This window comes from Peromyscus leucopus, chromosome 17 (assembly GCF_004664715.2).
Source record: "Peromyscus leucopus breed LL Stock chromosome 17, UCI_PerLeu_2.1, whole genome shotgun sequence".
Classification (NCBI taxonomy): domain Eukaryota; kingdom Metazoa; phylum Chordata; class Mammalia; order Rodentia; family Cricetidae; genus Peromyscus; species Peromyscus leucopus.
The window spans coordinates 36,589,440-36,661,528 of NC_051077.1; positions in this window are offsets into that span (position 1 = coordinate 36,589,440).

The window sequence follows — 72,089 nt, forward strand, 5'->3', positions numbered from 1 at the left end:
GAGTTTCTTTGAAAGAACAGATAGGAACAAGACTCTGAAAGGGTGTAGAATAACTGAGAATCTCAGAAATATTGTTGTTGAGCATGCAGAGTGGCATTTACTTATGATGTGTAATCTATGATATCATTGTGTTACTGTATTTATTGATGTGTTCAACTACATAACATTCTGGAAAGGCCAAGCCATCGGATACAGAAAAGTGTGTAGTTTCCAAGAATTATCCAGCAGAAGAAACAGAAGAATAAATGGATCACAGAACATCTTCACAGACCCAAGAACACTCTGATTAATGCTGTGATGGCAGGTTCAGGTAATTGTCCATTTGAATAAACCTCATAAATGAATGGTAAGAATGAAATATGGTGCCAACTCTGAGTGATGAGGATGTTTCAGTGCAGACTCATCAATTTTAACACATGTCTCTCTGACATGGGTGTGGAGGATGAGGAAAGCTATGCAAGGAAGAATGGGAGTGTACAGAGACTGTTGAAAAATGAAGTATAATTAAAGTCCTTAAAATGAACATGGAAATATCAAGAGAACATATTGATTAAACATTCTAAGCTACTCAAAAAACGGGAGATGAACTACCTGAGAAATTGCCAAAGAGGTGTCTCACAGGTGTCATCTAAGAATGTTCAGATTTGCAAGCTTGCTTTACTATTTGGCTTATGAAAGTGTTAAAGCAGATTAAAATGGCCCAACATTAAACAAAAGTCAAAAATCTGAAGTATATATAGATTGTTTCAGGCTTGAGCATAAGAGTGTGATCATCATTACCTATTATTGATGTGTGCTATTGTTAAGTCAGTTAAGGACTAATTGCTGTTTTGTATGTCTCAGCTTTACATAAAATAGAGAAATGTAAGGCCCCAATTTCTGTCACACACAGACATGTTCTGCTCTCTATATTAAAAGTGGGCTAAAAATATATTATGTCAAACTGTGGTCCAGAAAAGCATCAACATCAATAAGGCTATCACACCAGAGAGGAGCATGACAGGCTCAGATGGGTGGTACAAACAAATTTACAGATTTTACTTTTCTTCTGACATCTGTTTCATATATAATAAGCTTAATTTAGATTAATATTAAGCCTGTGGAATGCAATGCAAGTATGTAAACTAAGTTTCAGAAGATATTTTATGTTTTGCAATACTTGAAACATTATCACATAGTCAGTAATTTTATGTTGAATGTGCACAAGATGGACTTTCCCTTTCTACTTTTATATTTCTTAGTTTCATTTGTTCTTATGCTTTCCTGCATGACTAAATAGCATTATTATTATTTTTTTAACATAAGACTTATTGAATTCAAATGATGCTCAAGGGGTTAGCATCATTTCTTCCCCTTTCAAACAGCTGTGATTTTCCAATTTGGATGGAGTTATTCGTCTTCTCAACTTGTTTTCTAAAAGTATAAAGCCCTTTTAATCACTTAGTGACTATGTTTATTGGTTACTTCAGCAAATCAATTCTCCCTGACTTCTTTCTCTGCCAAGCTGTGATATATAAGTCTGGCACTCAAGGTTTCTCTAAGTGAATTTCTACAAAATTCATTCGACTGGTCTTGATTCTAACCTAAGACACCTCAAGGCTGCATCCCATTTCTCTCTGAAATCAATATGTTCTTGAAAGTGTTATATCTGCCCTTAAAAAGCCACTTAAAGAAAATCATCCATAGATTATTGTCAAGTTCTGCATTAGTTTAAAAATTGTTACTGAAAAGGAAGTTAGGTTAGGGTTGGAGATCATTGGCACAGTGCTTGCTTAGCATGTGAGAGGCTCTAAGTTTGGTACCCAGCAGAGAGAAAAATGCTCACACACATAAATAAATAGATAGATAGATAGATAGATAGATAGATAAATAGATAAATAGATAAATGAATGAATGAATAAATAAATAAATACATAAATAAATAAATAAATAAATAAATAGACTTTAAAGTTTGTACACAGAAAAACTATCCAGCAGAATAAAGATTTTATTAATGTATTTAAGGATAAAATAAACAAAGAAATTACAGCTATTTTTTAAAAGTCTAAATTTTCACATATTTTATAATTTATGAAAATTGTGTGATGCAATGGAAACTGATTTAAACTGTAAAAATGGCCATGGGGTCTTTCAAAGTTACTTAACTGAAAATCTTAGTATACTATCATAAAATTCTGACATCTATATGTTTGTATTGTATCAGTTTTACCATATATATATATATATATTTCTTCAGAATATTTTAATGCTACTTAAAATTATTGAGCAATAATACTTATAAACTTCTATAAGTCTCTATCATGATTGGTTTTATTACTTGGGATTTAAAATTAAATCTCAGTTTTGTTTTGGTTCTTTGTAAAAAAGTCTGGTCATGTCAACACCACCCGTTACCTTGTCACTCAGTACAAACATGCATTTTAACATTTAGAGTAAGACTGAATTAGACAGTAAAATAGAAGCATGATTAAACAGTATAATCGGGAGCCTAACAACATGTCTCATTTCTCTTATGAGAACCATAAAGGATAATAGTTTAGAAAAACAGTCTGTGTTGTAACAGGGGATTGCAATGGCTATGGTCACCTTTCCTCATTTTAAAGATGCTCTAACTAAAATTAGTAAGCCTCATTTTACCATACACCTCTGTTTTCTCCAAACTGCCATTAATTAAATCTTGCTAAAGCTTCTTGAAATGTTTTTCAATAAATGGATGTGGCAAGGGCAGGTGTTCAAATGAAATCTTTGCCTGTAACTTCAAGACACTGGCAGATGCCCTCCAATTATACATATATTCTTTTAAAAATGAACTGGTATTTTCTAGATATACTTTTCAGGCAATTTTCCTTAATAACCCAAGTGTACTTTTCTATTCCTCAAGATCTGTTATGAGGTAATTAAAGCCTTTTCTATCTACTGAGTCCTCTAGAATGGAAATTGATCCATCTCCAAAGAAAATTCTGAACAGTCTTTGTAGGAGATATTTCAAAATGATGTTATTGAGTATCTATGAAGAGAAAGGAAAATTAAAAAGTATGAGGGCTAAAAGCTTATACACAGGCTATTATTTCATGCCACTTTGCCAAATATTGTTAGACATTGCATTAGAGAGTATTATGAAGAATTAGAAGGATGATTGACTGGAGAGCAGGGAAAAGCATTTCCTTGCTTGTTTACTTCGGTCTTTGGCAAGCAACTCCATTTCCTTACATACAAATTCTTGGCATCCAAAGTCACTTCTTTTCCAGGCTTCTTCCTCAATGCTTCAGATCTAGCTAATTTTTACTTTTTTAATTTAACACATTGTGAGATCTTTTTTTATTTTACTTTTTTAAAGAACTTTAGAATTTGAAGTTTCCCCATTTGCACTGAGAAAATCACTTCAAAGTGAGGGTTCAGTGCCATGTTAGCTACTGAACTAAAATTAAATCTTTGTTCCAAGTGAATACTCTAGTATCCACCAAATTATTTGATATGCAGATGATTATAGGCAATTGATTCATAATAGTTAGACTCTTAAATTGATACACGTCTGAAATTTAATAATTATTCAGAGTCAAGCTTTGAAAGGGAAGAAGTGAAAATAACTCCTTATATGCTAGTGTCTTAAAACATAATTAACCCCTGAACTTATTCACTTGCAGAGGGTTTGTTATTGACATTTGTTGAAATTGATTTATAAAATACTATTTCACACTCTATGTAAAGTTAATCATTTTGGAATTGGCCAGTTGCTGGTTTATTCTCATGCAAACAGGCTGAAAATTAGCAAAAGGAGTTGCCACTCTCAAATTCTAACATGTGGGAACACTTTTAGCAAACCTTATAAGTTGTAGTGACAACAAACAATATGTATATATTCTGTTTTAAGAAATGCTCTTTAATTTTGCTCATTGGTTCAATCCATAAGCACTGATGCAACACATAATATGGGCCAGCATTCACTACAAAGCACACCTCAAACAGTACAGGGATGAGTGGCTTGTAGAGTTGTGTTGAAATGAAAAATTCATTTTTGTGGTTTTAAGTGGTATTATAAAATAAGTGTAAATAATTAATATACCATACAGTCTGGAACATGGTTCAACTTATTTAAATTCATTAAGAATGTCTGATTGATATAATGACTATTATCAATTTATAGAAACTTTTGAAGGAAAACATATTATATTAACTGATTTGTATATTGATAGTCCTTAGAACAAAAAAATCACAGAGACTTTATATTAATCCCATTTTATGCTACTTCAAAAGTAATAGAAATGGTAAATATTTATTGTTTAAACCTTTGCAAAAGTCATCCAATAACTGAGCACTATTTAATAAAAAAAATCAAGGTTCATAACAGAGGTAACAGAGGAGAGTTGATTTACTCTTGAAATTAATTTTATGTTCCAGGTAACTAAGCACTATTGTTTTAATATATGGTGCACTGTAAATAATAAATAACATGTTTGACTTTATCTAGGATTTTTTGTTGTTCTGACAGATATAATATTTGTTAAATTAATAATAATTGTCAGGAAGATGGAAAGAGAACTGACTTCCAAAATTTTCTCTATGGCTTCAATAAATGTGTCATATTACACACACACACACACACACACACACACACACACACACACACACACATCATATTTAGATAAATAAATGAAAGAAAACTAAATGATCCAATAAGTCCTTTTAAGTTAGAATTACTCCCTCTCCACCTATCATCTGGTGAGGGCAAGGAAACCATCCCTAGACCCTGAGAACAATGCTTAATTTCTGCCCGCTATCAAACTGCCTGGTGGTAAGGGCTTCCAAGCCCTCAAACACTACTGCCCAAACTTTCTGCCTTAACATGGCTCACAGAAACATCAGGTAAGAGGATCCCCTGAGAGCACAGCTTCCAGTTCTGTCCCTGGCTAGTTCCTGGTGTCAGGAGTTAAAGGTTCCTCGTGACCCAGAGCCTCCAACCTACACTTCTACAGTCTCTCAGGTTGTGGCACTGACAAGCCAGCCATCCCCAGACAAGCGGCACAAAGGAAAACATGAGAGCCCCCACTTGTAATTGTCATTTACCATGAAGACATGGTGAATAGTGACAGTATCAGGATTATTGCCATGTGTGAAGACAATGCAGATTCATTCTCTTTCTCTTTTTCATTACAGTCTTTCTTCAGCTCCTCTTCTTTTATTTTCCATTCTCCCTTCATTAAATTCCCCATATCATCCAACTATACTGTTCAGTCAGTGTCCTATCCAAAATTGTGTATGCACATGAGTGTCTAATCATGAAAGATGTTGAAGAATCTACCTATGGTGGATTTTTTTTTGCAATAAATGAGATATACTTTAAACTAAAATATTTCTAACATGAAATAGTTAAATATGTCACCCTGTGGAACTTTAAATAATAGCATGATTTCATTAGTGTTATTTAGAAAATGAGGAAGAAAGGATAAATTGCTCTCTACATTTGATGAATATTGCTTTAAAAGGGTTAAAAATCTTCTTGTTTAGTTTGAATAATAGTCATTTTATGTATTTCTTTTTTACCTAAGATAGTATTTAAAGTTATTTATTATTTTTTTCACCTTGGAGAAGATGACTTTGGATAAAGATCCAATATGAAATATACCACAATGGAAAGTAATTTGTTTTATTATGTATTTTTCTTAAAAAGCTCGTGTCTATACGGAAATATTATGTGGGAGAAAGGAATATTTTTTCCAGTGATTCCTATTTATCATTGAGCTGAGGGACCTCATGGGCAATTTAGAAAAGAAAAATGCCCCATGGGTTAGAGACCCACAGCAGGAGCTGCTCCTTGCGGACTAATGTTCTCAAGATTTATCTGTTTATGTACACAACTCATTTTCTCTTTAAGATATCTAGGGATGTTTCTTACATCATTTGGTACTGATCTAGAAGATGCTGTCAATAAGGAAACAGGAAAAAAATCAGACTTTTCTTGTTGAAAATGCTACATAATAGATGTTTAGAAATGTGTAGAAATTACCTGTTTATTTGTAAATCCCAAAACAACATCCCTGAATTTGAAATGCCTTTGAGTAATAATAGTCACTAAAAACTATTATGAATTCTGAAATTCCTGGTAGGTAAAGATCTGTTGATATTATTTTTTGAGCTTAATCAAAATTCAAAAATATTTTATTTTGAATATGTTTGGTGGTAGATGCCTGTTGTCCCAGCATAGGAATAAAAGCAATATCATTGCAAGTTAAAGACAGACAAAGCTACTCATATTGTTTCCAAAAAATGCTTTGCATATTTTTCATTTCATTTTGTGATGATTTATGGTAACCTCAAATTATTTTATTTATTATAAAAAGTTTAACATGATATAGAAATATATGATCATATGTACAAATATACAATATAAATATATGATGTCTATGGGAGACAATGTTGAATTTAAATCACCTACAATTAATGGAATGATGTTAATTTTTATCATTAACTCTAATACATATTTTTTAAAATCAGAAACCCCAGATTTTGGTACATATATGTTCTTGGTTCACATTTCCCTATGTAAGAATGACGTGTTGCTTTTTTTCCTTCTGATTAGTTTTTGTTTGAAGTCTGTTAGATATCAAGAGAGGGAATTCATGCTCCTATTTGATTGGATTATTTTTGTCCATCCTATCTTTAAATTTAAAATGTGTTTTTATTTAAAACAACAGATAGATGTATTTTGCTTCTTGATCTGTTTAGTTACCCTGTGTAGCTGGAAAGTTTCTCTCTGGGTCCCTCCAAGACCACCCTCCCTACCCGAGTCCCACAGCCCAGTTATAAGATAATCACTCAGACTCCTATATTACTTATAAACTGAATGGCCATGGCAGGCTTCTTGCTATTTGTTCTTATATCTTTAATTAACCAAATTTCTATTAATCTATAAGTTGCCACATGGCTCATGGCTTACCTGTAGATGTAACCAACCGTCTTATTAAATAAGAAACACAGAAACAATGTAAAAGAGAAAGCCAAGAGGTCAGAGCTCAGAGCTAAAATCTCACCCTTCCTCCTGCTCTGTCCCAGCTTCTCGAAAGAGAGCTATTTCCTATCTGTCAGTCGCTTTACCAGTCATTCTGCCTTCTCATTGGTTGTAAACCCAAACACGTGACTGCCTCATCACTGTCTGAATGTACAGCCCCCTAGGTCTTAAAGGCATATGTCTCCAATGCTGGCTGTATGCCTGAATACACAGAGATCTATGGGATTAAAGGCGTGTGCCACCACCGCCACACTCTGTCTATGGCTCTAATAGCTCTGACCCCCGGGCAACTTTATTTATTAACATACAATCAAAATCACATTTCAGTACAATTAGAATACCACCACACTTACCAGTACTTTACATCTCGCTTTTCATTGCGGTGGCTGGCAGTGTCTCCTCACTCTGCCCTCCTGTTCCCAGAATTCTCCTCTCTCTTTGTTCCACCTATACTTCCTACCTGGCTACTGGCCAATCAGCACTTTTATTTATCAATCATTCTTAGCAACATATATTCACAACATACAGGACATCCCACAGCAACCCTGTATCTTTTGATTATAGAATTGGGGTCATTGAAAGTTTGAAGTTATTGAAAGCTTAAAGCTATTTCAAGTTATTATGTAAATAATGTGTGTGTGTGTGTGTGTTAATATTGGCCATGGTTTTGTTGATTTGGGGACTTTTATATATGTGTGTATGCATTGTCAATGATACTTTGTGTTTTAATAATTATGGTTTTGTATTTCATTCCAAATTTATTATTCTCATTCTTCTCTTCAACTCAAAATTTTGCTTCCAAAATTTATTTATTTACTTACTTTTGGTTTGTTGAAAAATATTTTTATACCATGGAAAACTATTTCTTCTATTATGGTAGATAATTTTTCTGGGTATAATTAATTATGCTGTCAGAGTCTTTTAGGACTTAGAATGATATGCTCGAGGCTCTTCTGTTTTGGAGCCTACTAGGCTTTCTAGTGGCTCTACCCAGCAAGACTGCATAAGAGGTTGATTGGTTGTGGGCCTGGGTACCAGGTGTTTGTAAGGGTCTACACTTGACTGTAACTAGCAAGGGGGAGGTCTTTTGTTCCACCCTTGCCATTGTTATAAATAGACCTTTGGAATAAAGTTCTGGGATAAGGATCCAGGCCCACTTGAATCTAACCTGTGTTTTTCTCCCCTCTTTATTTCTAACTGAGTCTCTTATCCATCATTCCTCAAGTGTCCCTTGGGGTAAATAATTGTGGGGGCTGATCCCCACACTTTTGGCTTTCAAAGTTCTCATTGAGAAGTCTTCTATTGTTCTGATAGATTTCCCTTTATATGTGGCTTATATGTTTTCTCTTGCAGCTTTCTTAAAGTCCTTGAATTATTTGATGAAGTTTATTTATTTTTATTTTTTTTTAATTCTGTGTCCTGGGGTTCATTGTCAAGCAGTTCTGTAGGACTTGTAGATTTTTTTTTTTTTGCATACTTTTGGTATTTTTCAGATGAGTTCTTGGCACATGGATTTCTTTTGCTGTGCTGAATCTCATATAAACAGAGCAAGTTGGAGAAGACAGGATGTATGGGCAGGTTGGGCTTAGAGGTTGGAAATGGTTTGGGTAGAATGAACTCAGATGAATGGAGTGGACTAGGCTGGAATACAAAAACCTACTTCCTTGTCCAAGCCTCATGTGTAGGTTTAGATCTGGCTGAGTGGGAAGTTTGAAATGGCCCTGTGGGGGCCTTTGATTTGGGCTACAGTAAAGAGGATACTGATGAAAGCCTAGAGATCATTTGTAGGGGAGGCTCTACTAGGTCTGAGCATTAGATATGCGTCATAGCTAGATCTGGCTGCTTCGGGAGAAAGCATGGACGAAGAGTTCCGGGAGACTCAAAGGGCTAGTCTCAAAAGAAGGAAGTGGGACTGGATGTCTGGCTGGGTAGAGATGTTGGATGCTGTACAGAATGGGCCTTTGAACTGTGAAAAAAAAGGTAGGACCTAGTGGAAGCCTAAAGATTGATTATTGCAAGGTTGTATTTCTGGAAAACACCTGGGCACTGGATGTAATATTTCTGTTAGATCTATCTTGTGGGAAAGAAGGTTTGGATGGGAACATCTGGGAGGCTCACCACACTAGACCCTGAAGAAGAAATTGGGAATTCCAGCTGGGGAAAGTGGTTCTTTAAAAACAGTACAAACCTCTATAATTGCTGAAAAGAATGGGCAGGGGTAACACCCACATATAGATTTATTTTGTCTCTATTTAATACTTCTACTTATACATGAGGCTATTATCAACTATTTTCATATAGAAAAGATGTGAGAGTACAATAGAGAATAAAGAGAAAATTTTTTCCAAAGAAATGATTTTTTTTTCTGATTCCTTTTTATTTTCATCTTCGGAGGATTTTTATTACAGCAAAATGATCCCACAGTGGAGTACCCTCTGCACTGAGGTGGTATGTGGTTTAAAGGTCCATGTTTCTGGTTGGGATGGGTACATCAGAAATTTCATGCTTCATAGAAAAGGCCTGCCAACGCTGAAGGAAAAGTTACTGTTTTTACATCCATTTATTTAAAGTCTTTAAACAACAGCTACAAGATACATTTGAAATTCACTTTAGCTAGGAACAAACTTGCAATTTTATTTGAGAATACACAAATTGCTAGTGTAATATTATGGGACATAGTTCTGATTCAATTGGCAGCCATCAATTGACACCTAGGATAAATTTAAAGAGCTTTGGAATAGCGTTGGAGGAAGGATATATGATTTCAAAGACACAGTTGCCAAAGAGCCACACACTGTGTGTCAGTAAAGTACTAAATATGTAAAAAACAAACAAACAAAAACACAGGGCAAGTGGTTTGTCCTGTTTACTATAAATACAATAGTTTTTTTAAATATTTTTGAAATATTTCCTTTCTCTAGTATGACAGAATTATGATTTAGAACCCGTAACAAAGATTTGGGAAATTAACAAAATTTAGTATAAAAAATTGTGCATTACACCCTTTTGTATGCTTGCTTTGTTTTCTGCTATGTAGGATAGAGACCCTGAGCCAGTCTCAAGGTCAGCCCCATGCTGTGACATGGTTATATTGAGGTATATAAATAGAGGGATTCCTCCTCATAATTATTACTATTAAGATAATAACAGTTGAGAGTTATTTACTTACTAACTAAACACATATTTAGCTCAGACAATTTTTTCAATGTCTAGGTTACTTTGATATATATCACAGTTTCTCTGACCCTGTTTCAATATTTAAATCATAACTGAACCACTTTGCACAAAAAATATTTAACATTTTCATATGTTCTTGTTTCCATAGATCAGTTTGTAAGCATTTGAGCACATGAATTTTAATTTGTCTTTATGAGACTCTGTACATTTGTTTTTTTATTTATAATAGTCCACACAGCAAATATGTAGTAAGATCATGTAACTACCAGTGGTACATTAGAAATATAGTTACTGTTTAAGTTCAACATATCAATTAAAATCTTTAATAAAATTCATTTTAAAATTACAAAATAGTACCAAAATTACATAAAGGAAAAGAAGAATTTTGAGTGAGTACAAGATAGACCCTATTTATGCAAAGAATGGAAGAATCTTTGCACCTTAAGCAAGTTCAAGCTGGCATGTTGATATATGATTTATGATTTAATCCCAAAACTTGGGAGGCAAGGGTCGGCAGATCTTTGTGAGTCAGGAAGGCCTACTCTATATATGAGACCTTAATGCCATAAATAGATAAATAAATAAATAAATAAATAAATAAATAAATAAATAAATAAATAAAATAGTTACTGATATCTGATGTTAGATATTTGTGTAGGCAGATCTTTGTGAGTTAGGATGTCCACTCTATATATGAGACCTTAATACAATAAATAAACAAACAAACAAGTAAATTAATAATAAATAAAATAGTTACTGATATCCAATGTGAGATATTTGTTTAGGCAGATCTTTGTGAGTTAGGACAGCCTGTTTTCTATGTAAGACCTTAAATAAATAAATAAATAAATAAATAAATAAATAAATAAATAAATAAATAATAGTTACTGATATCTGAGGTGAGATATTTGTATTTAATGGACACAACTAAAGCAGCTTAACTTTTTAAAATATTTTTATATACAAACAGTCCATCTCTACTCCTTCAGTAATGGGATTAAAGATATTCAGTGTAAAACCTGACTTACTTTTATTTCCACTCTCTATTTCAGATTACTTTGAATATGGCTCTCTTGTTTGTTGATCTTTTCATGATGGATGTTTCAATATAAATTATATTGAACTATGTCTTATGATTACCATAGTAATATCCCATCTCTTTCTTTTCTTTTCTTTTTTTTTTCTTTTTTTTTTTTTTTTTTTTTTTGGTTTGTTTTTTAAAAACAAGGTTTCTCTGTATAGCCTTGGCTGTCCTGGAACTTGCTCTGCAGACTAGGCTGCTCTTGAACTCATAGAGTCTGCCTGCCTCTGCCTCTGAAGTGTTGAGATTAAAGGCACTCACCACCACCACCACCACCACCACCACCACCACCACCACCACCACTTGGCTAATCTTACATCTCTTAAAATTTATTCTCATAAATATACTTACCATTTCTCTTTGTTATATAATTCCATTTAGATAGTTGATAGCACACTTCAATATATCAAAACACAACAGAATCATAATTTATATTAAAGAATCCATCATGAAACGATCAACAAACAGGAAAGTCATATTCATAGTAATCTCAAATAGAGTATAGAAATAAAAATAAGTCATGTTTTATGATGAATACTTGTTATGTGATTGAAATACTTGTTATGTGACTAATGTCACAAATCCTTTTTTATTATTTTTCATTTAATTTTTATTTATTTTACATACCAATGACAGTTTCCCCTCCCTCCTCATATCCAGTTCCCTCCCCACCACCTCCTTTCCACCTTACACCCAATCTGTTCCTCAGAAAGGGTAAGGCCTCCTAAGGGAGTCAACAAAGCATGACATACCAAGTTGAGGCATGACCAAGCTCCTCCCCACAACATCAAAGCTGAGCAAGGCATCCCATTATCGGGAACAGGTTTCAAAAAGTCAGTTCATGTGCCAGGGACAGATCCTGGTCCCACTACTAAGGGCCCCACAAACAGACCAAGCTACAAAACTGTCATCCACATGCAGAGGGTCTAGGTAGTCCCTTGCAGTCTCCCTAGAGGTTGGCCTAGAGTCTGTGGGCTTAGGTCAGTTGTCTCTATAGGTTTCCCAGTCATGATCTTGACCCCTTCTTGCTCATGTAATCCCTCTCCCTTTCTTCAACTTGACTCCTGAAATTCAGCCCAATGCTTGAATGTGGACCTTTGCATCCATCTGCTTCTATCAGTTACTGAATGAAGACTCTATGATGACGATTAGAGTAGTCATCAATCTGATTAATGAAGACCAGTTCAGGCACCCTCTCCACTATTGGTAGGAATCTTAGCTGGTGTCATCTTTGTGGATTCCTGAGAGTTTTGCTGGTACCAAGTTTCTCCCTAACCCTGTCAAGACCCTCTCTATCAAGATATTGCTTTCATTGATCCTCCTTCTCTGTCCCTCCTCAATTTTGCTATCATGATCCCTCATGTTCCCATCCCCTCCCCTCTATACCTTCTCCCTCATACTCAGTTTACCCAGGAGATCTCATCTATTTCACCTTCTTAGGGTGATCCATGTGTCCCTCTTAGGGTCCTCTTTGTTACCTAGCTTCTCTGGCTGTGGATTGTATCCTGATTATCATTTGTTTTACATCTAATATCCACTTCTGAGTAAGCACATACTGTATTTGTCTTTTTAGGTTTGGATTACTTCACTCAGGATGATTTTTTTTCTAGTCCCATCCATTTGCCTGTAAATTCCATGTCTTTGCTTTTTATGGCTTAGTAATACTCCATCGTGTAAATGTACAACATTTTCTTTATCCATTCTTCGGATGGTGTCTCAAATTCTTTATGTTACTGCTTTACAATGCAAAGTAAGTGACCATATATAAAAATGCAATGTCTATCCTTCATATTTTAAAATAGTTCCCCTTATTTGTTTTACTGCTCAGTGCTACAAATTCAGTGGAAGTGATTCATTTTCATAAATGAACTTTATTAATTCAAAAGGGCATAAGATGATATTTAGGTATTCACCTTATGAGTACATTTTTCATGGTTTCATATATATATATGAAATATACATGTATGCTTTATTTTCAAAGAAATGACTATAATGATTTGAATAATTTTTCAACATTTCTGTCTTGCTTACTCTAGCAAAAAAGTTTTTTAGAAAAAGTTTGAATCCCTGAAGTAAATCAGTTGTAAAATATGTACAATTTATAGAAAATTCTAAAGGTTTAGAAGACTAATAAATATTAAGTGCAATATCAAAATGATCATATTCATGTGTGTGTAGGATATACAGTAATATTTTGACTCTTAATTAAAATGATATTCATTTTATCTATTTTGCTGTAGACTTTTATATGCTTGTTTTATGAGTGACTAGTATTCAGTCAAATCCCTGATTAAAAAAATGAAGCCAGATTCAGCTTTATGAGTCTTGATGACTTTTGAGAATAAATTACTATTTTAAATATAATCAGCATTTATTTGCCTCACCTATAATTTGCATGCTATAAATATATGTTTTGCTAGAATAGAACATCAGTTTCTGTGAGTCCTGACATCTATCATTCATGAGGTTTTATTGTTTCAGAGCACTATATTAAGCAGTCTTGCAAATGTTAACTCGCTGAATGTAGAATATAATTTTATTAACCAGTAAGTCTAAGTTATCAGTTTGAGATAAGAAACATAAAAATTTAATGGGCAAATATTTTATATAAGGTTATTGCTAATAATAGTTTCAATGAGTGTGGGGAAACTAATTCCTAATGTTTGCTACCTTAGTATTGTGTTCTGAGGGTGTTTTTGTAGCAGTAAGGACTAAACACAGAGGCATATACTGATTAGTACTATCCAATTTTCATACATTGTACAAAACTCTTTAGAAATAAAAATGGTTTCCCTTACTTCATCACAGTTGATGGAATTCACAACATTTTTTTTTCATTTCCTCAAATGCTATTCTGCCTACCTGAGGACATTATAAACAATAGAGATGCCATAAATTAAAGTTTTTGCTCTAAGTACATCAAAGGGTGGTTGTAACAGGCAGATACGCCCTGCTGTAGTGGGTGTGTCTGTACAACACTGCTTAAACAGTCCATAAGAGTTCTACATTTCTGAAAACATTGAAAGATACAATGTCCATATCTGGGTTCCATGGAATTGAGATTTATAATATCATCTCTTTATTTCTCTGCAGTTTTCAATACTTAGAAACATTTCTTACTGTACTGGAAGACCACAGAGTCTATTTTAGAAGCTGTTGATAATTTGCATTTTCTTTTCAGGGTAACCACTGAAAAGCATCTGTTTTTCTGACTATTTACCTGATGGAAAAAGAAAATAGACAAAGAAGCAGGTCACTTAACTCCTCTTTCTTGTTGAGGGATGACAGATGCTGAGTTTTGAATTATTACTTAGCATCCCTTTATTTTGAAATATGCAAGTGAATTATCCTAACTGTTTTGAAATATTTCCAGAAGACACTTACTTTTATTACAAATATCACTGAAAATATAACGTGATCTTAAAAAAAATAAAAAAGAAAGAAAGAGGCAGCTTAAAATTACAGACTCAGAAAGACAAACATGATATGTACTTACTCATAGGAGGATACTAGATGTGGAACACGGATGACTAGAAACTACTCACATCACCAGGGAGGCTACCTGGAAAACAGGACCCCAAGAAAGACACGGGGATCGCCCAATGATGGAGAAATGGCTGAAATCTACATGAACAACCTGGACTTGAGTGGGAGTAATGAAGGGCAAGGGTCGAGGGAAAGAGAGCCTGTGGGAGCGGGAGATTCCAGCTGGATTAAGAACAGAGAGGGAGAACAAGGAATAGGAGACCATGGTAAATGAAGACCACATGAGAAAAGGAAGAAACAAAGTGCTAGAGAGGCCCACAGAAATCCACAAAGATACCCCCACAATAGACTGCTGGCAATGGTCAAGAGACAGCCGGAACTGACCTACTCTGGTGATGGGATGGCCAAACACCCAAATAGTCGTGCCAGAAACCCCATCCAAGGACTGAGGAATCTGGATGCAGACATCCATGGCTCGGCCCCAAGTGGAGCACCGGGAGTCTAATTAGCGAGAAAGAGGAGGGTTTATATGAGCAAGAATTGTTGAGACCAAGGTTGGATAAAGCACAGGGACAAATAGCCAAACGAATGTAAGCACATGAACTATAAACCAAAGGCTGAGGGCCCCCAACTGAATCAGGCCCTCTGAATAGGTGAAACAGTTGATTGGCTTGATCTGTTTGGGAGGCATCTAGGCAGTGGTACCAGGTCCTGTGCTCATTGCATGAGTTGGCTGTTTGAAACCTGGGATTTATGCAGGGACGCTTGGCTCAGTCTGGGAGGAAGGGACTGGACCTGCCTGGACTGAGTCTGCCAGGTTGATCGCAGTCCTCGGGGAGGCTTTGCCCTGGAGGAGGTGGGAATAGGGGGTGGGCTGGGGGGAAGGAGAGGGGGGCAGGAGGGGGGAGAATAAGGGAATCTGTGGCTGATATGTAGAACTGAATGGTATTGTAAAATAAAATAAAAGGAAAAAAAATTACAGAAGTGTAGATGATTTGTTTTTTACCAGAAAAATCATCATTTCTGAAAAGTTTTTTTTTTTTATATATCCTGATAGGCCTTTCTGCTGACACTGCCGTCCAAATCAGACCAAATTAGGAAAATGTCCAGTTTAATGGGTAAAGCATTTCTGGGTGATTTCCCAGCCCTGCAAAGAGGAGATGGGAACAAGAGACTGAAAGAACCATGTGTCTGTTTTCTGGGATGCAGCTTATATACCCTGTGGGAGTGGTCTTGAGCCTCTCTGGGGGAGGAGCTGTGTTTGGCAGGCTTTGAAGGGGCGGGTTTGGGGAAAAAGATGGGGGAGGGGAGTTGAGGTGAATCTTCCACCAGAACATTCCACACTCTTTGAGTATAGGAATGCCAGGGTGCTAGGTGTTGAGGTGGAGCTCCCACCCAAATAATCCAGGGTCTTTTGGTATAGGGGCACCTTTTCAAGTCTGGCTAATTCCTGTGGGCATGGGATGATGTGGGGAAGGGGAGAGTCAGGAGTAGTGTGTGTGGGGGGGTCACATTCAGCAGGATGTGTTAATTGTAGTCCTGGAGACCTCAGGTATCTGTTTCTTAAGGAAGCAGAGAAAGCAAGTTTCTAGGGAAAAAAACTAGCTTATTAACATCTGTCCTAGCTGTAGTGCAAAGATGAATGCATAGAGCAGAGGAGCAGATAGGCCTTTCTTTGGGACATCTTAGAAAACCAGAGGGTGGAGAGTTCCAGCTGCCTGTGAGACCATGTATCCTGAATAGGTGCCCACTTGAGCCTGGAGAGATGGTACCAGCATGGACATCCCAGGAGCCTGGCAGCCAAAGGGGTGGTGAGGTTCATAGTATAAGGTCCTGTCCATCAGGGCTCAAGAGGCTTAGGAGCTAGCTGTTTGAGGAGTATTTTATTCCCTGGGGAGAGTGGGGCAGGCTCAGAGGTGGTTAGTTTTGAGGCAGGGAGATAGCTGTCAGCATGTAAATGGAGAAGGGACTACAGAAGAGAGAGGTAGGAGAGATACCTGGCCAGTGGGGGAGTTTGGGCTGAGAGGTGGTGACTGAGGAGGAAGGGCCTTCTGTAAAGGAGCTCAAAAGGACTCAGGCCTGTAGGAGAGCATGGGGTGGCCTGGAGGCAGGTAAGGGCAATGGGTGAAGGGAGAGCCAAGATAACCTGAAATCAATGGAGACCTTGGTGAGCTGTTGTTTGAGGAGTCCATTGTCCTTCTCAACCTTTCCTAAGGATTGTAGGCAATAGGGGATATGGAGCTTCCAGGAGATGTTGAGAGCATTCCAAAGGAGCTCCAAGACATTGTCAGTCCTCACCCGGTTGGGGTCCTCAAAGCTGGTGCAGAGGCTGACACATCTGGAGGGTCCCTGTGAATGGACCTACGAAATACTCAGGAGAGTGTGGTGGCCAAGATGAGTATGGCCCCAAAATGGCTGAGAATATTGTGACCAAGCAGATGTGCAGGGCAAGCAGGCACGACCAGAAAAGAGTGTAAAAAAAAAAAAAAAAACAAAAACAAAAACAAAAACAAAAACCACCCTGCAAGAATGCAGGAAGTGTCAGGGTCTTAAGTGGGAGGGAAAGGATCCTGTTCATCCCCATAATGGAAACTGGCAAGAGAACTGTAGGACCCGAGTGAGATGTCCAAACAGAATTGGTAGTTCCTCTGTTCAGAAGAAAGTCAATGGATTTACCTGTTAACCGCAGCATCACCTTAGGCTTAGAGAGGGCAATGGGAGTCACTAGGTCTAGGCTGTGTCTGTCCTCCATCAGGCTTACAAGTTCAAAGACCAGAAGAGTCTCAGTTGCCAATGTTGGTGAGGTGGACCACCATGGCATGGAATAGAGGATGAGCCTGCACGTGGGCTCCTGGGTGTCTGCTGGCTGCATTTCTGGTGGAGTCAACTTGGGCTGAGCTCTGGTGGGATGGAGCTTCCTGGCCAGCTTCCCTTTTTGGGGGCCCTGGTGACCTCAGGGCAACTGTTAAGGCTTGGGCTTGAAGCATATTCTGTTGCAGCCTTGTCTATCAAGATGACTCAGCTATCATTAAAAGTATTAAAAGCCATTTTCACCAATTCTTGTAGGGGAGTTTGGGGACCCCTCTTCAAACTTTTTTAATTTTTGTAGTATCTGATGCTGACTGAGAACTGAAATGGGTGGGAAGGCAGGAGTCTGGCAAGACTCAGTATGAGAGGTTGAGGCATTGGGAGATGAAGAGGTGGGGGGTGAGGGAAAGACAGGAAGGGGAGTAAGGAGGAGGAATTTTGTCTTGGCCCTATAGGAATGGGTTGTACAGGTAGAGGTCAGGGGAAGTGGGGGAGGGGCCAGTGTCCCTGGCAGCATGGTCAGAATGGAATTTTTAGGATCCCACTTCTTAGATAGGCAGGAATCTGGAGGCGACATGAAAAATAGACAACAAAACCAGTGCTGTGGGACATTGGCCCCTGTAGGGAGGGCAGGAATGCAGAACCCAAAAAACATGGACATGGGGCAGTTCTGTCCCATTGTATCAGCCCCAATTTGAATAGATTCTGTAAAGACCCCACACGGGCATTTGGGGATCAGGCTATGGACGGCAAGTATCATTTCTCAAGTCTATGCCGGGGACCCGAAGCATAGCACAATGTATCCATTGTGGTAAGTCTTGGGTCAAAAAATGGGGGTGGGGGAGGGAAATTCCCTTCAACAGAACATCTTCAGGAAAAGGGGTCCCATGGAACAAAGGCAGCCCTTTGCTCTGGAATGGGTCAGGGGCCCCCGCACAGCTGTCTTTGGCGGGACACCCTGAAAAACAAAGAGGCCCTGGGCCTCATAGGCAAAATGACTTGGAAAGGAAATTTATCCAGCCTAGAGTCGATCTTAGTCTGGCAGAGGTCAGGTATGGGAGAGAGGGGTCTTTACTCACCATGTGGCCCTGAACCAGTGGGGAAAAAATCAGACCCCCCTCAGTGGAACCTCCAGATGATAAGCTTTTTGCATCCTGATAGGCCTTCTACCAATGCAGCAATCCAAATCAGACCAAATTAGGAAAATGTCCAGTTTAGTGGGCAAAGAATTCCTGAGCGATTCCCCACCCTGCAGAGAGGCAATGGGGATGAGATACCAGAAGAACCACGTGTCTGTTTTCTGGGATGCAGCTTATATACCCCGTGGGAGTGGTCTTGAACCTCTCTGTGGGAGGAGCTGTGTTTGGCAGGCTTTGAAGGGGCGGCTTTGGGGAAAGAGGGGAGGGGAGTTGAGAAAGATCTTCCACCAGAATACATTCAGCCATAATTTCATTTGTAAATTGTTCAGTGCTCCTATATTATTATATTTTACTAGAAGATGTCATATTGGACATATTACTGGATCCTAAAGTCTTTCTAAAGGACTTTAGTTATCTAAAACTGATTCATATTTCATAGTAGATCTATCACTATAAATATTGGGAAGCATATTATCTATAGGTATCAAAGATATGGTTCACAGTTATACTCTAAGTGTTTATGCAAATATAATTTGCATAGTAATAGTTCATTGTTAACTAAAAAGCATACAGCATATTTTGATGTAACAACATGTCCAAAATCAAAAGCAAAATGACAGTGTTTTATTATTTCAATAAGATTTAAATAAGAGCCCTGACTGGGAATTCTTTGTCCAAATATCTGTGCTCAGAGAATAGGCTCTATTATTTTACTTCTTTCAGAATTCCATGTGAGAATTGATAAATAAGATATCAAATACAGAAAATATCAGCTATAATTATTATTTGTTTGATTGTACTTCATCTTAAAGCACAGGTACCTGTCAATAAATATGGAGAATAAAACTAAAAGCTAATAATCATGTTTATCTAACTATCCAGGAGATAATTACCTGTATCCCATCTCTGCCTTTTAATTCCTGTAAATAAACATTGAAAACAAAAACAATGTGAGGAATGAACTTGATGTTACAGCATGCCAAGAGCTGCACATATTCAAGCCAGATAAAATCTTGGCACAGAGACAGGGAAGTTATACCAAGTTATACCTCTATCCAGGGAAGTATTTGTAATTTATAAAATCTGGCAGAAAAAAATATTTTTTCTCTGATGGAGTAAGACTCAGTATATCAACCATTGCAACCATATTTTTTTGTTTTGTTAGTATGTGTGTATATGTGTGTTGATCTGATATTTGATGTTTTTGTTTTGTTCTATATTTTTTTTTTTGTTACTGGTTTTTTTTTTTTTTGGGGGGGGGGGTGGTAAGGGAGCAAGAACATGAAGTTGGCTCCATAGCAAGATAAAGACAATTTGGAAAAAGGGAAGGGAGAAGAATATTTTCAAAGCATATTACATGAAAATTTAAAAAATAAAAATCAAAAAAGCTTCCATCAGTCACTGGATGAGAGTTCTATCATGACATTTAGGGTTCAGCCATCAGATTACCAGAGTATGTCAGCTCGGGCTTTCTCTCGACCTGTCCTTAGTGCATGAGCTGGCTTTTTGGAGCCTGGGGCCTATGCTGAGACACTTTGCTCAGCCTTGATGTAGGGAGGAGGGAACTGAACCTGCCTCAACTGAATCTACCAGGCCCAGCTGAATTCCCAGGGGAGACCTTTCCTTGGAGGAGGTGAGAATGGGGGGTGCATTGGGGAGAAGGCTTGGGGGTGGGAGGAGGTAGGACAGAGGAATCTGTGGCTAAAAAACAAAACAAGACAAAAAGAAAAAAATCAAAAAAGCATTTTGATCTTTTTGACTTTCCATTTTCATTTTTCTTTGACAGTGTTGCAACCAAGATTCAGATATATGAGAAAGAAAACAAACAGTTAATATTAAAGCATGGTGTTTCTCTTCATGTGCATAGATATGAGCTTCTATCCACACCCACAATGTTTCTAATCTCTTGTGAATAAATATTTCTCAGCTACTCAAAAAAGAAAATATTTTATATTCAGTGTTTGGTGAATAAAATCTTTACAGTACAGACATCATTAAAGATTTATAATTTATTGTGCAGAAATAGAAAACTAACAAATTCTGTCTGTATACTTCTTTTCACAGTAATAGATTAAAAAATCAGCAGGTATTTATATATAAACTTAAAGCCCTTCACTATCCTGTTTATTTACACATGTAATAATTATTTGCCAGTTATTGTACAGACAAAAGAATTTTTCCATTCTTTAGGTTGTAATTTAAGCAAGAAAAGCATGTGAATGTATTTTACACCAACTAAACTTACTGGAGTATCTTTCAGATAACTTTATAGATAAGTAGAAACTAAGCTCACTCTTATGAAGAGATATAGCATGTTTCTCATACTTTAAGTCTGCTCTCTATTGTAAGTGGTGCACTATTTACATTATTGCAGCAAAATTTGGAAGTATACTGTCCTTACTTTGAATATATACTCTTCATTAAAATATAATACATTATTATCAGAATAACTAGTAATCTGAAATCTTCTTCTTTGTAATTCTTTAATATTTTTGTCCTTTTTATTCTTGGATGATTTGATATTTTACATATTTTTAATAGTTTTATATTTGATTATGTGAAGGAAATAAATTTGTCATGAAATGTGCCTAACAGAATTGTGAAAGATGTCATCAATTTCTCTTTTATAAAACATTCACAATTTATGCTTCTAAAGCTTCAATAAAATACATTGTCTTCAAAAACATAAATGCCAGTAAACAAGAAAGGAATTAAGAAGATGGTGGACTATATGCAGAAATATTCTGTAAGAACCTGCTTGGTCCAGTGGTGGTTCACCCCTTTAAGCCCAGGGCTCCAGGAGACAGCGGCATGTGTATCTCTGAGTTTGAGGCCAACCTGGTGAATAGAGTGAGTTCCAGGACAGCCAGGGCTCCTAAGCAACCCTGTTTCAAAAAAAAAACAAAATAAATTAAAAAAAAATTGGTAGATAAATAGATAGATAGGTGATAGGTAGGTAGGTAGGTAGGTAGATAGATAGATAGATTGATAAATAGACAGATAGATAGATATAAAAATAAGTAAAAAGAAAAGAGCCTCCTTAGAACAAATCTCAAGCATTTCATCACAACTATGAAAAGAGGTGAGTGATGGCCATCAGTATCAAGTTTCAATAGCAGAGTTAAAACAAAAACAAAGAAAAACAAAACAAAACAAAAGAAAGAAATAAACAATAACAGCGAAAACTTCACAATACAAAAGAGGGAGAAGAACAAGGATCAAACCAGAGAGACTGAAAAGGGTTGGTGAGCTCTCTCCTTCCAATGATAGGCAAGGCACAGGATGGTTTGGGCCATAGTTTCAGAAAAGTACTCGTAAAAATCAGGAAACAGGATTCCAAAGAATAGAAGATTGGGTACAGAAACAGAGATTCTCAAAACATTAACAAAAGGAAGGGGGTGCCAAGAATACCCCACGTTCTTGATGTTGTACCACATTTTTAAAAAGATTGCTGCTGAGTCTGTGCCTTAGCCACTCTTAACTGCCTGTGAATAGCACATTTGGGAAATGTAGAGCAAGTGTCATGAGACTGTATGCTGAATATTTCTTTCAGAGTACCTGCACCCCATGGGGAAGAAGATTTCTTTCATCAGAACCAGGCATATTAAACAATGGGGAAACGTGGTTGTATCTAGAATCAGAAACACAGATGCAAGTTTACAGCACCTGTGCAGGAGAGGGGGAAGGATGTCCCTGACATGGGACCAGCATTTACACACCTATATTGGAAGGATATCCAGCTGATAGGGGCCAACATTAGGGGTCTGACCTCCAAAAAAATGCTGAGGGGAGTGACTATCATCTTTCAGAAAATAAGATGTAATCCCAGACAAGGAAATGAAAAATAAAGAATGATTTCAGTATATTAAAAGAGAAATAAAGTAAAAGAAAAAAGGATACAAATAAACTATTGGAAGAATGGCAAAAGAACACAAAGCTGAATCCAATTTTAAAAAGTTACAACAGGATATGGAGAAGATGCACTGAAAGCAAATGAACTGGAAATATAGAAATGAAACTTGACTATGAAACTTCCTGGAACATTTCACCAAAAAATAGTTCGAAATTATAAAGAATATTAGGACCTGAAGACAAGTTAGATGTGCTGTTGTTGTTGACAACTTGACATAAGCTTTAGAGATCTGGGAAAAAAAATGGAGCCTCAGTTGATTTCTATCAGATTGGTCTGTGGGCAAGTCCATGGGAGAATTTCCTGACTGATGATTGATGGGGGAGGGCTAAGTCCACTGGGACTGGTGTCATCCCTGGGCAGGTGTTCCTTGGGTGTATAATAAAGCAAGCCAAGCAAGACAAATGAGGATAGTAGTAAGCAGCATTCTTCCATGGTCTCTGCTTCAGATCCTGTCTCCAGGGTGAGTTCTGTCTCTGGCATCTCTCAGCGAAGGGCTTTAACTTGAGAGTTGTAAGATTATAAAAAAAAAAAAAAAATCTTTCTTCTTCGAGTTGCTTTTGCTTTTGTTCACTGAGCTTTATTACTCCAACAGAAACTCTGAAGACCCAGAGTGAGTAGATCACTAATGCAATGGCAAAGATAAATTTACAAGAAGGTAAGAAGAGAACATTTAAGACATGTAGGCACTATGAGAACATTCAGTGAACAAGTGGTCCATAAGGACTTTATGCTAAAGACATAGAAAGGTTAAATAACACTAAAATAGGAAACTATTTTGAAATTAGGAAATGAGATGGCCAGTAGCCATTTATATAATACCAAACTGTCAACATCAGAAAAGAGTTTCTTAGTGCCATACTAAGTTAAGGCAAAGGCCCCACAGACAAAGAAATCAAATGGAAACATCCAAAAGAGGAATAACAAGCCATATATAATGGAAGATCCATGATCCATCATACTAACATTAAATTCCCTCAAATGAAACTGTAAGACCCAAGAGATCAGGAAATGATATACTTCAAACTCTGAGAGGCAGCAGTTTTCAACCCAGATAACTATTGAGGAAAAATACCTGTCATAATTGAAAGAGAAAATAATAGTTTACATAATAAAACAAGCTAAAGAAATTTATGAAAACTAAGAGAGCTCTAAAAAATATAATGAAAGGAATATTCCAGATTGATGAGAAACATAAATACATCTATGTGGTTACTCGAAAGAATGAATCATGCTAATAGAGCAGCTAAACAAATCAAGAATAAATGACTGAGTCAGGTGGTGGTAGCACACACCTTTAATCCCAGCACTTGGGAGGCACAGCCAGGTGGATCTCTGAGAGTTCAAGGCCAGCCTGATCTACAGAGTGAGATCCAGAACAGGCACCAAAACTACACAGAGAATCTCTGTTTTGAAACAAACAAACAAACAAACAAACAAACAAACAAACAAACAAAAAGGATAAATGACTAAATACTAAGAATTCAAGCTAAACTATAAAAATATTTTATTAAGTAACTATAATTATTAATGATCTCAACATTAGCCAAAATATACAACACAGCAGATTTTAATAACATTATTCATCACTTTATTAATGAAAGAAACAAATTTCACCTTAAATACTGAGGCCACACTGGGGTGAAAGGATAGAAAAAATCCTTTCTTTCTGGAGGAGAAAGAAAAGAGTAAAGGAGTACACATAGTAACATATTCTAAGTAAGTTATATACATGTCCTTGTGTTACCCAGTGTCATGTGAAATGAACATGCATCACACCCTTATTACAAAGGCCTTCCTCTAGTAACTGCTAAGCATATAAAAAAGAGTAATGTTATTTATATATTGATGATAACGTTAATGCTTTTGTATATATGGTGCCCACAAATGTGTACTAAGTTTGACCTAAATCATTTGCTTCTGCTCTAAAACATTTATGAAAGACAATTTTTAAAATCCCTCTTGTGGTTTAAAGGACAAAGGCATATAATTCAGTAGTGTACTTCTAGTTGATATTTTCTCATTATTTTCTAAATCCACTGGCCTATATGCCAAATAAAGGTCTAAGATATTCTTCAGCTTTTCCCTGTTCCATAAGGGAGAACCACATCACTTCATTATTTGCATGAATATCATACATCCCATCTGTCTAATGCGTTCTAGTTCATTTAACTTAGAATCATTACTTCCCTCTTTGAAGTGAAACATCCATCACTAATATTAGAAAGTAGTCAGACACGAAAATTATATTTGTTTCTTTTCATGTAAAGATGTATGTGATTTCTACTTTGCTTTTCAAGACATAAAGACATAGGCTGTATACTTTATCTCTCAAATCCTTAGGGGTTTTGCTGACAAAGTCAGATGAAGAATTTACCTCTTTTCCCCAGGCTTATAGGCTCTACAATTCTCAAAGACTTACATTGAATATCTGTCAATAATATATTTGAAAACAAATTTCAGAAATAAGCAGTGTACAGTGTTCATAGAAATCTGTCACTGTAAATGTCATTGTGTGTTCCAGCAAATTAAATTCTGTTACAAGCTAACTTTTAACAGACCTTCATGTATAAATATTGCCATGGATTAGACCATTGTTTGAGTTCCTCATGGTTATCATTAAGGATCAAATAAAATAGATTTTTATTAGATTCTCCACTATCTAATTTGACTGACTCATGAATGTAAATACAAGTGTTTTCCTTAAATCAAATTTATGCTAACTCCATAAATTGTGTTATCCATTCTATAAACATTATTAGAGAGAATGATTCTTTGAATGTGTTTATTACTGTATATTTTCAAAAGACAATATAACAATATACTTCATTAAAATAGTGTCAAAACTATTATCATCTAATAATTTTGTTTATCCATCTTTGAGGATAATACTTTGTAACATATAATTTTGTACTAGTATTAACCCATTCAAGAAATGTGATTGATCTTCCACATGTTCTATGAGATCTATATATTATGTTAAAACCTTCTAAAAACTACTCATTGATTTTTTCCTCTTTACTAACTTTTTTATTTTTAAATAAATAGGCTATTGTTTTCACTTTCTCTTACTCCAGTACAAAATTTACACTGACCCAAAAACAATTAAAAGAAAAATAAAAACCATGTACAATGGTTGTTTTATATTTTCTAAACATTTGTTATGATCCAAGCTTATTGACAAATGAAACGTTTGTACTGGTGAATAATTTCTACATGAAACAAGAAAAAAAATGTAAACATTCATATGATATCAAGCTTATAAAATACACTCTACGTTTTTATTTACTGATTTACTTCAGAATTTATATTTTTCCTGCTTTTAGTAGTTACCATCACTGCTGATATTATCCATCTGGCATATATATCCAAGTCTTAATTAGAATTGTTTATATATTAACATAATCATCTTGGTTCTTAGATGAGAACTCTATCATTTTTTTTTTCTGAACCTAAGGATACTTTCTTTCTGTAAATTGACTTCTTGTTTCGTGTTTGTTTCTTTTTCCTTTGCTACGCCTCAACTTTCCTCTGTTGGTAAGTCCAAACAGCACTGGGGATTGTGGACAACAGCTATCACACATGAGGGATATAATTCATTGTTTCAACTGTTAGTAGAGGAAAATGTGAATTGTGCTGGTATGATTGTTTGCATCTCTAGTCTTTAATGGGGGAATTTCTTCTGCTCTAGTCCTTGGAAAGCTTTTGTCTGTAATCCACTGTAATTAATCAGGTTTCTTTGGCAGGGTTTGGAAGATTGGGCAGAAATGTTCTAGATTCTTATGATTAACTCTTTCTTTCAGTGAAACTGTCTTTGGGGGCTATGGTCTTTACATCTTTTAAAATCCTTTTTTGGAGGGTTTATTTGGCTAATTAATTAATTAACCACTTGTTCTTTCTCTCGTCCCTTCTCAATTATCATCCAACAATACTTTCTCAGTTTTCCTGGTGCCTATTTGCCACTTGCCTGTTTGTGTTTGTTTCTCTTTGATAGAAAAGATGAAGCAGTTTGAGTGAAGAGGAATCTATTTTTGTATTTGATATACATTTTTAATATTATTCTCCAGCAAAGTCTTGCTTCTCAGAAAACAAGCAGCTGCTAATGAGAAGCATCTTTGTGCCACAACTTCTTCCTCTCCCTGTCAGGGCAACTGTAGACCTTCCTTATTTATCTATCACTGTTACACAGTGGTGTAATCTGGAACTTGAATGGGACCCTGACCCCTAACAGTGCAAATAATAATTGATTCACTTTTTTTCCTATATCTAAGTTCTCTTCCCCTGTCTCAAAATTACTCAGTTCCTGTAATGATTATATTTTACTCTTTTAATTAGTTTATTAGTATGCAATCACATGTGTATCTTGCCCTTAACATATTTATGCTTAGTGTATACCATCTGGTGTATTGGAAAATACAACACCTGGATTCAAATTTTGGATTATAAATTTATCTGGCTCCAGAGTTTAGCAATATTTTCTTGAGTGTATTTCTCTAAATGAGTAATTTTTCTGATTAATCTTGCTTAACTTTTTAAATATTATTGCATAAAAGAAGCACTTTCTGCAGAAAAATAAACTAAAATGTATATAATCAAAAAATACCTTTACAAAAGAGAAAAGCAGAACACAATAGAAAAGAGGAAGGTATTAAAGGCATCTCCAGGATTTTTCTATCACTGAAAGATTCCAGGTTCTTGTATTCCAGACATGTGCTGCACAAATTCTAAAGGGTCTTATAATAAAAACCCGTAGCCCAATATTAGAATAAATGCTGAAAGAACAGGGAAAACAAGCTACAGCCACTTCTCATCTCACCAACTTCTCAGCCAACAGGGGAGACTCCTGTCTCCATGAATCCTCAGACTGAATGTTCCTGAGTCCCCAGCCTAAAGGACTGAATCCCTGTCTCCTCCTACCTTATATGCCTTTCTCTGCCCAGCCATATCAATACCTGTCTCAACCTTCCTAGTGCTGGGATTAATGGTGTTTGTGCTTCTCAAATACTGGGAGCAAAGGCACGAGATCCCAAATGCTAGGATTAAATGTGTGTGCCTCCACTGCCTGGCCCTTTTTCTTTTTTAAACAGGATTAATCTCCTGTAGTCCAGGGCAGATTTGAAATTATAGAGATCCAGAATGATCTCTGCCTCCCAAGTGGCAGGATTAAAGGTGTATACCACCACTGCCTGGCCTCTATGTTTAATCTAGTGGCTGGTTCTTTCCTCTGACCTTCAGGCAAATTTTATTTATTAGAGTACAAAAAAAAAAAAAAATCATCACAGACATATACATAGTAACAAGAGGCTTAATTAGGAAAGGATGCTCTGCTAACCAGGTATAGCGTAGGGAGAATTCTCTGATTCAGTGAAATGAAGTGAATATGTATTGTTGACATGGGCCCAGTCATGACAAAGAACAAAGTCACAAACCCATGTGAGAATGCCAAAGCATTTCCCAATATTGGATGAGCTCAAAGTTGGCCAAAGCTTTTCTTCTGTGGTCCAATCATAAGTGTTTATGAAGAATTGTTCAGTATGCAAAACAAACAAACAAGCAAAAATCTAGGAACTGTGTCTTCCTCCTTCTCTTTACAAACAAAGAGTTCCTGTGCTGTACCTAATAAATGCACTCTAGACACCAATCACTCAGTACACAACTGACCTGAACCCATCTTTTCTATATCCAAGTGTCTGAGTTTGCTTTAGTGTCTGTCCTTCCTTGATCCCTTCACTTCCCCTAGTAAGGGTCCTGGAACTCAAGCCATGTGAGACACAGAAATCAGGCACATATTAGTAGGAGAAGATATACTTCCAAAGGAAGAAGGGGGCTAGAGTACAGGAAATTTAGAAGCTATATTAACTTAATGTGCAAAGTAGCTTAGTGACTTTTTTGAGGGGATTGGATAAGTGGACTTGTCTGTGTACATGAATTTTCGATTGCATCTAGTACTACATAAAACTTCCTGCATTATGACTCATAAGTATTTGTAATCATCACCTATGGCTGTACATTTTACATTTATAAATGAGCCATGGGTTATGTTTGTACATAGACATCAGTGTCTTGAGCCAGTTGTAGGTAATCCCTGTATGAGTTCACAGCCTGACAAATTACCAGCTTCTTTTTCTCATATGCTAATATTATGATGTTTTCCAGACTTGACTCTCCATGTGATTCTCCTGCATCACTTCAACTCAGAAAAGAAGTGCATTGTCCCTGTTTACATAGCTTAACTTTATGTAAAGGAGAAATCAAGAGGGAAAGAGAAGGAACAAGGCACAGCTTCACTTTCACCTGTGGTAGCCACTATATCACTGATGACTACATCTTAAAGCCTTAGCTTTTGGGAAACTATTGTTTTATGCACTTGTGCATTCTATATTGTTAATGGAATTATATCATGTAGGAGGATCATATTCCACATCAGCAGCCATGGATTATATAACTGAACACCCAGTGCCAAGCAAGGGATACATCCCCTCAAGTCATTAAATGTGGGATCCAAAGACCTCCCCAAACCAAAACAGGGTTTGTTATTCCCTTCTTTGCCTACCAGAGCATGATGTTAAGACCTTTTTGCTGAAGAAAGCATATTCTTCTTACAGAACATAGAAAATTCAAGTTTGTACTGACCTGGAAGTGCTGTCCTGGGGGCTAGCTTTCACAGTGTTAGATGATGCTGTTCAAGCTACCAGGGAGATAAGAAGATTCCTACCCATCAGGAAAGTTTGAGAACTACAATAAAGACCAGACTGGCAACATAATCAGTCATGGTGTGGCACTTATATTTTGCAGGTAACAATTAAAGAAAGAGAGACTATGTATTTGAAAGAGAGAAAGGGGCATATATGACAAGGTTTTGATGGAGTAAAGGGAAGGGATCTAATTTGTCTCAAGGCTACTCAGTTGCAGGGACTTTCATGCCTGGTACTGCATACCTATACAGAAACCAAGGCTGTAGAGGACATAAACTATATAGAAGAACATACCAGAACCATGTTATTGAAACAATATAGTAACCATTAGCTTTTTAAAATACTCATCCTCATACCCATAGAATAGAGCAGGTCTCAATGTTCTTCAACGAAGAAGCAATTGCTAGAAAGATCCACAGCTATTGAAATGCAAAGAATAAGTAACCAATGTATGCACGGCCCCAATTGGGACATCTAAACTGAAACCCATATCATGTTACATGTACATATATGTTTTCACAGTTGACGATTTGATATTGGATAACAAATAGATGTGTTCTTCCCAGTGGTCTAAGATGGCTGTATTTATATATTTAGGAACACACACATATACACACAAACAAACAATTAAAGAAAGAGAGACTATGTATGAAAGAGAGAAAGGGTCATATATGGGAAGGTTTTGGTGGAGTTAAGGGAAGGGATAAATGATGTAATTACACAAAACATCTAAAATGCACACTAAGGCTATGGGAACATCAAGGTTATAGAAAAGTGAGTGGAAAGCTTGTAAGATCTTGAGTGAATACTGTTAGATACTGTATTCTGGACATGAGAGGAATGTTAGACACGACCTGAAAATACCACACTAGTTGACACCCCTGTAGTTGGTTGTTTCTGCTCTTTTGGGGGTCCTGCCACCCAGCTCACAAATAAATCACACTTGAAAGCTTATTGTTTCTATAAATGCCTGGTCTTAGCTTGGCTTGTTTCTTGCCAGCTTTTCTTAACTTTAAATTAATCCATCTGTCTTTTGCCTCTGGGCTTTTACCTTTCTCTATTTCTGTATACGTTTCTTTGTTACTTACTCCATTGGTTGCTCTGTAGCTGGATATCTGGCCCCTGATGTCCTTCTCCTTCTCTTGCTCCTAGATGTCTCCTCTCCCAGATTTATTCTCCTATTAATTCTTTCTGCTTACCAGCCCCTCCTATCCTTTCTTTTGTCTTGATATTGGCCATTCAGTTCTTTATTGGATCATCAGGTGTTTTAGACAGGCACAGTAACACAGCTACACAGAGTTAAACAAATGCAACATAAACAAAAGTAACATATCTTAAAATAATACACCTCAACATAAATGGAGGTAAATTTCACAAGGACCCATTCCTATATAAAACGCTGCACAGAGTAAATAGCTGCTAAGGGGGTGGGAGATTTTTTTTCAACAGAATCCTACTCCTCAGAGGCCAGCCTTTAAAATTTGCAAGCGAGAGCAACACTAACTGGACTCAGTAAGTAAAACTACACATACACATGAAAATTAAAGAGTATAATAATTCATATATTAACATTGGCATATTAGATGTATTCATGCACACACAGATGTAGATATTAATAAAAGAAATTAAAGAAAATGATTGACAAGGTATTTTTATGTGAGTTTAAACCTCACACAAATAACAGTGGAAAATGAACAGAAAAATAGAAGTAAAGATGAACCACCTTTCTCTATATCTTCTATCACAAGAAAACAAACAAAATTTCTACTAGCATTCAGTCTTGCAAATATCTCATTCATTGTATTTTACTCATTTCCAACTGTCTTCCCACTCCCTAACTAAATTTAATATTCTCCATATGCCCATGATACACTTTCATTTCCAGATTGATAGTGACTTAAAATTTCAGGAGAATTTTTTTGTTGATTTTTCAAGACAGGGTCTGTCTGTGTAGTTTTGGCGCCTGTCCTGGATCATGCTCTGCAGACCAGGCTGGCCTTGAACACACAAAGATCCACCTGGCTCTGCCTCCCATGTGCTGGGATTAAAGGCATGCGCCACCACCACCTGGCTCAGGTGAAATTTTACTAGTCACCACAATTAATGTTTCCACTTTATTAATTGAGAAATATGATGATAAAAGTAAACATAAATGCATAATTTATATATCTCTTTGGACTAAATTCTGATAAACTAGCAGACAATAGAGATCAATTTAAATCTATAATTTATTTATGAAATTAAACTGCTGTTTCTTTACTATAAAATATTATATATATATATTTACCATAAAATATTATATATATGTATATATACCAAATGTTGTCTTCTTAATATCCCAATGGAGTTGCCCTCATAAGTGTTATAGCTACAGTGCAATAGGGAACCAATTTTGGAACAGAAACAGGATGATTCTCTTAGATTTTGCAGAGGTGTGTTTTAACTGTGAAATAATTCATTTAAAATGAAAGTGGTCAGTTTAATATTTATATTCTCCCTGTATATTTAATTCCTTACAGGGCTTTTCTATCTTCTTATGTGTTTTTCAGTGTAAACAGAAATGCCCTTCCTAATCATACCCTATGAACTCCTGTTTTATTTTAGTCACACTATTGCTTGTAAAATTGGTATTACAAAAGAGCCTCCTCATCATAATACAAATGATCATACATGTGATCTTTCCTAGCACAGGTTTGGTGTTTTATAATAAGCTATTCTCAGCGTAAGTCCAGGTTCTGGGGAGATGGCTTATCTCATGCAGTGCTTGCTGAACACATGGTATGATCTCCCAGAACCCATAGGTCAGACATGGTGTTATGCATTCTAGCAACTGAAGCTTTGAGAAGGCAGAGGCAGGTGGATCCCAAGTGGTACTTAGCAATCTAGACTAGCCCATTTAGCAACGTAGACAAACCCAGACTTTATTCCCTTCTTGAGGTTGATTTTTCTGGCCTTCACAAACACAAACACAGACACAGACACACACAGACACACAGACACAGACACACACACACACACACACACACACACACACACACACAGGAAAGGAGAGATAGAGGAGAAGAGAGAGTGAGGGAGAGGGAAGACAGGTTCATGTTGTTGCTTAGAAAAACAAAAACGAGCCGGGCGGTGGTGGCGCACGCCTTTAATCCCAGCACTTGGGAGGCAGAGGCAGGCGGATCTCTGTGAGTTCGAGGCCAGCCTGGGCTACCAAGTGAGCTCCAGGAAAGGCGCAAAGCTACACAGAGAAACCCTGTCTCGAAAAACCAAAAAAAAAAAAAAAAAAAAAAAAAAGATATAATGAAAACATTTAACTTCAACAAGTGCGCGGTGGGGAAGAATATAGTTCCTACTAATATCACTGAGCATTCCTTCTCTTTATGCTGCTACTAGCAACAATTTCTCTCATTATTTCTAGAGGATTAGTGAAAATCTGAACCTCAACATACATATCCTGAAAACAATTCAAGGATCCTTCAAATTCATAATTGACACATACAAAATTAACTAATATATAAAAAAACAATGCCTGAAACTAGGAAGAACTACTTTATGATTATAGTTGTAGAGTTAATTTGAAGGCTAACACATACTTTTTTTTTTCTTTCCATCGAACAGTTTTACCTTAGATTTCATTCCCAGCCCCAAGCTCTCAAAACACTGGTAGACAAATGATGGCTGGCTGACCAGAGCACTTAAAAAGAAAATCAGACACCCTTAACAAAGGCATTTCCCACATCAAAAGTCTAGATGGTCACTTTGTTATTTAGGCAATCTCAGCCAACAACCAGAGGAAACAATCTTCAGTCCTTCTGGCAAGTGACGATGGAATTCAGTCTCCTTGCCATCAATCATTATTGACTGCTATCCTTAACTTTATGATAGAATTTTTGAACGCTTTATTTTTCTCATCTGATGACTTTTCTTACAAAAATGGCCAGACTGACCCTGAAAACATCCCTCTAACATTTTGCCTAAATAAACCATGTTCAATCTTCAAATAAATGACCATTTTATGTCTAGATGAAAGATTCAAGAGACACAATGGATGGATATATTATTTTTCTCAGAGTCACTAAGAGATATATTAATAAAGGACTTTAAGTTCAGACTTCTGATAGAAATTCTCCATTAGGCTATGCCTCCATTCAAACACAAATGCAGCTTTGAATGTGCCCCTTCATTCAGGTTTCCATAGAAATTTTTAGTCATATTGAATGATCAAGAACTGATTTTGTGTACAATGGATTGTGTGTGTGTGTGTGTGTGTGTGTGTGTGTGTGTGTGTGTGTGTGTATTACTAGATGAAAATATTGCTTTCTGTTTTATAATAATTTTATTTTTCTTTGAATAGTAAAAGTATTTTTCATTTTCACTTTTGCTAATTTTATAACTAGTAAATTTTAGAGTGCATGGCAATTTTACTGCTTTCTTTCAAATCCATTTAACAATGACAATTTGCAATTTTCTTCCTACTTCTGGTATATCCTTGTGTTTTAATCAAATGACCTGTAGGAAAATGACAATGTTTTATGTCTAAGCCATGTGTTATTTTACTCTGCTTCCTGGAGTTCGGGAACTCTATGAGAATGAGCCTGGGATAGCCTGCTTTTATGATTGACTCTATATCATATTATCTACACTTAAAAAATGAGTTATTTAACCCTGAGTTTAAAAGTTTCATTAATAAGAGTTTAAATGGCAATATAATTTTTTTAAGAGTTTACTTTCTATGATATGGGTATATATGGGTGTTTCTCTGTCTTTATGTGTGTCCTGTGTGTGTGCAGTACCCATGGAGACCAGAAGAGGGCATCAGGCCTGGAATTGGATTCTTTCCCCTGGAACTTAATTTACCCTTGCAGATCTTATGGGAAAAAGTAAATGATCCAAATGTGCTTTCCTATAATATATAACATATTATAATCAGATACATTCAACAAAACAAAACTGTATCTTATATAAACCCCAGTTTATTCAAGTTTTCTCTGCCATATAAAACATTATTTTTTGAATTTTTACTGATAAATTCTTCCTATAATGTATAATTACACAGACTACAGGAATGCTCATAGAAACACACATTGTATTGTTTGTAATTATAAAATAATTTGACATAAAAATTAGAATGCATTGCATTTAAAATACACACAAACATTAAATTTCATTCAGTTATTAGTTAGTGATTTAATTTGGCACTATACTTATAAATCACTTCTAGTACAGAGCAAATAAAAATATAAGGGCATTAACACTATGAAGGTATTTTCACTTTTGCTTCAATTTATCATAAACATTCTTATTTTAGACTTTTTAAGCATAGAGATTTCATGGTATATGCTCTTTGTACTATTATTTACATTACAATATTTTCCTGATTTACCAAGTGCATTTCAATTTTGAAATATTTATTATTACAATATGTAGTTTGATTTAGCATGAAAACAGAAATTATAGTATATGTACTTGCCTATAAAAACATGCAATTTATACATTTATTTCATTTTATCTTTAAAAATGTTTGTATCTTACTGTTGTGTTGAAGTAAGCCATGATATAACTATAATGATTTTAGAGGTATATTCAGAAAGAAAAATCATAAATATTCATCTAAACTTGAATAAATCCAGAAATTTTTTTGTCAAGCATATTATAAAATGAAAATTGTTTTGATATTTAAAATATCAAGTATGTTTTTCTTATTTTTGTTTTGTGGAATGAGAAATATGTGTGATATAGTATGGGAAATCATATTTGAAATATATACTTTCAGAAAAGGAGAAACATTTTCTCTACTGTTTCTTGATAATGATTCTAAGGTTTCTAATACTAGTAATTAAATATATCATCAATTAGGAATAATTAAATGCAAATAACTATGAGTTAGAATTGTAATGAACAAAACTTGATACCAAAAACATTTTATACTACCTCTGTCTTCCTTAATATTCTTTGTAGGAATACTAGAATTTAAACATATGATCTTTTGCATGGTGAACACATATACCGCAGAAACCTATAACAGCAAGCTATTGTTACTAATTAAACATTAATATCAACTATATTTCTAGCACGTGTTAGAAAAACTTATATGTACACAGCTAGTTAATATTGTGTATACATGATAAACTTTAGTCATCAAAGATTATAAGGGCATTAAATATATATGTATTTTTCCAGAAATTCTTATCAACCATTACATTTAAATTGATAGTTGACAGGTACCATAGTGATTTTCTTATTAAATATTATTGTTTTTAAAAAATAGGGAATACAATAGAATGATAGAATTAGCATTTAATATGTTCCTGTGGTGAGATTCAGGATACTGTTACAAATGTTATTTTGAGGAAAATAACTGTGAACTGGTTATTTTTTAAACACATTCTTAGTTAGCAAAAATTAGCATTCACAAATTTAGATATTTAAAAGATTTATTTGGTTTATTTTCTGTGTATGAAAGTTTTACCTTCATGTGCGTATGAAAGTTTTACCTTCATGTGTGTATGTGTACTACATGTGTACGGTATTCAGGGATCCACTAGAGAGTATTGGATCCCTTTGAAATTGGAGTAAAAAATGGCTGTGAGTCAACATGTATGGAGTACTAAACCCAGGACTGCTGCAAGATTATCAGTTGCTCTTACAAACTGAGCCATCTCTCCAACCCCTGAACATTTAATTTTTTTCTTTTTTAAAATTTTATTTTAAAAAAAGTTGTTTTTTTTTTCATTTTACATACCAATCCCAGTTCTCCCTCTGTCCCCTTCTCTTGACCCCTGCCTCCTCCCATCTCACCTCTTGTCCACTCCTCAGAGAAGGTAAGGCCTCCCTTGCTGGGTCAACAAAATCCAGCATACTAAACTGAGGAAGGACCACGCCCCTCCCCCCCTGTGTCAAGACTGAACAAGATATCCCAGTCTAGGGAATGTGTTCTCAAAAGTTTTTCATGTACCCGGAGCAAGTCCTGGTCCAGAGGCTCTGCAAACAGATCTAGCCACATAGCTGTCACCTTCATTCAGAGAAGTCTAGTTCAGGAAAATAGTTAAGAGCTCCTGGGTAAATTGGAAGGGAGGGGTAGAATGGGATGGGGCTGAGAACAGGAGGGACTGAGATGGCCTAGTTGAATGTGGAGGGAGGAACCAAGAGGGAGATCAACAAAAAAGATATCTCAGTAGAGAGAACCATTAGGGGGGTTAGGGAGAAACCTGGTGCTAGGAAAATCCCCAGGAATCCACAAGGAGGAAACCAGTTAAGACTCCTAGCAATAATGGAGAGGGTTCCTGAACTTACCTTCCCACATAATATTAGTGACTACCCTAATTGTCATCATAGAGCCTACATCCTATAACTGATGGAAGTAGATGCAGTGATCCACAACCAAGCACTGGCTGAACTCCTAGACTTCAGCTGAAGACAGGGAGGAGGGATCACAGGAACAAGTGAGGTCAAGATCATGATTTGGAAAACCACAGAGACAACTGACGACCCAAGCTGGTGGGAGTCCATGGACTCTGGCCTTTCATCTGAGGAACATGCATGAAACCAAACTAGAACTTCTGAACATTTAATTTTTAATGTTAATAATTTTAAGTGTGAAGACTTTGCTTATTATATTATTAAGAAATAGTTAATTTATGTGCTATCTAAATATTAAAGCATTAAGTTTAAAACAAGACATATGTTAGATAGAATGCAACATCACTCCTCATGTATCTATCACTTATGGAAGAAATATGAAAAAGTAGCTATTTAAATGGTTTTTGTCCAAATGAGATAATCATGTTAGATTCAAAAAAGAAGCAAACCCAATGTGTATTCTTAATTGATTGTTAACACAATGCTTGAAGTGAATAATGCATTACATAAAGGTACTAAGTAAGCCTACAGATGATAATAGTGAAAAAAAAGTGTAACCAACTCACTCATATGGTTTAACAAAGAAATGACATCATTTACCCCCTTAAGCCATTGGTCAAATTTACTGACATCGTATTTTGGAGGAGAATAATTCTGAATGACTTAGTAATCTTGATATGTTCTCATGATGATTTACATTTGGTCTTGCTGTATGTATGATGGGTGTTTGAACATGGCTGTGAAAAGTAGAATAACTAATCTTGACGCGCATGAACAAAACTAATTGATTTTTCCCTTAGAAAAGAAACTTTAGATAAGAATGCAAAATCATTGAGTGATATAAAAATACTCACTAGCCATTGCTACTTTTTTCAATCTTTAGACTGAAATAGGGAAAAAATTGTCTTCTCATGTTATAGAGGGGGGATGCTCATCAGGACTCCATTGAAAACAAGACAGAAAAAATTACCTGGAGAGAAGGGCAGGCCTCTCAATTAGTAAAATGCATACATTGGATTTCGGAGGATAGAAATTAAACAATCACTCTGTGATATGACAAGTAAGAGCAGGTTCACCAGCATGCTCTGGAAGCCAGTCTTTACTCATTTGAATCTGCCTTCTACTTCCAACCTTCCAGGGTGGACCTCTGAAATCAAAGTTGATGTACAGGCATCATCAGAGAGGACCGTCAGAGTATTTCAGTGACCTGACTTATTTCTTCTGCATATATTAAGTTTGAGAAATAATCAATTGTTGTTTAGAAATTTCAAGATTGAAATAATCATGAAATCTCCTTAAAACATAGTTTTAAAGATTTGCTGAAACAAAATAGCTACATTGTAATCATTATAATTATTGCTATTCATCCTTTGCCTGTAGAATTGAAGAGTTCAAAGAAAATGAGTACAAAGTACTGAGCACACAAGCATCTTTTTTTTTTTTTGCTAAAGAATTCAGTGTGGTGCTCTTATACAAAAGTGGAAACAATGATGGGATTCATTTTATTCCTCCAAATCCTCCCTCCAACTCCTCCTAGCTATTGTGGATAGAGCAGAGATGAATATGACTAAGCAAGAATCCAAGGGGTTGATGCAGTTTTTGGACATATACCAAGGAATAATATAGCTGGTTCACATGATAATTTTTGTTTGTTTGTTTTTTGCATTTTGAGGATTCTCTACAATGATTTGTATTTTGTGGCTGCAGCAGCTTACAATCCCAACAACAGGGAATGGAGGTGTCCTTTTCCCTATTAATATTTACCTGTCAAAACCCCTAGTATGGTGGTATAGGATTGTATTCCCAGTGCTTGATCACTTGGAAAAGGAGTCTTAGGCTGCATACCAAATCGTAGGTCAGCCAGAGCAATTGAGACTCTTAACCACAACAAAAATACCCATTTGCATGTTCTTAAAAGATACATCTTATCAATAATATCAAATTACATGCAAAATAAAATTGACTGTGGATAAAATATACTTGAACCAGTAGCTGATACTGTACATGTGATACAAAAAGGTTTCCAACATCTCTGCATTAAACTCATAACATTAGCCACAGTACTTTGGTCCACAAAAGTTACTTTTATAAAAGTACTTGTTCTAATAATTAAACACACATACACTGGCACACATGCATACATGTACACACAAGAACATATGGGAGAGAAAGAGAGAGAGGGAGAAGGAGGGAAGGAGGGAGGAAAGGAAGGAAACAACTTGCAGTGTATTTAAAATCAATATAATATTAAATTGTAGTCTGATTCTAAATGTTATTACATAGAGGTCTGAGCCCTTGATGATTCGACTTTCCTACAGGTAAATTCATAGAAGATACTCTATAGAATTACTAAGATTACTGCTGCTGTGCTCAAAGTCCTGTGTACAAGTGAATATGTGTATATGGTAATGCATTTTTGGCTTGGACTTCAAGATTCTAACTCACATATCTTTGTAACCAGGGGAAGACAATTTTTTCAAGTGAGTCTGAGGATATAATGTTAAATTGTTTGGTTGCTTTTTACAGACCTAGTTTACATTCTTTTTACTATGCTATGGTTAAAAGAAAGAAAATAATGTCACACATTGCTGGGCTTTTCAACAGTCCCTCATCCTAAGGTCTAAATACTGTATTGTTCAATTAATTGCTAAAATTTACTAATGCTATTACATATTATGTGATTCATTATTCCCTAAGGAGAGAGAACACAATAAGCCCCATGATAGAGGTACAATGGAAATAGTTATTTCAAGCATAAAAACATTAGAGAATTCAGAGAGAAAAATGAAAACAGCACAGATATGTTCACCACATGAGTAGGTGTGATCTGGGCTGTTAAGGTTAACATGAAGTTAAAGTCATGCCACTAATTAATGAATTAGATCTTATGACATTTCATATACTTACATTGTGTTATTTACAAGAAAACATGGTCATTTTAGAGTTTCTTATTTTGTATATGTTAGGAAGCCTTATAATTGTGAAACTGGCAGCAGAAAAAAAGAAAGAAATCTTAACATCAAATAACCACCTTTCCAAATGAGAAAACATTTTGACTACTCCAACAAAAACAACCTTCCATGATATGTCTGGCTTCCTGTAAGAGAAGAGTAGGGTATTATGTTAGGAAATGAATCAATATAATAGTCTGACAAGGTTTTCAACCAATACCAGCATAACTTCATCACTTTAGTGAGATTATACCCATTACGAAGAGTTCTTGTATTTCTAGACTGAGAAAACTATTACCTTCTTATATATTCAGTAGAAAAGTGGGGAGATGGCTGCCCCAGTTGCCAACCAACAGGGAACTCCTGCGGGCAGACTCCCCAACCAAAACCCCACATTGTACCCTGCAATCTACAAGTCCCACATCCTACCCCAAACTTACCCAGCCCCCTGTAATGCCAATGGCTTCCTGAAACACAGAATCTGCCAGCTTTCATTGGAACAAGAGCAGCTTCCTGAGACACAGAATCAGCCAGCTCAGATTGGACCAAGAACATCACCCTGAGACACAGAATCTTCCAGCTCCAATTAGACCAAGAACTGTGATTGGACACAGAGTGGCCCTTGAAACACAGACACAACAAGCACAGATTGGACAAAGAGCAGCTTGCTTAGACACAGACACCTCTTGCACCTATTGGAGGAAGAGATGTATAGATGCCAGTGCAAAAATACATACAACAACATAAAGAGAAATATGGCACCACCAGAACATAGTGGTTCTACAACAGCAAAATCTGAACATCACAAAGAAGAAGAAGCAGAAGAAAGCAACCTTAAAAATAACTTTATGTAGGTGAGAGAAGCTTTTAAAGAGGAAATGAAAAATTTCCTTAAACAAATTGAGAAAAAGACCAACAAAAATTGAAATAAATCAATAAATTCCTTAAAGAAAGCCAAGAAAACTATGAAAAAGCTATTAAACAGGTGAAGGAAACAGTTCACGACCTGAAAATTGAAATAGAAACAAGGAAGAAGACACAAATAGAGGGAATATTGGAACTAGAAAAACTGAGTAAGCAAACAGAAACTCAAATGCAAGCATAACCAATATAATACAAGAGATGGAAGAGAGACTCTCTGGCATAGAGGATACAAAAGAGGAAATAGATTCCTCCGTCAAAGAAAACACCAAAGCCAAAAAATCATAGCACAAAACATTCAGGAAATCTGGAATACCATGAAAAGGCCAAACCTAAGAACAATAGGGATAGAAGAAGTAGAAGAATACCAACTCAAAGGCACAGAAAATGTGTTCAACAAAATCAAGGAAAAACACTTTCCCAAATGAAAGCAGAAAATACCTATAAAGATACAAGAAGATTATAAAATACCAAATAGACTAGATCCCCTCAAAAAATCCCCTGGACACATAATTAAACCACTAAACACACAGAATAAAGAAAGAATATTAAGAGCAGCAAAGGAAAAAGGCCAAGTGACTTATAAATGAAGACCCATAAGAATAACTCCTGACTTCTCAATGGAGACTCTGAAAGATGTAATCCTGGACAGATGTAATGCAGACACTAAGAGACCATGGATGCCAGCCTAGATTAATATACCCAACAAAACTTTCATCACCATAGATGAAGTGAACAAGACATTCCATGGCAAAAACAGATTTGAACAATACCTATCCACAAATCCAGCCCTACAGAAAGCAAAATAAGGAAAACTCCAACCTAAGGAAGTCAGATGTACCCGTAAAAACACAGGCAATAGATAACACCACAGCAGTAAACCCCAAAGAAGGGAAATACAAACACACACACACACACACACACACACACACACACACACACAAAACCACCAAAAGATAACAGGAATTAACAATCACTGGTCATTAATATCCCTTAATATCAATGGAAATAATTTACCTATAAAAAGACACAGACTAACAGAATGGATATGAAAACAGAATCCATCCTTCTGCTGCATACAAGAACCACACCTCAATTTCAAAGACAGAGAGTACCTCAAAGTAAAAGTCTGGGAAAAGAGTTTTCAATTAAATGGACGAAAGAAGCTAGCTTGTGTAGCTATCCTAATATCTAACAAAATAGACTTAAACTAAAATCAGTCAAAGGAGACCAGGAAGGACATTACATATTCATCAAAGGAAAAAAAAATCCACCAAAGATGAAGTCTCAATTCTGAACATTTATGCCCCAAATACAAGGACACCCATATATGTAAAAGAAACATCACTAAAGCCTAAATCACACACCAATAGTGGGACACTTCAACACTCCACTCTCACCAGTGGACAGCTCTGCCAGACAGAAACTTCACAGAGAAATAAGGGAGTTAACAGATGTTATGACTCAAATGGAATAAATAGACATCTATAGAACATTCCACCCTAAAAAAAAAGAATATAACTTCTTCCCAGCACCTCATGGAACCTTCTCTAAAATTGACCACATATTTGGCCACAAAGCAAATCTCAACAGATACAAAAAAGTTGGAATAACTTCCTATATTCTATCAGACCACCATGATTTAAAGTTAGAGTTCAACAACAACAAAAATTACAGAAAGCCTACAATCTCATGAAAATTGAATATTGCTCAACTGAATCACCAATGGGTCAAGCAAGAAATAAAGAAAGAAATTAAAGACTTCCTAGAGATCAATGAAAATGAATATACTACATATCCAAACACTTATGGGACACTATGAAAGCAGTACTAAGAGGAAAATTCATAGCCCTAAATGCCCACATAAAGAAGTTGGAGAAATCTCACACCAACTAAACAGCACACCTAAAAGCTCTAAAACAAAAAGAAGCAAAGTCACCCAGGAGGAATAGACACCAGGAAATAATCAAATGAAGAGCTGAAATCAATTAGATAGAAACAAAGAGAACAATACAAAGGATAAATGAAATAAAGACTTGGTCTTTGAAAAATTCAACAAGATAGAAAAGCCCTTAACCAAAGTAAACAAAATGCAGAGAGAGAGAGATAGAGACAGAGAGAGAGAAAGAGAGCATTCAAATTAACAAAATCAGAAATGAAAAGGGAGATAAAACAACAGACAATGAGGAAACTGAGAGAATCATCAGGTCATACTTCAAAGACCTGTACTCTACAGAATTGGAAAATCTAAAAGAAATAGACAATTTTCTGGACAGGTACCACATACCAAAGTTAAATCAAGAACATATAAACAATTTAAACAGACCAATAATCCCTAAGGAAATAGAAACAGCTATTAAACGTCTCCCAACCAAAAAACCAAGGACCAGATGGGTTCAGTGCAGAATTCTACCAGAATTTCAAAAGAAATAATACCAATATTCTTCAAATTATTCCACACAATAGAAGCAGAATGAACACAGCCAAACTCTTTCTATGAGGCTACAGTTTCCCTGATACCAAAAACCAAACAACGATGCAACAAAGAAAGAAAACTACAGACCAATCTCCTCATGAACATTTTGAAAAATACCCAATAAAATATTGGCAAACTGAATTCAAGAACACATGAAAAAATTATCCACCATGACCAAGTAGGCTTCATCCCAGGGATGCAAAAATGGTTCAACATATGAAAATCTGTCAATATAATACACCATATAAACAAAATGGAAGAAAATAAAACCACATGATCATCCCATTAGATGACGACAAAGCCTTTGAAAAAAAACTAACACCCCTTCATGATAAAGCTCCTAGAGAGATCAGGAATACAGGGAATATACTAAATATAATAAAGGCAATTAACAGCAAGCCAACAGCCAAAATCAAATTAAATGGAGAGAAATTCAAAGTAATTACATTAAAATCAGGAACAAGACAAGGCTGTGCACTCTCCCCATATCTATTCAACACAATACTTGAAGTCCTAGCTAGAGCAATAAGACAACAAAAGGAGATAAAGGAGGCCAAAACTGAAAAGAAGAAGTCAAAATTTTGCTACTTGCAGATATTATGATAGTATACATAAGTGACTCAAAAATTCTACCAATGAACTCCTACAGCTGATTAACTCCTTCAGTAATGTGGCAGGATACAAGATTAACTAAAAAAAAATCAGTAGATATACTATACACAGAGGATAAATGGGATGAGAAAGAAATCAGAGAAACATCACCCTTTACAATAACCACAAATTATATAAAATACCTTGAGTAACACTAATTAAGCAAGTGAAAGACCTGTATGACAAGAACTTAAAGTCTTTGAAGAAAGAAATTGAAGAAGATATTTCGAAATGGAAAGATCTTCCATGATCATGGATAGGGAGGATTAACATAGTAAAATGGCAATCTTACCAAAAGCAATCTGCAGACTCAATGCAATCCCCATCATAATCTCAACACAATTCTTTGCAGACCTGGAAAAAAGAATACTCAAATTCATATGGAAAAACAGAAAAAAAAAAAAAAAAAAAAAAAAACAGGATAGCTAAAACGATCCTGTACAAGAAAGCCACCTCTGGAGGCATCACCATCCCTGACCTCAAGCTCTACTACAGAGCTATAGTAATAAAAATAGGTTGGTATTGGCATAAACCTGACATTTGAACCAATGGAATCAAATTGAAAACCCTGACATTAAACCACACATCTAAGAACACCTGATTTTTGACAAACAAGCCAAAACTGTACAATGGAAAAAAAGGAAAGCATTTTCAACAAATGGTGCTGGAATAACTGGATGTCAACATGTAGAAGATTGCAAATAGATCCATATCTATTGCCATGCACAAAGCTCAAGTCCAAGTGGATCAAAGACTTCAATATAAAACCAGTTACACTGAACCTGACAGAAGAGAAAGTAGGAAGTAGTCTTGAATGCATTGGCATAGAAGTCTACATTCTAAATATAACACCAGTAGCAGATACACTGGGTGCAATAATTAATAAATGGAACCTCCTGATACTGAGAGGCTTCTGTAAGTTGAAGAACACAGTCAATAAGACAAAATGACAGCCTATAGAATGGGAAAAGGTCTTCACCAATCCCACATCTGACAAAGGGCTGATGTCCAAAATACATAAAAAATTCAAGATACTAGATATCAAAAAACTGAACAATCCAATTAAAAAATGGGCTACAGAGCTAAACAAAATTCTCAAAAGAAGAATCTTAAATGGCTGAAATACATCTAAAGAATTTGCTCAACAGGGAAATGCAAATCAAAATAACTCTGAGATACCATCTTACACCTGTCAGAATAGCTAAGATGAAAAACACTGAAGACAGTTTCTGTTGGAGAGGATGTGTAGCAAGGGGAACACTCCTCCACTGTTGGTGGGAGTACAAACTTAGACAGCCACTTTGGACATCAATATGGCCTTTTCTCAAAAAATGGGAAATAAATCTTCCTCACGACCCACTCTTGGGCATATACCCCAAAATGTCCAAACATGCCACAAGGACACATGCTCAACTATATTCATAGCAGCATTATTCATAATAGTCAGATCCTGAAAACAGCCTAGATGCCCCTCAACCAAAGAATCAATTAAGAAAATGTGATATATATATACAATGGAGTATTACTCAATAGTTTAAAAAAAAAAACATAAAATTTGCAGGCAAATGGATGGTACTAGAAAATATCATCCTTAGTGAGATAACCCAGACTCAGAAGGACAAACATGATATGTACTCACTCATAAGTGGATACTAGATGTAAAACAAAGGATAACCAGACTCAATCCACAGCTCCAGAGAAGCTAGCTAACAAGGAGGACCCAAAGAGGGATTCATGGATCATCCTGGGAAGGGGAAATAGACGAGATTTCCATGAGTAAACTGGGATGAGGGAGGCTAATGGAAGATAGGAGGGTGTTGGATGTGAATATAAGGGAACGGGGTAGTCTAGCTGGAATAGGGATGAAGTGGGAAAGCAATGAAAGAGATACCATGATAGAGGAAGAAATCATGGTGATAGAGAAACTGGATGCTAGGGAAGTTCCCAGGAGTCCATGAGGATGACCCCAGCTTAGACTACTACCAATAGTGAAGAAGGTGCCTGAACTGGCTTATCCCAGTAATCAGATCAGTGAATACCCTAACTATAATCAGAGAGCCTTTCTCTAGTAACCAATGCAAGCAGATGCAGAGATCAACAGCCAAACACCAGGCCAAGCTACAGAAGTCCAGTTGAAGAGAAAAGAGGGATTCTATGAGCTAGGGGCATCAAGATCATGACAAGGAAACCTACAAAGACAACCAAACCAAGCAGGTGAGAACTCATGAAATTTAGACCAACACTTGTGGATCCTCCATGGGACTGGAGTAGGCCCTCTGCATAAGCAAGACAGTTGTGCTGGTTGATTTGCTCAAGGGCCCCCTGGCAATAGGATCAAGATCCATCCCTGGTGCATGAGCTGGCTTCTTAGAGCCCATTACCTATGGTGGGACACCTTGCATATCCTTGATACAGGGGGTAGGACTTAGACCTGCCTCTATGAATGTACCAGGCTCTGTGGACTCCCCATGGGAGGCCTTACCTTCTTGTAGAAGGGAATGGGGGGGAAGGCTGGAGGGGTGGGAGGAGGGAATAGGAGGATCTGTGATTGGTATGTAAAATGAATAAAAAAAAATCTTAATAATAAAAGAGAAAGTTGAGGACACATCATTAGGTGTGTCAATAAATCTGCAGCCATTTTATAAACACCATTGAGCCAAAACCTTATGAGCAAAAATTGAAAAATCCAATATGTCTCTAATCTTAACCTCAAACTTGTAAAAATTCCTTTGTCCATGCCTAATGCTTACTTCTTGCTATAAAATGGGCCCCAAACCTATACCTATTGCCATAGTTTCAGAAGCCCAAACTCTGGCTGTGGTCTCAATTAGCTGATAAACCTTTTGTGCCCTGTCCTTTTTTTTTTGTTTGTTTGTTTGTATGTTTGTTTTGTTTTGCTTTGCTTTTTCTGGATAAAGTTTGCTTCTGATTTCATAGGAAAAAAAGAAAGAAAGTGGAGAGGTGTATTGGAGGAGGGACCGAAAGATTTACAGTCCCAGGGAAGAACATTCCTACATCAAATTATTGTGAGTCTCCATGCTCACTGATTCTTATTACTAAGTATCAGATGATTCACATCCTTTTACCATTAGCAAAATCTGAGTGACCCATCCACACACCTGTGCAACAGTCAACCAGATTCTGATTTCTGAAAATTGATTTACATCTTTAGTCATTGGTATTACTTGAAAAAAATATTTCTTTATTTCAGTGATGATCTCTATGAAAAGAAATGTCATGAATTATTTGAAATTCAATTTTTCAGGCTGGGAGAAGCTTTTATTAAAGAATACTTGCTAGACAAAACTTAATCTGAGTTCATATCCCTCACAGCTGTGTGAAAAGTTGGACATAGTGGTAGATCTGTAACAAGAATATGTGGTGTGTGGTTATAAACAGGAAGATTCAAGGAACTTGCTGGACATTCAGATTAGCAAACAGATGACCTCTGGGATCAATAAATATGATAGAACTATAGAGGAAGACAACCAGTATAACCCTCTGGCCCTGACATATTGTGTATGCATGTACATGCTTCCTAGTATGGATGAGTGCAAACATCCACACCAAACTACATATACTACACATACAAGAGAAATGCCCTAGTAATTACACACACACACACACACACACAGACAGACACACACACACACACACACACCATGCATGTGTGCGTGTGTGTGTATATATATATATATGTACATATATATGTGTGTGCATATATATATATACATATATATTTTTCACTGATTTACTATCTATCTATCTATCCATCCATTCATCCATCTATCAGTAGAATGCCTATTAGATACATCTAATTACTTGCCTTGAATTAAGAAAGGGTAGTCATGAAACTAGTTGTAGGAAGGTGAAAGGTTGAGAATATTATTTATGAATCTGTGCATGCTTTTACTATTTGCTGAGGATGAATATCAATTCTACCACTATCCTTTAGTTAGACCCCAATGACCTGATACATCCCAGTGGCATCATGGATGCTATAATTTCCTTTATGATATTCACAAGCACCTTGGGTGAGAGTTGCTTACAGCAATGTATACACCATAATTCATGGACTTTAAGCCCTCTATGCAATAAAATGATTTTCACAAAATATATCAAGTAATTGTTTGTGGGGTATTTGACAGTCAAGGACCATTTCCTCAGTATGTGTTCCAAAGAGCTGATAAACTAAAATTGATGGTGATCATTCACTGAGGGAAAATGAAAAACAAATTTCTGCATCAGCTGTTGGTGATGAATCAGTTTCTTCAAAGATAACTTATTAGGACAATCACTAAATTTGGAAATAGTAATTCATGAAACCTACATTCTATATTTGTCATTCTCACAAAACCAACTTAATTATTCAGAGGACTAGCAGTGAATCTTTTCTCTTTAATAGTGACAATTCCCTCTTCAAATTTGCAAGTGAGGAGGTATTACCATTGGTATTTACCTGGAAAGAAAAGCATTTTCCATTTGGTCCCTCATTTTGTAGTGACCAAAAGAATTGTCTCAGTAAGTTAAATTCTGGCTCACAGGCAGGAGGACCTGAGTTGTCATCAGAAGCCAGTTTTTGGTCCCAAGCACAGTGGCACATGCCCATAATGTCAGTTATGGGGACAAAACAGATACATCCCAGGACATAATGGTCATCAGATCTCTTTCTGAAAAACTGAGCTTTAGGTTCAGTATGTGTAGAGTAAACAAGTGTTTGGATCTATATCCAAATATGAATCTATGGCAAGCAAACCATCCAGCACACAGGTGCACAGGTGTGTACACATGCATATACTACACACAGAAATAAAGTTTAAGTGGTATGATGATACTTGTAGATGCCATTGTAAATTTTGACTTAAAACGATAGGAAAGTAATTTCAAGTAATACTGAATAAATTGCCTGGGAAAAGATACATATCACCTGTGAGACTATATGACAACTTTCACAATGGCTCAGAGAGGGTTTGATGGCTGGATTTTGAAAGGAGCTCAGGGCTATTTTCTAACATTCCTTATCATGTTAATGTCTGAGTATTTTGTTTATTTAGTGTATAATTACTTTGAAAAACCATGACAGTATTTCCACCTGAGGAAGTCTAGGAGCAGAATTTACAGAACACTCTTGTGATGTTTGATAAAATTCTTAAACAGATTTGGTATCCTAGGAATCATTGATTCCAACTGAAATCAAAAGAGCTGTTTAACTGAAGTATCTCCCCACAGAGAACACTTAATCCCAGCTCCCTTTTAAAGTCTGTGAAAGCCCTTTAATGGGTTTCTTATGTGTATGAATGAGTTGACCTCCAGGTACTTCAGAGGACATGGTTTAGGATGAGTGTCCTACATGTGAGAAATCTACTCAAATATTTTATTTCACTTATCTTCAATTCTTCACAATATAATCATGAATTTCTGACATCCAAACTGTGGGTTTTTTTTTTTTTTTTTTGGATTAGCACTAAATCCAAATGTGTCAACTAGTGAAGAAGGGAGATTATAAGCACTGCCATCTGTGTGACCCAGCGCACTGAGCGCTGAACAATGGGCAGATGCACTTACAAATGGAAGCCAAACTACAATAACATTTCAGGTTAATTGTATATAGTTTTCAGAAATTCTTCAGAGACATATGACTCCAGGTTCATTTCTAAATTATAAAATTTAGAACAACTCTAGCTTTTTTGTGTCAGTCTGCTGTTTCAAGATTTCTGTTCTAATTACTCCATACAATATAATTTTAACCCAATTGGGTCTGTAGAAACACAGTAAGTTAAGAATGGGTTTACATAGCAGTTTTCCTCTTACATGTTATTGTTTGAGGAGAAGCTATTTAACAACATTTAGAAAGTAGAGGAAATAATAATTCCTATAAAAGATATAACCCTTGTTAGACGTTTCAGGAAAATGATTGCTTTGTTTCCTTTAATGTATACAGTAGAGTATAATACGTATTTATTAAATGAATAATTCTAAACCATCAAATTCTATCTCCATGCTTATTGAACCAATTCCAAGGTTAAAATTCTCTCTAATATCTTTGTGTAAACATGACCTGAATAATGACAATAGCAATTAACATGCCAAGGCTCAGGGTTCATTGCAAAGAATATGCAGAAAGGTTGTAAAATCAAGAGGATCTGAATAAATGTGGTGAGACTGGGCATTCTACATATAACAGAGAAGCTGTACCAATAATATCCCCCAAATACGGCCACTTAAGTCCTGAAGAATAATAACTTCATTTGACATGCCAGTGTTAATGGTGGGGGTGGGGTCATAATCTCCTAACCTTAGATGAAGACCTCTATGTAATCAATGTCTGCTGAAACAGAATCAGTTCCTTCCAGAGATAAGTCACATGACAGATTATACAAGTAAAGCAGTTGCTAGTAACCACAAGTCCATGTGAGCATGGACAGTGATAGAATACAGAAGCAAAATTATGCATATTTGTTACATATACAGCACATATATACTCTTTAACAATAACAAGTCATACATTTGAGAGGGGATGGGAGAGGTGTGACAACAGATGAAGCAGGGAAGGGTGAACTGATGTAAATATGATACACATGTATGAAATTCTCAAAAAAATAAAATAATTAATTTTTAAAAATGCCTAGAAAGGATGAAGTGAAATTGAAATTGGGCCACAGAAGACATGAAACTTGAAATTGCACATCCTTTTTAGCAGTGTTTTAGAAAAAGTTAAGAGATCATTTGCTAAAATTATAGCAGCTCCTATAATCAAATCAATTAGCATAATCAAAGAATTCAGAAAGGTAAGCTTCTATATTATTCATTCATGTCTAACATTTGACAAAATAGACTCCTCCAGTTTTTGAAATATTAATTTCATATATTTTTCTGATAAATTAATTTTTATTCACTTATTCATTAAAATAAATTAATGAACATGTATTCTTTTCCACACACTGTCATATGCAAATGTGGCATAGATGTGGAACAAAGAGACAGTACTTCATTTCAGCAGAGCTAATATTTTAATAAGATAAAATGAGCAGTAAAAATTCTGAATGTATATTGTTAAGTACCCAAAGATAATGTGATTGTCATGGAAAAACAAACTACAATATAAAGATGGGTAGTCATCTCCAAGAAGAAGAAAGATGAACCCTGTAATGCTTACCCTTCTCTAACCACAGTTAACTTCTGATAATGATATTAGAACATATAATATAATATATTTAGTGAACTTTTTCAGAAGCACCTATTATTTCTAGTGATATTTCAATTCCTTTGCACTTCATTGCTTCAGGACCTTTCCCTCCAATGTGACTAGATAGTCCATTCGTGTACAACTATTCCACCCACATTTGTTAAATCACTTAATTTCCATGATAAATATGTAAAAATTAGACAAAATAATGGAGTTTGACATATAATTTAATGTTAGACCATCTGCCTAAAATGGAAAAGCCCCTCAATTCAGTTCCCAAGCACTGAAGAAAGCAAACCTAAGGGTTAATCATGAACCAGTAAGACTGTTTAGCAGGTAGAGGCATTTCACGTCAAGCCTGAGGACTTGAGTTAGATTCCTGGAACCCACATTCTAGAAAGGAGAAAACAGGCACCTGCAAGTTGTCCTCTCACTTCCACTCATTCCTTAAGTCATACCTGAGCATGAGTGCTCAGAAACACATGCAACCACTTACCCCCAGAGTACCCACACGCACACGCACTCATACACACAAATACACACAAAGAGACAAACGAACAGCTAAATAAAACAAACAAGACTTATATTTAAGCAGAAAAATTAAAGTATTAGGTATATTTAGGTAGACTGGTGAAAGTCCAATATTATTATAGAAACCACCACAGGGCTACAGCATAAATAGCACAGAATTGGTCCAGTGTTGATATCCTTACTCAATGATGTGTTGTTTCAAGACTGTGCAGATGCTTGGAAATCGATTCAGATATCAAGCTATTGACATTGTAAAAACTTAGCTAATAAAAAGTTTATAAAACAAAAAGTCTTATAAAATATCTCACTATGTTTTATTACGTTTCACCAATCTTGAAAGTTTGAAGTATCTCATGTTCTAAATATATATATATATGTTATCTGCTAATGGAAGCTATGTTCTTTAAAGTGTAAAGATAATCTACAGAATAATATTGACAGTGGATTCCCTCATCAACCTGTAGTTCACCATTAATTTCACTGTGACTTTTTTCTGTTTTACCAATGTAAAACTTCTGATCTTAAATGGATAACATAGAATAACTAAGTAATTAATGCTAAATAATATAATTATTATCATAAAAATATAATAATTACAATTATCATGAAAATTTTAAGTGAATAATATATGTTCATTCCATAGAAATTATTCAATAAAAGACGGAGTAAGAAAAAACAGTGTTCAACAGGTTGGAATTCATGACTGGTACTACAAACCAATCAAATCCAAGGTTAGAGAAGACCTAGGCCTTGGCGAGTTTTATAGTTGTTTTGCTAAATTATTACATCATCAAACTGCTTTTTCTAAATCCTTACATTTTACCCTAAAGATTTGCAGAGATGCAAATGTTTGTCAGTAAGGCTTATTTTTGTGGTAGATAATGGGTAAAGCAGAGACTCATAATCAGTTGTTTAATGTGCTGAGAAGATGTGACTACAGGAGCTTCATGATAAGTTTATCTCTACCAATCCATGCAGCCCCAAAGCTCAGAGGTCATCTCAGAAGCAGGGGCAGAAAGAATGTAAAAGCCAGATAATGGGGACATTTGAAACAGAGGGTTGAAAGGAATGATATGATATTTTGTCTTCTAGCCATGACATGCTGTACAGCAGCAGTAGTTAATAGTAGTAGGAAAGACCTGAACAAACAAAGCTAACAAAGGAGAAACTATCACTTTTCTTTGAGGGTTTGGCCGAGGGTAAGTACATCATGCCTCGACTCAGTGGATAGCCCCACATCCATACAAATATGGGCAGCACTAATTGGACTCAGTAAATCAGGAGAAAAAAAGAGGGGGGCTAAGTTGTGATAGAGATGTATCAGAGTGACCCTTGGGGAGATAGGAGGGGATAGTCAGGAGTAGATATAATCTGGCTCCCAATGCTCTGTGAACAGAAGGGAGAAGAATAGTATTAGAGCCTTGTTTCAGCTCCCACATGTAAGACTTACAGTTCTCCCCATTTACTATGCAGTTGGCTGTTGCTTGGAAAATATGAAGTTTATCTGAAATATTTTCTATTTCTAGTTTGACAGAAAATCGTTTATCTTCATGAAAATGTGCTAAATGTGTCAAGTGCTTTATCTTCATTTATACGTACGTGGTTTTGTCCTTCATTATTTTAATGAGATATTTATCACATTAATTGATTTTTGTGTGTTGAATTATCTTTACTTCTGAGGGATAACTCACCCAGTCACAGTGTGTGATTTTTCTATGATGCTGTTTAATGTAATTTGCTTTTCTGTTAAGGACTATTGAATCTGTGATTCCCAGGATTATTGGTCATTGCTTCTACTAAAATATCCTTGTTTGCTTTAGTGTCAGGAAATTCTTGTCTTACAAAAAAAAATCCTAAAGCTGCATTCCATATTAAAATTTATGGAAGAATTTCAGAAGAAATAACATTCATATTTTCTTTTCAGTATTCACAGAGATCACTAGTGAAGACCAAAGATTCTGTTTTTGTTTTTGTTTTTCTTCTTTCTTGAGAAGGTTTTATTGCTGACCAATTTCTTACTGGGTGTAGGTTAGTTCTGATTTTTTTGTTGTTGCTGGATAGTTCAGTCTTGGAAAGCCATGCTAAAAATCAAAGAATTCCTTGCAACATATTGATGAAATCATTAGTCACAAACCACTAGTTAGCCAATCCTGTGACACACTGTAAGAAAGTGCTGTAGAGCATGTGTTTCAAGCAGATAATATCAACCTTGGCACCTGGGGGACACTAAAGGAATGCATGAAAACATTTACGATAGCATAGTTTGCTGGTTAATAAGCTCTAATTATTCACATATTCAAAATCTGATTAAACAGGAAATTGTTCTAAGAATTTCATAATGTAGCTGAAGGTTCCAAAACCTTCTCTTAAAAACTCCTAATATTTCATCATAATAATGAAGTGAATTCTGGTGTGAACTTTTTTTGTTTAGTTGGATTTTGGTTTTGGTTTTTTGAGACAGAGTTTCTCTTTATAATAACCTTAGCTGTCCTGGAACTCACCCTATAGACCAGGCTGGCCTCGAAATCCTAGATATCCACCTGTCTCATCCTCCTGAGAACTGGGATTAGAGGCCAGATCTGTACTTTTAAAAGAAGTTTCTGAAAGACTCAAAGCTTCTGTATATCAATAACACAACAGAGCCTCAAGGATGCTTTAGCAAACAATTTAAGGAAATTCTCTCTAAACAAATATTTTTCAATTAATACATTTTAAAATATATCCCTGCAATATTATTTCATTCATTTAGTGTCTATTTCAAAGGTTATCCTTACCTTTTTTGGTTGTTCTCTGATTCCTTTAGTCCTCCTGAACAACAGGAAAGTTAAAAATGTAGAAAAAAGCAACAACACTTTTCACTTATGCATTGATTCATAATATTGACTTTATTTCATTCTTATACATTGAGGAGTTAAAAACTTGAAAAGAAGTTCTGTGTTTTTATCCCAAATTCCCAGTTTTGTTATGATGGATGCAGTGTCATTTTTTATTGATTAACAAGAGCCTTGACAATAATTCAAGTTGCATTTTTTTATGTGTACTTAAAATAAATTTTTAATCTGATATGTCTTCTTTTACCAATAATGCTTATGTTATCAGAATGACACAATTTTCTTTATTTTCAACTGATAATACAATAGAAGTTCATGTAATATACACAATTATGCCAAAATGCTAATTTTCAGATCATAGCTGAGCAGTTAAGTACTATTTTAACAGTATCCATTTTAAGAATTTGGTAACTTATATTAACCAAAGAAAGATGTAGCACTAACTGTTAGAAGGTCTTTTTAATAAAAACAAACCTGATCTAGGTAATGGGGTGAATTCTGAAAGATCAAAAAGACAGAACAGGCCACAGCTAACCTTCTCTCTAGAGTCTCTTGTCTTTATTTTTTTTTCATTTGTATGTTTTTTCTTCCCCCATAGCTCATTCAAAGATTTCTGCCAGAAGTACATTTACTGCCTCCCTTTTCATTAGGATTTTATTTTTTGACTAGGTTGCTAAGATAGCTTCAGGCTCTCACAACAGAACACAGCTTGTTAGCATCTTGCCACAGGTAAGGAAATACTTCTGAAAAGATGATTTTATACGTCAAGGAATTAAATTCCTCACTATTTTGAAGTTATTTCATGAAAAAATTCTATAAACTATTGAAAAGTTATTTAAAATAGTTTAGTATTGGATGAAATAAGCATTTTATTATGAATTATATAATAACACATCAATATTAAGTATGTTTAGGCAAAACAGAGAATATACAGCTAAAATATGATAGAACCATTGGAGACAAATTGCAGTAGAAATCTTAAAATCTTAAAATTTCATGGTATTGTGCTGAACTTAAGAGCACATTAGTAAAGATTATGATGGGTTTGTAGATAAAGCCAAGTAAACAACTCAATTTGATAGAAATCTTGGATCCTTTTTTAAAAAAAGGCTATCTACTTTCTTATGATTGATTCTAAAAATAATAAACAGCCATTAATTTAGCAAAAAGAAACAATATAGTAGGTATTTCTTTTCACACTTTCGGTGGACCACCAGCCCCCAAATAGTGACAATGAGACTTATTATTAACCATAAAAGCTTGGTCTTAGCTTAGGCTTGTTCCTAACTGGCTCTTTTAAGTTAAATTAACCTGTTTCTATTAATCTGTGTTCTGCCACATGGCTCTTTACTTTTCCTCCATTCTGTATGTCTGACTCCCTCTATGTCTGGCTGCTGAATTCAGCAAGCCCCAGATTCTTCCAGAGTTTCCCTCTCTCCCTGGAAATCCAACCTATTTTCTCCTGCCTAGCTATTAACCATTCAGCTCTTTATTAAACCAATCAGAAGGTTCCTTGGCAAAGGCACAACTTCACAGTGTACAAAAAGATTATCCCACAATAAAACAAAGAGCCCCTTTTCTCATGAATAGAAAAAGACTGGTAGGTTAAACATTCGTCTTGCCTGTACATTCAAATGTTAAATAATGCAGACTTTAAAAGATGCAAACCATCAGATTACATTGGTCAGTATGATCCATCTTTATGCTACATTCAAGAAACAAACCTTAACATATAGGATATACATCAATTCATGGTAAAAGGATGAAAAAAAGATATTCCAAGTGATGGAACCAAGAAAAAAGCCAGGATAGGCATCTTAATATCTAAGAAAATAGGCTCGAAGCCAAAAATAATCAGAGGAGACAGGGAAGGATGCTACATACTAACCAAAAGAAAAATACACCAAGAAGATATTGCAATTTTAAACATCAACGCACTAAACACAAGGGCATTCAAGTTCATTAAAGAAACACAGCTACACCTTAAATCATATATTGACCATAAAACAGGGGTAGCGGGTGACCTCAGTACCCTACTTTCTACATTAGAGAAGTCATCTAGACAAAAATTAAACAGAGAAATGCCAGATGTCATAAACCAAATGCACTTAAATATATTTACAAATGTTGCAGAATGTTTGATCGCACTGTGATACCCCAATACTGTGTAAATAAAGGTATCCTATTGAATTAGGAGAAAGAATCAGTGTTAGCTGACTGGAATTAGTCATAGAGAAGACAGGAATAAGGATAGAGAAGATGCACAGTAAGAAGTAGGGAAGGGCTTGGAGATGTTGCACTCTGTGATCTGGGAATTGTGGAGAAAAAATCAGCTGGCCACTCCTCTGCCACTTCTATGAGCTATCAGGTTTTCAACGCAAAATCTGACTCTGGAGTCTTTATTGGTAATAGAACAACTTAGATAAAAACAACATACAGAATATTTCAACTAAACACAAAAGAATATTTGGGTTTTTTGTTGTTGTTGTTTTGTTTTGTTTAGCAGCTCATGGAACTTTTTCCAAAATTGACCACATATGTGGACACAAAGCAAGCTTCAAAACATACAAGAAAATTTAAATGATGCTCTCAATTCTGTCTGACCAGCATGGATGAAAGCTATGTTCCAAGTACAACAGGAACAACAGACAGCTTACAAACTCATGGAAATTGAATAACACCCTAATACATGAAAAATGAGCTAAGACAGAAATTCAGAAAGGAATTAAGGACAATGTACAATTGAATGAATGTGAATAAATGACAAACCCAAGTACATAGAACACAATGAAGTAGTTCTGAGGCAAGTTCATAGCTCTAAATGCCCACATCATTTATATATATATATATATATATATATATATATATATATATATATATATAGAGAGAGAGAGAGAGAGAGAGAGAGAGAGAGAGAAGAGATTTTATATTAGTAACTAACTTTGTGACACACCTGAATGCTCTATATCAAATGAAGAAATAACAGAAAAAAGGAAATTGACAGCAATACGTAATCAAACTCAGGGATGAAATCAATAAAATAAAATAAGAAAACAAAGAATCAATGGAACAGAATTGGTTCTTTAAGAAAATCAGTAAGGCTGACAAGCCAAATTTAATTTAGCTACATTAACTAAAAGATGGAGAAAAAATCCAAATTAACTAAAATAAAAGTAAAAAGGAGAATGTAACTAAATGCACAGATAAAAATCAGAGAATCATAATGATATACATTAAAAACTTGATGGCAGCCAGGCAGTGGTGGTGCACACTTTTAATCCCAGCACTCGGGAGGCAGAGCCAGGTGGATCTCTGTGAGTTCCAGACCAGCCTGGTCTACCGAGCGAGATCCAGGACAGGCACAAAAGCTATCTAGAGAAAACTTGTCTCAAAAAACAAAAGCAAAAAAAATCTGACTGCAACCAAATTGGAAAATAGTAATAATAATAATAATAATAATAATAATAATAATAATTGGATAATTTTATTAATATATAAAAACCTACCAAAGCTAAATCAGTACCGGATAAGCAATTTCAGAAACCTATAAACCCTAGTGAAATTGAAGCAATAGTTAAAAATATACCAACCCAAGTAAGTAAATAAATAAATAAATCTCCCAACCAGGGAGATTTAGTCCAGGGCCAGATGGTTTTAGCACAGAGTTCTACAAGACTTTCAAAAAAGAATTAATGCCAATACTTCTTAATTATTTTGTCCACAAAGTAGAAACAGAAGGAATATTGCACAATTCTTTTTATGAGGATAAACTTGTCCTAATACTCAAACCACATAAAGACCAACAAAGAAAGATAATTTCTCAACAAATTCTTTATGAATATAGATGCAAAAATTCACAATAAAATACTTGCCAATCAAATTCAAGAACACATTAAAAAGATTATTCACCATGATAAAGTAGGCTTTGTCCCAGAGAAGCAGAGATGTTTCAACATTCATAAACCAAATAATGTAATCTACAATATAAACGGAATGAAAGACAAAATCATATGATAATCTTCTCAAATGAAGAAAAGACCTCTGACAAAATCTAACACCCCTTCATCATAAAAGTATAGGAAAGATTAGGAATGCACATGACATAAGTAAAAATATAACACAATCAATTTAGAGTGAGTGGACAGCCAACAGAAACCTAAATGGAGAAACTCAAACATTTTCACTAAAACCAAGGAAAAGCAAGGATGTCCATTCTCTTCATAATCTGCACTAATTGGAATATTAGCTACAGTAATAAGATAACTGAAGGCTGTATAGTAATTTGGATGAAATTGGTCCTATATTCTCATAGGGAGTGGTACTATTAGGATGTGTGACTTTGTTGGAGTGGGTATGACCTTGCTGAAGGAAGTTTGTCACTATTGTGAGGGGTTTTTGTCCTATGCATGGAGTATTGCTCAGTTAGCAAGTCAACTTCTTGTTGCCTACAAGATGTAGGACTCTCAACTACTCAAGCACTGCCATATCTGTCTGTTTGACACCATGCTCCATATCATGTTGATAATGAACTGAACCTCTGAAACTGTAAGCCACTCCAGTTAAATGTTTTCATAACAGTTGCCATGGTCATGGTGTCTCTTCACAACAATCAAAACCTTAACTAAGACAAGTGGTATGAAGAGGAAAGGAAAAAGTCAAAGCATCTTTATTTACAGATGATATTATTGTATACATAAGCCGCCCTGAAGAGCACCACTAGAAAATTTCTACAGCAGACAAATTCTTTCAGCAAAATAACTAGATACAAAATTAAAATACAAAAATCAGGAGTCTACTATCTACAAATGAAAGGGGGACTGAGAATAAATCAGAGAAAAAAACAGCAAAAAAAAAGAAAGAAAGAAACACTTGGGGTAATTATATCCAATGAAATAATAGACCTGTATAATAAAAACTTTAAAACATCAAAGAAGATAATTAAAGAAGATATCAGAATTTGGAAAGATTTCCCATGCTCATAATAAATGGCCATCCTACCAAAAGCTAGCTCAGTCTGTAGAGCGAGAGACTCTTAATCTCAGAGTCCTGGGTTTGTGCCCCACATTGGGCACCAAAAGGTAGCCATACGTTTCTCTAGTCCCACCAGGCCCCACGGTCTCACAGTTATTTATAAAATAATTACACAGAGGCTTATATTAATTACCAGTTCTATGACCTATTGGCTCAGGCTTCTCACTAGCTAGCTGTTATAACTTAACCCATAACTATTAATCTATGTATTGTCATCTGTATTATGGCTTTACCTATGTTCCATTACATGTTGCTCCTTGGGCGGTGGCTTGGCATCTCCCTCAACTGCATCCTTCTTTTCTCCATATCTCTGCTTGATTTTCCCACTTTGTTCCATCCTGCCCTGCCATAGGCCAATGCAGCTTTATTTGTTAGCCAATGAGAGTAACACATATTCACAGCATACAGAAAGACATCCCACAGCACTTCCCTTTTTCTGTCTAATCAAAAAGGAAGGTTTTAACTTTAACATAGTAAAATTATATATTACAGAACAGTTATCAAGCAAGAATTACGGTTACAATATCTATTCTATTTATATTTGACAAATTTAAAGGAAATATTCTATCATCTATCCTATATTTGTGAGTCTAAAGTTTCATATCTAATTTATATTTTATGGTAACCAATAAAAATTATAACTATCTAGTCTTCAACTACATCAAAGACCCCAGAAGTATATACTATTACTGGAGTAAACAGAAAGTACATTGCAAGAAACTTCCATTATTCTAGAAATGACAGAGACAGCTGGCTACCTGGATAGTCATCCAAAGTTTCTCTGCATAGTTGGGGCATCCATTTTCAGCCTATAGGTTTAGAGTCTCTCAGTCACATCTCCCTGTGTCCTGCAGAAGGTCTGGTAGTCTCCTCTGTGAAGCAGAAACCTGAAGGACTGTCTCGACTTGTTTTGGCAAAATTCAGTGGTCTTTTTCCTATAGGTCCTGTATGCCCAGTTTATACAACATCCTGCCAAGTAGTCGAGGCAAGGGCACCTTTTTGCCCCATGGCTAACTTTGGCCACAAAGAAAGCAAACTCCATTAATGGGCTTCTTCAATGCCTATCATTTTCTTTTTTCTTTTTCTTTTCTTTTTTTTTTTTTTTCTGAGACAGGGTTTCTCTTGTGTAGCTTTGCGCCTTTCCTGGAACTCACTTAGTAGCCCAGGCTGGCCTCGAACTCACAGAGATCCGCCTGGCTCTGCCTCCCGAGTGCTGGGATTAAAGGTGTGTGCCACCACCGCCCGGCTTGCCTATCATTTTCTTTGAAGTAAATTGGTGCTGCCGGGAGCAGACGTGTCTCACTGTCCAGAAAAGTCTAAGTTTTTAAAACATTTTAAATGCCACATTCTGGATGTCTTTGAAGTTTTTGAAGATTACCTACCTAATTGAAATATATCTTTGTATACCTAAAAAATTTAACTACTATGACCATAAATTTGTACATCATAAATACTAATTACTCTGTATTTTTATTTATGTATTACAATTTTAAATGAGTTGCATAAACATAATACCTTAAACAAGAAGAGAATATACATATATATATATATATTATAACAAAATTAACTTTAAATTTGTATCAATAAATCAAAATCCACAGCAATGTAAAACATTTCAAACAAGTTGTTGTCCTTTAAAAGTATATTCAGTAATCTACCCTTCCATCCTATCATATCTATATCAGCATTCTACAGATTTAATGGAATCCTCATCAAAATTCCAATTCAATTCTTCACAACACTTGAAAGTAAAATTTTTAACTTCATATAGAAACAAACAAATAAACAAAAAAATAAAATTAAAAAAACAATAGCTAAATCAATCCTGAATATTGAAAGAGCTGCTGAACATATAATAGTCCCCCATCTCAAATTGTACCACAGAACTATAATAATACAATAGCATGGTATTTGCATGAAAACAGATAGTTTGATACACAGAATTGAACTGAAGAACCAGATATAAGTCCACACATTCTGACTCTAAGAGAAATACATACTGGAAAAAAGAATTTTCCACAAATGGTGCTGATCAAACTGGATGGTTTCATATAGAGGAATGCAAATTGATCATACTTATCACCCTACACAAAAGGCAAATCCCAATTGATCAAGACCTCAACATAAGGCCAGATACTCTTTAACCTGATAGAAGTGCAAGAGGGAAGTAGCATTGAATACATCGATACATGAATAAGACACTGAACAGAACACTGTTAATGCAGGATCTAAGATCAATAGTACACAGCCTTGGTTCAGTGGGAAGGGCTTGGATCTGCCTCAACTAAATGTACCAGGCTCTGCTGACTCCCCATGGTATTCCTTGCTTTGGAGGAGGGGGAAATGGGGGTGGCTGGGTTGTCAGGGAAGGCTGGGGAGTGGTAGAAGGGAGGAGAGGGGCACCTGTGGTTGGTATATAAAATGAACAGAAAATTTCTTAATAATGAAAAAAAATGGAATCGCAAGAAACAAAACAGAATATCAGCATTTAGACAAAGTGGCAGACAACAGAAAGGAAAGATATTTTTGGCAATGACACACCTGATAGAGGATTTATATCTAAAATGCTTTAAGTGCTCACAAAAACTGGACATCAAGAAAGCAAGTAACCCAATTAAAAGTGGGGTACAAATGTAAACAGAGAATAATCAAAAGAGGAAATTCATGGCTAAGAAACACTCAAAGAAATATTCAACATCCTTAATCATCAAGGAAATGTGAATCAATACTACTTTGAGGTTTCAGTTTATACATTTCAGAATAGCTAAGATCAATAAAAACAAGTGACAGCTCATGCTGGAAAGACTATGAAGCAAGGGGAATACTTATCCATTGCTGGTGGGAGTACAAACCTGTGCAGTCACTATGGAAATCAGTGGGGTGGTTCTTCGATAAGATAAGAATCTATCTACTTCAAGATCGAGCTGCACCACTCTGGTGAATGTACCCAAAGGATGCTTCATTGTACCACAGAGACACTTGCTCAAACATTTTCATTGCTGCTCTTTTTATAGTAGCCAGAAATTAGAAACAGCTTTGATGTCATCAACGAATGAATGGATAAAGAATATATAGTGGATTTAAATAATGTACTATTACTCAGCTTTTTTTAAAAAGTGAAATCATCAAATTTGCAGGTAAATAGTGGGAGCTATCAAAAATCATCCTAAATTGGGTAACCTAGACACAGAAAGAAAACTATGGCATATATTTACTTACATGTGGATATTAGCAGTTTAGTCTTTAATAATAAAGTTATGATCCATATAACTACAGAGGTTAAGCAAAGAGTAAGTGATTAGGTAGGAAGGATGCTCCTTAGGGAGAGAAAATATAATAGATAGTTTTGGATAGATGAATGGGGGGTCTGAAATAAAATATCAAATGGTAAGAGAGGAAAGAAGGGAGCAAGGAAAGAAATACATGGAGAGACAGATAAAACCAAAGGCCTTTGAAGAGTAGTATAAAAATCTAATACAATAGAAGCTATTGTATTTTATTTATCTATTACAATTTTAAATGAGTTGCATAAACATAATATCTTAAACAAGAAGAGAAAATAAAATATATATATATAGTATAACAAAATTAACTTTAAATTTGTATCAATAAATCAAAATCCACAGCAATGTAAAACATTTCAAACAAGTTGTTGCTCTTTAAAAGTATATTCAAGCATATTCAGTAATCTGCCCTTGTGTGTGTGTTTGTGTGTGTGTGTGTGTGTGTGTGTGTATTATATGTATGTCTGTGTGTATGTATGTATGTATGCATGTGTGTATGTATTATATGTATGTCTGTGTGGGGGTGTGGGGTGTGTATGGGTATGTGTGGGGTGTGTGGGTGTGGGTGTGGGTGTGTGTTTATGATCTAAAAATTTCACAAAATAAGGAGGAGAGAGCGTCCCAACTGGATATCTTTGATCATCAAATGAGGCTTCCAGTAATGGTAATGCATTATATTTAGTGGATTTGTTGGATAAAGTAGCACTGTGGAAACCCCAAACAACTGTGGCTATTGGCCAGGCTTTTTTATTGCTCTCCACAAACTGACAATTAGGCTCTGTTGCTGAAGAAAATACCTTCACAACTCATTGGCTTCAGAGAAGTTGATTTGGTGCCTACCTAGAGTCTCCACCCTCTGGACTAGTATTCACTATACTTGAAAATATTATGCACTCTGTCAAAGGAGAAAGATAAATACCAAACCAGCTACAAAAAAAAAATCTGATCTATAATGGTGATATGCTTCTAATCGAATAAAAAGTATATCTGCTTCTAATATACACTGGCGCAATAGTAGCACAAAGCTTTTGAATGTAACCAACCAACAGGATTGGGTTTAAAACCCACTCAATGACATAAAACCCATCTCCAACACTACTTAGTATAAGTGTTGCAGCTCAGATGGAAAGCCTGGAACCAAGGAATACCACAAAGTCACTGTGAGCATAGTAGCTTACAGCTATGCTTCAGGGAAATGCTTCCCTGATACAAGTATAACAACTCTGCTCTGGCAGGGGAGGGTTTACACCGCAAAGTTGTTACAGATCTGCTCAGCTCTGCTCCAGAGAAGTGTTACAGCTCTTCTCTCCCCCTGAGTATAACAATTCTGCTCCACTTGGGGAAAATTTCCCCAGTGAAAGTGTTACAGTTCTGTTCTACTCTGCTCTGCTCTATGCCAGCTCTGGAAAAAGTTATTATAGCTGGACTCCAATCAGGCAAAAACAACACACTGCACAACAAACCTCATGCAAAAGATTTTTTGGGAAGGAAGCATCCATGAGAGTCGCCGCCTCTAAGGTGAGAAGCAGCAGCAATAAGAACATGTTTCCTCAACAAATACTTCCTTAATTTTATTTTTGGAAAATTAAATGCAATGTCAGACTACAAACAACAGCAGAGACTCTACAAACAATTTCTCCCAGTGGTTGCTACAATAAATTACAGTGTAAGTTAAACACAAGGATTTTAACAAAGGTTTAATAAGAAAACATAGGCATGTGTCATTTTTACCAAATGTGCATAATGATGCAATATTACCTGCAATCATGATACAGAATGAGCCTTCACCATTTTGCAGTTCCATACCCAATGAGTAATTATTAACTGCCAACCATTTACTGCTGTGGGGTGTTTTATATGCTGTGAATGTGTTTCTCTGATTGGTTGATTAAAAAAAAAGCTGATGGGCCAGTAGCCACGTAGGAAGTATAGACAGGGGTAAACGGATAAGGAGAATTCTGGGAACAGGAAGGCTGAGTAAGGAGATACCAGTCCACCATCCAGGGAGCAGCACGTAATGGCACACAGGTAAAGCCACATAATATGTGGCAACATATAGATGAACAGAAATGGACTGAGTTTAAGTGTAAGAGTTAGTCAGTGGTAGACCTGAGCTAATGACCAAGCAGTTATAATTAATATAAGCTTCTGAGTAATTATTTTGTAAGTGGCTGTGGAGTCAATGGGGCTGGGCAGGACAAGATAAAACATCAGCTACAAGTGGCACCCAAGGGGTTGGCTCGAGTATCCACCTGAAACCTGAGAATACTTAATAAACAGTTCTAAACAGAGCCAAAAACAGGTCCCTGCTGCATGTCTCATGCAGGTGGCAAGACGCTGCAACATGCGGGCTTGAGCTACAGTATGGTTGCAGATTCCCACCAAAGTACACAGAGGCATCTCAAAACCACACAGTGTGGTGCCTGGTGGATTTAGCCTTTGCTAGAAAATATATATATATAAAAGTTTTGGGCTATATGCTGCTAGATGGAAGCATAGACCCCCTTCTTCCCAGAGTTGGTAGTCAGCTTGGTTCCCAGAGCTAGCTGTAAACATACCACCGCCATGTTGAAAAGCTGAGGTGGGTGGAACCAGCAGCCAAAGCTGCCCTTTCAGTCGTAGTAATGTTGCAGTTTAAAGCAATAGATTCACCATAAGGCAGATTCAGATGAAACAAGACTTTAAATGGTTTACAGTGTGTGTAAAAATGTACATAGGCTTGGAAGAGAGAAGAAAATGAATATTGACAGTTACATAAAGAAGTAGATTTTTAAAAAAAGTCTTTAAAGATACAGGACAAATAACATAAAAAATAGGCCACATAAAGATGTAAATCACACACAGAGTCTTGATTATCTTTGGGATTTTTAACTGCAGAAAGACATTTGATTTTAAAGGCAGCTCAGTTAAACCTATATATATATATATATATATATATGTATATGTATATTAAAGGTATCTTGACTTCAAAATTTGGATCTAAGGATATGTTGCTTTGGAAAGGAGGCTCTGCTTTCTTTTCCACAGAAAGCAAGAGGCTATGGATTTGTTACAGGTTAAGATGGATCAGATTTGATCAAGCCAGAACTCTTAAACCTTAACAAATGGTACCTATCAACAAAGGTTATAACCAATCTTCCCAGGACTTGACCATTATCTCAAATTTTCTCAGGATCCCCAAAAGACTACTAGCACCTCCTATCAGCAGGAAGTAGCCTAGAATACTATGCCCACATTCCCCCAAAACATATTATGTTTGTCTTAAGATGTTTGTCTTTCTTTAGGTAGTTGATTACAAATTGTTATTGGTCATAGTCAATCTCTTTCTAAAGGAAGATAGGAGGATATGATATAGAAATATAGTATATAGATATGATAGGATGAAAGGGTAGATTATTGAATCTACTTTTAACGAGCAACAACTTGTTTGAAATGTTTTACATTGCCATGGATTTTAGTTTGTTGATACAAATTTAAAGTTAATTTTGTTATATTGTATGTATATTTCTAATCTTGTTTAAGATATTATGTCTGTGCAGCTCATTTGAAATTGTAATATATTATTAAGAAATACAGATTAATAATTAGTCATCTATGATAATCAAACTTATAGTCATGTTAGTTTAGTTTTCTAGGTATACATAGATATAATTCAGATAGATAGGTAGTCTTCAAACACTTCAAAGATCTATAGAATATGGCATTTAAAATATTTAAAAACTTAAGACTTTCTGAACAGTGAGACACATTTGCCCCTGGCAGCACCAATTTACTTCAAAGAGAAAAATGGGTGTTGAAGACACTCCATATGGAGTTTATCTTCTTCTTGGCAAAAATAGCCATTTGGGCAAGAAACTGTCCTTGCCTGGACTGCTTGAAAAAATGTTGCCTCGACCGGACATGCAGGACCCAAAGGAAGGTGACCACTGAACTTAGCAAGGCAAAATGGTCCTTTAGGTTCCTGCTTTGCAGAAGAAACTGCCAGGCATTCTGCAGAACACAGAGAAGCAACTGAGTGACTCTAGGCCTGTTGGCTGAAGAATGGATGGAACTAATATTACAGAACTTTGGATGACTGTCCAGGCAGCAGGCTGTCTCTGTCATTCTAAATTTTTGGAAGTTGCTTACAATGTACTTCCTGTTTACTTTGGTAATATTGTATCCTTCTGAGGTCTTTGATGTAGTTGAAGACTAGATAGTTATAATTTTCCTTGGTTATGATATGGGTAAGACATATATAAAACTTTAGACTCACAAATATAGGGTAGATTGGATATTTTCTTTAATTTTGCCAAATGCAAATAGAGTAAATATCATAACTGTAATTCTGGCTTGATTATTGTTTTGCTATATATAATTTTCCTTTTGTAAAGCTAAAACCTTCCTTTTGGTTAGACAGAAAAGGGGAGGTGCTGTGGGATGTCGCTCTGTATGCTGTGAATGTGTTGCTCTGATTGTTGATAAATAAAAAGCTGATTGGCCAGTAGCCAGGCAGGAAGTATAGGCAGGTAAACAGACAAGGAGATTATAGGAACAGGAAGGCTGAGTAAGGAGACGCCAGGCTGCCATCCAGGGAGCAGCATGTAATGGCACACAGGTAAAGCCACAGAACACATGGCAACATATAGATTAACAGAAATCGGCTGAGTTTAAATGTAAGAGTTAGTCAGTGGTAGGCCTGAGCTAATGGCTGAGCATTTTTAATTAATATAAGCTTCTGAATGATTATTTTATAAGCAGCTGCAGGGTTTGTGGGGTTGGGCAGTACGGGAGTAAACATCAGCTACAATTTACTATGGTGAAATAATGGTGCCACTACCCGCTGCACCTGACAATAGGCTTTTTGGGTTTTCAATAGTTGCAATGGTATTACCTATAGAAGAATCTCAAAAGACATGGCTTACAGTTCCAGGAAATAGATTGCCTCATTTGGAAAATTCTTGGTGGCAGAAGCAGAAGGTGTATGTTTATAATGTATGCCTGATAAGGATGAAGAAAGCAATAAACACTTAGGCTGAACCTATGTTGTTCAGTTTATATTTTAGTTGCATATATTTATTTATTTATTTGTTTGTTTGTTTATTTATTTATTTTATGTGTGTTGATGTTTTTCCTGAATGGATATTTGTATACCATGTGAGTCTGTTGTCTCTCAGGGCCAGGAAACATCTTTAGAGTCCCTGGACCTAGAGTGACACAAGACTGTGTTCTGTCACTTGGGTGATAAGAATTGAAGGTTGGTCTTCTGGAAGAGCTACTTTAGCTGCTCAGCCATCTCTCCAGCCCTTCACTTCTACATTTTCATGTAGTCAGCGATTACTTACTAAGTGTCTTTGTGAGTTGTTTTTAATTACATTTATTTTTTTTATTTGTAGGTTGGTTTGTTTATTTAGTGTCCAGGTATAATTGTGGCACACATTCTGTTATGCCCAGATCTCGGGGACCACCTAAAGACCACCACAGAGACCGAATCCTGCACATAAAAGCAAAAAAAAAAAAAAAAAAAAAAAAGCCTTCTTTTTCAAGCTCTGGAGCTTCCTCTGTCTGTCACATGCAGCAGTGAGAGCAGAGAGCACTGAGCTCAGGTTGGGTGGAGTTTTTTTTTTTTTTTTTTTTTTTTTTTTTTTTTTTTTTTTTTTTTTTTTTTTTTTTTTTTTTTTTATCATAACAGAGGTTTTGTGAGGACATTTCCAGGCTGACAATTGTCTAGGGGTATCTTGGTAAGAAGGAGAAATAGAAGTGTACTAGACTCAGGGACATCTGGCCACCTTGTCTAATGGTTGGAATGTTTGGGATGTTAGGTATTTTCCCATCCCTGGGTGGATCCCTGGGTGGTGTCAGCTTATGGCTTTTCCTGGATCTGGGTGTTGCCTGCCAGTAAACCTGTCACAGAAACTGTATATAGGCCTCTAAGCCTGTCATGGCAGCTGTGTGGTCAAGCTGTTTTGGGACCCCTCCACAATTCTATACCGCATGTGTGGAAGCCAGAGGACAACTTGCCGCAGTCAGTTCTTGCCCTCCATCATGTGTGTCCCAGGATCAAACTGAAGTCATTTTGCTTGAAGGCAAGTACCTTTACCCTCTGAGCCATCTTGCCTGCTCAAGTCTTTTCCTTTTTTTTTTTTTTTTTTTTTTTTTTTTTTTTTTAGACAGTTTTCTGTGTAGCTTTGCGCCTTTCCTGAGCTCACTTGTATCCAGCTGGCCTCGAACTCACAGAGATCCGCCTGCCTCTGCCTCCCAAGTGCTGGAATTAAAGCGTGTGCCACCACGCCCAGCTCGTCTTTTCCATTTTAAGGAAGAGACATTTCTCATTGCCATTTAACCTCATCTTATATCTGTTGTCTCTGATTTTATTTTGAAGATTTAAGTTTATTCTTTTCCTTTAGCTAATACAAAATTTGCATTATTTCAGTCTCCCTTTTATTAATTTTAAAACATTTTGTAATGAAAAATCATCTATACCATTGAGAATATGAACGTGAGTACTGGACATGATACTTTTAAAATAAAAATTCAAGCAAATGGTGATATTTCTTCAAATACAGTAGATTGATAATGTCTGGGAATTTTATTTGTAAAGAATTCCTCAAATTCTCATACTGAATGTTAAACTTCAATTCTGAATTCATCAGGTCTATGTTAAGCATGGAGGGTTTTTTTTTTTTTAATTTTTGTAAGTCAATAAAAGTGCCAAACTTAAGCAACATAGGTATATTTTGTTTGAAGCTTAAGCTTATGAATATATTTTGATTTATCTCTGTATTTGATGAAAACTAAGATCATCTTATATAAATATGAATTGTCGAAATTCAATTTCCTCCTGCCATCAAGCCTTCATGTTCTTTGACCCATCAGGTTTTACATCATTCTTCATTATTTCAATCATAACTCTAATTCTCTCCACAGTATTTAATTGCATAGCAGAAGTATAATATCCACGTGAACTAGAAATCATCACATAAGATGGCATATTTCCTATTAGAACTGTAACCTTAATTACACTTCAAAAATGACTCAGCTACTTAGAAATGCTAATAGCACATATTGAATGGGCTTTTGCAAGTCTATCATCCAAAGGGGGGAAAAAACAGCTTTTCATATTAAATATCTCTGAATTTGGCTAAAATTGGAAACCAATACATTGACTTAAAACCAAGAACATTTATGTATTTACAGGAGGTTATAGGAGTATGAGAACTCAACTCCCAAATGAACTGAGACAAACATCACAACTAGAAATCAGACATGTTGTATAATACTCATATGGTCAATGTCCTTCCTAGCTGGTTCTACTTTCAATAGCAACTGAGCAGAAAGCATTTGCCTACATTTCTACATTTTATGACTAGTCACCAACACAAAATAACACCTAGGTATTCAATTTATGAAAAACAACTACAATGCTATGTAGTTTTTAATGCAGATAGTTAAATATTGCACTTTAGGAGGCTGCTCATTAATTTCATAGAGAGCTTCAAAATCCATAACCTTCATGTCCCTTGGTTGCCACAAGGGTCAAAGCTCTGGAATAAGTGCAAACATAATTGCCTGAGTTCATCCAAATCTTCATCTAAAGATATTTAATTTTGTTGGAGGATAATATAAGTGACTAAGAAAACCCCTTCAGTGTGCTAGAACATATTATACAGGAATACTATAGAAGGGCCCCAAAACAGCTTGACCACACAGCTGCCAATGACAGGCTTAAAGGCCCAGACACAGCTTCTGGCAGATTCCACCCAGTGGGGCCTGTGTCTGAGGGGAAATACCTGAGGCCCAGACACAGCTTCTGGCAGGCAGCACCTGAACCTAGGAAGAGCCATAAGCTGTCCCCACCCAGTGGGACCTGCATCTAAGAGTAAATACCTGACATTCCAAACGTTCCCTATACTCCTAGATAGATGTCAGACAATTAGAGTCCTGAACCCTGGAAATCCCCTTACCCCAACCTCTGCTATGGTAAAAACCCCACCCTGCCAGGCTCTGGGCTTTCTGCTCTCACTGCTGTGACAGAGAGAGGGCCCAAGCTCTGAGCATGAAATAATAAAGTCTCTTTGCTTTTACATGCTGGATTTAGTCTCCATGGTGGTCTTTTGGGGGTCCCTGTGATCTGGATATAACAATATCTTGATACCCATTCAAATTTGAGTCATTTTGAAATATTAAAGAAAACAGATTTGTTATGTTTTTCCTTATGAAATCCTCTCAAGGTTATTGACATCCACATAATAATGTCAAAGTAATTAATTTATACATACATTTCATCAATAAGCTTAGATATTATTTTTCTAGTTCTATATTTCATGAAATAATTTGATTTCTAGATCTGATAGTAAAACCAACAGCTTAGAGTCTAATGCTAGTTAAGGCTTACTGCTCAAAGACCAATTTCAAGAGTTTATATAGATCCCTTATCACAGTCTAGCCATGTGAGTCTACCTGATTCTCCCTTCCATATACCTCTGCAAGCCTTTAAAACTAACAGAGAGAAACCATTACAGAGGACCACAATGAATGAATTGGTAGTGCTTGCATCCATGGGAAGCACAGGATGTCTCATCAGCATTGCTGACTAAACAATACCAAAATGACAACACCTCCAATAGATATGTAAACATGGTAGGGATAAAGTTCTTAGAGACTCTGTATTAGACAAAAAAAAATACAAGCATCTAAGGTATGCTAAGAATGGGAGAAATGAAATGTCTTTCCTAAAGAAGGCTATCCAGTACTAAGTGGTCAGACTTGAGTTCACATGCATGGACTGAGCATGCTGTGTTTATGTCTGTGGGATACATATATATATATATATATTATATATATATATATATATATATGTGTGTGTTGTGTTGTTTGTGTTGTTGTATATGTGTATCATAACAATTGAAGAAAAAAATTAATATGAGAGAGGAAACAAAGTATGTGAGTGATAGGAGTTGGAGGGAGAAAAGGGAAGAGGGAATAAATATGTATTACATTCAAGTTGCAAAAAAAAATACCTAAAAATATATGGCCAAATCTAATATTACATAAGTAAAATATAACATAAAAAAGTGTTTCTTAACTGATACAAAAAAAGATGACTAGTGATAGGAATTCTAGCTATGCCCCCGTGACCTCTCATGCCCTGGAGAGATACTTAGTCATTTCCACCTAGTCATTTCTAAGGCGATACATCCTACATAATCCATGTGCTTCATGGTCACGTAATTTGTGTGCAGCATGATCACATAATCTACATGCATGTGTGGCATAGCCACTTGGGCCCATATGTGCATGCACAAAGTCCATAAAAGATTGATCCCATGTACCCTCACCCCTCTCCATACATGTTTCTCAAAGAGGCCTGATTACATCTTTTCCTGTCCTTCCCTTCTCCTAATAAACTCTCATAGTGGGTTTTGTTGTGCCTCATGACTTTTCCTCACAGGGTAAACAGCACCACATAAAACCAACAACTGGAGTTTTCGTAATAAAGATTGATAGTTTCTAATGTGTTCCATATTCATTATTATTTGTTCTTTATTTTTATTTTTCATATGTGCTTTTATCTAATAGTTAATAAT